Source organism: Danio rerio, chromosome 14 (assembly GCF_049306965.1).
Source record: "Danio rerio strain Tuebingen ecotype United States chromosome 14, GRCz12tu, whole genome shotgun sequence".
NCBI lineage: Eukaryota > Metazoa > Chordata > Actinopteri > Cypriniformes > Danionidae > Danio > Danio rerio.
In genome coordinates, this window is record NC_133189.1 from 12,225,043 (window position 1) to 12,282,528 (window position 57,486).

General features: G+C 41.3%; 1 protein-coding gene across 1 annotated transcript; it reads left to right on the forward strand.

Moving 5' to 3' along the window:
• The first annotated feature begins 17,988 nt into the window (after positions 1 to 17,988).
• LOC141377695 (uncharacterized) lies at positions 17,989 to 27,600 on the forward strand. The gene is made up of 5 exons (XM_073922553.1): positions 17,989 to 18,177; positions 18,733 to 19,275; positions 19,396 to 19,818; positions 20,059 to 20,130; positions 27,448 to 27,600. The coding sequence occupies exons 1-5, from the start codon at positions 18,097 to 18,099 to the stop codon at positions 27,565 to 27,567; spliced, it is 1,239 nt and encodes a 412-aa protein (XP_073778654.1). The 5' UTR covers positions 17,989 to 18,096; the 3' UTR covers positions 27,568 to 27,600.
• The last annotated feature ends 29,886 nt before the right edge of the window (positions 27,601 to 57,486 follow it).

Sequence of the window (57,486 nt, forward strand, 5' to 3'; positions counted from 1 at the left end):
TAAAGTAACCCTTGGGGAACGGAAATGCTATAAGTGGATTTAAACCACGTATGGGGATTTGGTTTTAGAAAGCCAATCGTCTGAAGGAGTATATAACGGGCCAAAGAAATGCCAAATGGGTTGGCAGCGTACGCTTGCGCACCTGTGGCTTATTGCAATTAACTCTGCATATAAGCACAGGGAAAGCAAGGCAATGCTATCCGGTTAAGCTGAAGAGACTGACACTTACAGCTAAGGAACAATCATTATGGCGATGCTATATAGCATTTTCGTTCCCCGAGGGTTACTTTAGTAACCAGAGCATTCCCTTTGGATGGGGAACTTCAATGCTATAAGTGGATTTAATCCACGTATGGGGAAATGTCTGGAAAACACCATGATGACTGCACCTTACCTTCGCCTCCGATGAGAGGATATCCAGGCAAGCATGAGCACTCCTGCATCATAGAGAGGCGCGGTCTTCCAACGTGATCCCTGGCCTTTACTTATCGCACTTTAAAGAAGTTTTACGGATTTAGATATATATTTTTCGGGAGTCGCAAGCATCTAGATAATTTCTAGGAATAATACGACAGTACATTGGGAAAGCGTGCAGTCTCGATAGGGAGGACGCTGCGGAGGCGACCTGCTATCCAATAGGGAGATATGATGCATATAATAGGATGGTTAGCAGTGAGGGAAGACACAGGTCCGCCAATGAAGGGGGATTGCCACATGGGTGAATAAGCATATGGGATCGCCTAGTGGGGATCACGCATAGCAGGCACCTATACCCAAAACACGGGCTGACCAGCGGGCAGACCAATAACGTAATGGGCCAGCAAGTGACTTCTCCGCTAAGTCAGTGCTGGGGGCCTCGAAAGAATCTAAGCCGGCCCATTCTTAATCGATATCAACGCGACCAGCAAAGCTGTCTTCCAGGACAGAAATTTTAAAGATATTGAGTCGAGGTTCGAAGGGATCTGACGCAGGCCTGTGAGAACGAGGGCGAGATCCCAAGAGGGCATGAGAGGGGTGGGGTGGATTAATTCGCCTGGCACCTCTGAGGAACCGGATGATGAGGTTATGCCTTCCCACGGTGCTGCCAGCCACCGCGTCATGAGAGCGGAGATGAGGGCGACAGCCTGCTCTCCAGCTTCTCTCGGGGTAAAGAAAGCACAACGCTGATCTGGCAATTTTCGGGGGTCTTCTCTGCGAGAGACGCACTATTCAGTGAATAGACTCCACTTCAGGACATAGGCGCGCTCGAGGAGGGGGCTCTAGTCTGACTGACGGTATTAACCACTGCATTCGGTAGGTTACCTAAGTCTTTCTCGCATCTAAGGACCACACGTGGAGGTTCCAAAGATTGGGGCGAGGCTGCCAGATTGTGCCCTGTCCCTGAGAGAGTGGGTCCTCTCTCAAAGAGAGAGATCCTCTGCACCGGGGCAAGTTTGCTCTTTTCTTGGTTGACCTGAAGCCCCAACAGGTGGAGGTGCCGGAGCACCTTGTGTCTGTGCATAATCAATTGCTCCTAAGAGTGGGCTAATATCAGCCAGTCGTCGAGATAATTGAGTATCCAGATGCCTGCGAGCCAAAGGGGCACTAAGGCACCAATCCTGAGGAGGAACGCACCGGAGGATGCGCTTCTGCGTGAGCATTCTGAACGGCAGCTTGTGCAAACAGCGGTTCAAAACGCACAGATCTAGGATTGGCAGTGACCCACTGCTCTTTTTGAGCACGATGAAGTACGGGCTGTAAAACTCGCTCTCCATCTCGGCTGTAGGGACCGGCTCGATTGCATCCTTCGCCAGGAGGGGGCTGACCCTGGTAAAATTCACACCCATGAACTTGAGGGGGAGGCGTTTCGCAAACTGAGTCGCATAGCCGAGTCTGATTGTGCGTATGAGCTCTCGCTAATAGACTCATCGCTACAATTGCTGACGTACCAGCAGTGGGGCAGCGCGAAATGGATGTGCTGATTCGGGAAGCGCGAGGGTCCCGCGGAAGAGCAGTAGGCGAAAGATTTGCTCTCACTCCGCACACAAACTCCGGAGGGGAGGCTTGAGGCGTGGGAGAAAGGAGACCGTCCTCCCAGCCACTGCCGAAATGCACCGAACCTGCAAGTTAGAAGGCATAGCGTCCCAGACTGACAGATTTCGGGCTGTCACATCCGAGGAAGTGGAAAAGTGCTCTTTCATTGATGTTTTCATGGCTGTGAAAAGTGCCGTTGGAAATGGGGCCCGCCCCTCCAGCGGGGAAAGAGCAAATTATGTCTTCTCCGGACCACCTGTCTCAGGTACGCTTCGCGGTCCATTACTGGACTAAAAGCCGCACTGGGCAGGGGGTGCTGACTGCTTTCGAGGTGCTCGACACACCCACTTCGCCAAAGGCGCATGCAGGGGCGGGGCAACTCTCATAGTCAGGTGCTTTCGTCGCGGAGCAGAAGATATGGATGGCTCGGTGGGCGGAGCAGGCTTACGGTCCCGCAGATAGATGATATTACCGATCGCATCAGAGTGCCCTCTCACTGCCTTGAATTGCTGGGTGAATTCACTGACAGTGTCACCGAACAGGCCAGCCTGGGATGTGGGGGAGTCAAGAAAGCGGACTTTGTCGACTTTGCGCACATCAGCCTGGTTTAGCCTGAGGTGGCGCTCCTGGACCACTAATGTGGACATTGTCCTCCCCAACGCACACACAGCAGACTTAGTGGTCCGAAGAGCATAGTCGTTTGCGGAGCTCGGGAAGCAAGCTTGGGTTGGACCCATCCTTGTGCAGCTAGGTAGCACTGGTAGGGGGCCATAGCGTGCAAGGCGGTAGCAGCCTGGCCCGCAGCCTTGTAAGCTCTGGCTCCGAGGGAGGCAGATAACTTACAGGCTTTCGCTTCCTCCGCTCGAAGCTTGGATGGAGCTTGCCTGGACCCAAAGAATGCCAGGCAAGGGAGAAACCCAGCTCGACCATCTGCAGCTGTGTGTACACACTCTGGACCGGGAGAATGCTCTCGTTCGCTCAAAATCCCTGGATATCAGCAGGAGGAACCCTCATCGACTCTCTCAGAAGGCTGTAACAGTCTCTGAAGCAAAAAGGATAGCGTTGCCTTGCTTTCCCTGTGCTTATATGCGGAGTTGATTGCAACAAGCCACAAGTGCGCAAGCTTACACTGCCAACTCATTTGGCATTTCATTGGCCCGTTATATACTCCTTCAGACGATTGGCTTTCTGAAACGAAATCCCCATACGTGGATTAAATCCACTTATAGCATTGATTATCCCCATCCGAAGGGGAACTGTAACTACAGTCTTTGTGTTAATTAGCTATTTTACTGGGCATAAATGTTTGTTTTTTTTCAAACAGTCTGGAAATTGTTTGGTTCAATATGTTATTTTAAGTAATAAGTAGACTCAGTTTATCTTAACATGGATGGCATGTTGAAGTTATAGTTTCAGAGTAAAATAAATGTAAAAGAGAACTATTGAATACAATGGCATACTGATTCTTCTTGTTCACAGGAGGTACTTGATTTAGTTTTCCTCAAGTGATACATCAGTTTAAGGCTAATGCTTGAACTTGAATTTTAAAGGGATAGTTCACCTAAAAATGAAAATAATGGCATCTTTGGCATCCTCCACTTGTTTTAAAATAGTTAGATTTTTTTCTTTCATTGAACACAAACCCAGATATTTTTGGAAGAAATTTGATTACCTGGAAAAGTTTACTTCCATAGTATTTGATTTTCCTACTATGGATGTCAATAGTTAGAGGTTTCTAACATTCTTCAAAATATCTGCTTTAGTGTTCAACAGAAATGCAAACTGGTTTGAAAAAGTAGAGGATAAGTAAATGGTGGCAGACACTATTTTCCAGTGTACAGATTATGGAGGGATCAACGTTTGTGCTAGGTATAGATGTGTTCGAAAAAATAATGATATTTTAACAATTTGAACGAAAATAACTCGATAGAAGATTTATTTGCTCACTGACATGCCATCACTGCTGTATATTGAAATACAGTAAAACGAATTGACCGCAAAATATTAACACAAACATTTCATGAAATAGGCTAGACTACTAAAGCTATCCAGAGTCAGACACTTTTTATTAAAGTTTAGATGAGACTTTATTTTTTACACACCTGTGTAGACACTTGACTAGCGATCTTCCAGAACAATGCCCGCTGATCTCTTCCCCATTAACCTTAATGTAATTGTGAATTGACGACAAACTGTATTTTGCCAGCAAAAACAATAAAAAACTGTATATATATATGTATATATATATATATATATATATATATATATATATATATATATATATATATATATATATATGTATGTATATATACATATATATATATATATATATATATATATATATATATATATATATATATACAGGGCCGGAGCAAGCTGAACTGCCGCTCTAGGCAGAGGACGATCATGCCGCCCTCAACCCCAATGAAAAAACGAAAGTCACCGGTTATGAAAATGAAGTGAGGTGTCGCGGACCTCTATTCCAGAGCACTATGTGCGGATATAACTGAGGACGCGCGGGTGCTGAGGGAGGGAGGGGGGTGTCGCGGACACTGCGCTCTTTATTCTGCCGCCCTATGCGCGGGTATAACTGAGGATGTGCGGGTGTCGCGGACCTCAATTCTGCCGCCCTATGCGCGGATATAACTGAGGACACGCGGGTGCTGATGGAGGTGTCGCTGACGCCGCCCTCTCTATTCTGTCGACACGAGTGGTAAGGGAGGTGTCGCGGATGCCGCCTAGGTATATATATATATATATATATATATATATATATATATATATATATATATATATATATATATATATATATGTAAACAGCAGGGCTTTTTTGTTTCTGAATGAACAAAATAGTTTAAGGGATATATAGTTTTTACTCCAGTGATTGATTTTGCTTGTTTTTTGCTGGATCATCAGAAGTGCTGCTGCCCTCTTTCACTTTCCCTTTTCCACAACATAATTTGGCCTTCATCATTTCCTGTCTTGTAGCAGTATTTTCATCTGCTTTTAAAATTGTAATATTTTGATGCATTAATTGCTGACTGGTTTTATATATTGTTCATTAATGTTCTGTTGCTCTATTATATTGAATTATTGCTACTGTTTGGCATTGTTTACACAATAAACTTTTATTTTGAAGTTAAAGTTTCAGTTTCTTTATTTTCTTGTATTTCTTGAACAGTTAAAATAACACTTGTACAATTTTTTTAATCATTTTTACTCATTATAAAGTAGCACTATTAAATAAAATAAAATTACATTTAATAACTGTAAAATAATATACAGTAATAATGAAAGTAACGTTAAAATACTGAAGTTCTGAATGGTAAAAATGTAGTTTAGCAGTATGTGTATCACTACTGTAATTAGTATTACAGTAAAAAAACAACAACAGTAAAATGATGTCTTACATTGTACAGTAAATGTAATACTATTGCAATTAGTATACAGTAATTTTACTGTTTTTACAAAATACAGCAGCTACTGCATAATTGTTTCCAGTAACTTACTGTTAATTTAAGTTTTACATTGTGCTTTAACAACGTTAGGCTTTTTGGATTTTTACACTGGACACATTGACTCAGAGAAGATTAAATGAGTCTATATACAGAAAGAATGACACATTAGTTTGGTTTAAAGTTGGTCTTGTTACAATTTTGAAATGATGTAATTGATTTGAACATGGTGGAATAAATATTGTTTTAATGCCCATTTTGATGTTTTTCATCATTGTATTATTATGAGGATGTAAACCTGATGAAAAATCTATGTTAGATTTAATGTCACTGAAGTGTCAACAGTGTCAAAATTTGGGAAAAACACCATTTGTCACCTGCCTGTCACAGCTCAAAGTAAGTCTGGGGGGGGGGGGGGGGGGTTGCATGATAGTCTTCAGGGCGCTCAATTTGTCTTCATTATGTCTAATCAACAATGGAGATGTCAAAGCGGGAGTGGGTTGTTTCTTCTAAATGCAGTTCTCAGGCAGATTAGCAACCACCCACAACACCCTAAAAATATAGTACAACAACAGGTCATGTTGGGTTGCAATTGTGTTCCATAGGTTCATCCTCACCAGGGTAAATGGGGACTTATGCACTTTCAACATTTTAATTACAAGTACAAAGAAGTTGTGCAAGAACAGTTTTATGGCAGAGAACACAACTCCAATAACATTACAGCATCTAATAGAGAGAAACAAATTACTTTGTTACTTCAAATCGAGAATGCAAAATTAACATTCTTCCAAGGTGCGGGAAAGGGACATTTCAGTGCAGTCATCTCCAACTGTCTGCAAGCCAGTGTGCAACGTACAGAAATAAGCATTTAAACTGGATATAAAAGAAGGTATAAAGGTGAATAATAATGCACTCCTTTGAGCTTGAGCTGCCGTTTGCAGCAAAAGAGTCATGGACCATCCTGCTGTGTAAATGCTTCCATGGTTATCAATTAGAAAATGGGTGCCTGCTGTGTTTTTGTCAAGTCATCTATCACACAGCTTGCAAGACATGGATGACACAGCAGACCCCATTTGGCATTTATCAGAGATGTTTGCCTCTAGCTGTGTGCCCTCTTGTGCCTAAATCAGATGCTAATATGTTTACCCTGAGATGTGATTAAACTATAAATCTCACACTTCAAACACTATTTATGTGATGGAGTTTAAAGTTCAGTATGTATGTATTTGATGCCACTTCAATGCACTGTCCAACATCACATACACTGCAAAAATGTCGTTCTTATTTGTTTTTTTTTTTGTCTGTTTTTTTCTAGGTCCAAATATTTAAAAATTCTTAAATCAAGAAGCAGTTTCTAGACAAACAAAAATTATTGTCTTGTTTTTAGGAATATGGCAAAAATGCATGATTTTTTTCCACCTTAAAAAAGTTAAATAATCTGACAAAGGTTTAAGTAAAGTAATCTTTTTTTTTTTTTGGGGGGGGGGGGGGGGTGCAACATTATTTTGCTTACCCAATAGGCAGATACAATTATTTATTTATTCTTATTCTATAATTGTTTAAATTTGTTATTAATTCATTAAATTCAAATAACCAAAGGTTGGCCTTTACTTTATGTGGTTGATTAAATTGGTGGTCAGTGCATCAAGACAAATTCAAGTGCAGACAGCGGCTCAAAACTTCCAACTGCTGCACAAAAAAATAGTTCTACATTTCTTAGTTGCATAAAGTAAACCATCATGCAAATGTAAAAGTAAAGATGACTAAATTGATAAATAAAAAAACAACTCACACATGCCTATAATGCACAATTCCCTGTCAAAGTTGCACATTAGCCAGACGACGGTTGTTGAATTACAAATTATGCATGCTCTCTGTGTCTTTTTGTATAAACACTTCATTATATTTACAGAGTCGTCCAAATCAATGTCCGGTGAGAGTTTTATAATGGATGCTCACTCATACTGGATGATTTTATGAGGCTCAGTGGTGTTTATGGACTTCAGATCTACAACATTTCACTACAACAGATCTTTCAACAGATTTACAATGTATTTACTGATTTTTATTATTTATTCGTTCATTTTCCTAAGGCTTAGGCTTTATTTCAGAGGTTGCCACAGCTATTCCAGAATATGTTTTACACAACGGATATTCTTAGAGCTGCAACCCAATACTGAGAAACACCCATGCTCATTCACTCAAATGCTCGTACACTACAGAAAATTTAGTTTTTTCAGTTCATCTGTACTGCATGTCTTTGGACTGTGGTGAGAAACCAGAGCACCTTTATAAAGATGGGCAGAACATGCAAACTCCACACAGAAATGCCAAGTGGTCCAGTCAGGACTCAAACCATTAAGCTTCTGGATGTGAGGCAAAAGAGCGAACCACTGTGCAACCATACCTCCCTGTTTGTTGAATAGAAACTGATAGTATTTAAAGTAATTAGTCAGTCCAATTCAAAGGATCAACATTTTCCTGTTGTCCTGTTTGGTAATTATGTAGTGTAATTCAACCAGGGTTTAGGGAAAAAAAAACAGAGCAACAGAGTCCAGTATATTCATTAATTTTTTCCTAATGTTGGAGTCATTTTATAAAAGGTCACCAAATAATGTTAAGGGTTTTTCTGCAGTTAAAATGGTACCTAGGTCATTAAAAACTGTACATGAAACGGAGGGTTAAATGAATCAATGAGATGAAGAAAGTCTTCATGCTGACTTTTAGATTTACAAGTATATTAAAATCAACATTTATTCATTTTCTTTTCAGCTTGATCCCTTTATTAATCCGGAGTCACCACAGCGGAATAAACCACCAGCTTATTAAGCACATGTTTTACACAGTGGATGCCCTTCCAGCTGCAACCCATCTTTGGGAAACATCCATACACACTCATTCACTACAGACAAGCCAATTCATGCATGTGTTTGGACTGTGGGGGAAACCGGAACACCTAGAAGAAACCCAAGCAAACGCAGCGAGAACATGCAAACTCCACCCAGAAACCCCAACTTACCCAGCCAAGGCTCGAACCAATGACCTTCTTGCTGTGAGGCAACCTACTACCTACTGCGCCACTGCATCACCAAAAAATCACCAGCAATAAAAACATTACATTTTAATGCAATTTCTGACACAAAGTCTGCAAAAACCTGCATAAAATCCAGGCTATTTATTGCACATAACACAGTCACTAAGAAATTTACCTCAAAAAAAGCTGCAGATCAAAACTGTTGCACTGAGTGCACCAAAATCTCTCTACAGTAAAAAAATGTGAGTTTCCTTGGTCCGAGGAGAGATAGCGGTGTCACAGCAGAGAGGACAAGTTAGAGGAACGAGACAACTTACCAGCATGAAGCCAGGTTTAAGCCAAAAACATAAAACAATTATGAATGTTTCCTAACCTATCTAGCTATGTTTATTCATGTTAAATAAATAAATAACGGATTGTTTTTAGAAAGCGTTTTTTTCATCATTACATTCAATGATTTGGGTCACAGGATTTATTTTTTGCACTCTTAAACTTCTGTTAAGGGTGCATAGTGCATATCGATGTGCGTTGATTTTAACCATACATTGTGAGACTTTTTAGGGCATGACATTAGAGTGCACTGGAAAAAATTTTGTGAATAAGACATTCCTTAAAATAGCTGACGCCCTTGTCAGTGCACAAGGCTGCTGATTGGGATGTATCCTCTCTCTGCATTTAATGGGTATTCAATACACACAGCATTGTATGAGTGTTTGAGAACTTCAAGGACAACACAAACACTTAATACTTAAATACACATCATTAAATATCAATTATATACATAGACATTGCCATTTCGGAAGGACACAATAAAATGTATTACTGCAGGTTAACTATATTTATGTTATGTCTAGGGGCGTCACGGTGGTGCAGTGGGTAGCATGATCGCCTCACAGCAAAAAGGTCGCTGGTCCGAGCCTCTGTTGGGTCTATTGGCATTTCTGTGTGGAGTTTGCATGTTCTCCCCGTGGTCGTGTGGGTTTCCTCCAGGTCCAAAGACATGCATGGTGAATTGGAATAGCTAAATTTGCAGTAATGTGAATGAGTGTATATGTGGCATTCGCTGCGTAAAACATATGCTGGATAAGTTGGCTGTTGTGGCGACCCCAGATTAATAAAGGGACTAAGCTAAAAAGAAAGAATGTTTATTTTGTCTAACCTACACACAACACCTTCACTTTTCTAATTGTGACTGTAATGTAGTAATAATCTGCACCTTTTTGGAAAGCTGCTTTGGAATATTAATTATGGCTATAATAATTATAATGCTATACAAATAAACTTAAATTGACTTCATGATCAAAACTATTGGACCATTGTTGAAAAATAAATCAAGTTTGCAGATTTGAAGATTGCACGACTACGCCACCCTGGAAATTAGTGGCCAGGGACCCACATTACTCTCAGCTATGCAACAGTTTTTGGACACAAACTCGTTGTGGCTCAGTCAAACAGCAATTTAAATAAATTTAACCCACATTTATTACAAATTTGATTTTAAAACAGTACAAACAACTTGAATAGATTTAAAACAAGTTCCACTCAGCATATCCTTCTCAGAACTGGGGGCACTGGGTTTTAGTGTTGGAGACACACACTCCCCACACCACCAGTTGTGAACACAGCAGACGAAGGCTACACCACCACCACACCATAGCAAGTCTTCCACACCAGCACACCCCAATTTTGAAGGAAAAGGAAACAGAAGATAAAACCAGTACAAAATACACACTAACAAACACACACAGAATACTCTTAAAACAAGGACTCACAGCAGTGTATGACCAGTTCAACAAAACATAGCAACTCACAAAGAATCACAGCCCCAAAAATCACAAAACGTCATGGGAATCACAACATAAAACAAAGCATTTTCTGAGGAATTAGGCGAAAGATAGCAAACAAATCACTCCAAAAAACAACTTTAAATTAATAAATCAATTAAGACAGAGAAAAACAAAAATAATAACAGTGGTGACAGGTCAAAATGGTCATGATTAAACCCTTTGATTCATACTACAGGAGTACCTCATTTGAACAGTGTTTTTGAAAACCAACGTCACAACCGGTCACAGTTTGCCCTGGTTAGAAATGAGTGTCACAATAATTAAAAAAAAAAAAAAAAAAATCGCTTAATTCATACTCATTTCAAATCTCTTGTATGGCCTCATGGCCACCGGAAGGAACGAGACTGCCAAACACCCTGAACATTTAGTCCCAAGTTAGTGGCGCTGTAATGCTCAAAAAGTACGAGGCTGACGCCCTGGAGATGACGTCACTCCCCAAAGACACACAGACACACATATTTCGGTGTCAAACCAGTATTTTATACAACCAGAATCCCCAATTAGAGGATCCACCCACAATATGCTTATTGCTGGTCGCATCACTACATAAACAACACACCACAGCCAAATTTAATAGAAGCTAATCAAACAACTCTCATTCGGAACGATTAAATGTTTTCATAAAAGTGTAGTGGTAACTAAATGTTAATGTTGCAATCATTTAGGAAAATGATTTTGTTTGCTCAGTTCCTTTGTCTCTACACAAGTGTACATTCAAAAGAATGTTAAGACACGTAGCACATGATGAGCACATGACCCAGGAGTCATGAAAAAGAGTCTTGTGAGGCAATTAGTTAGGTTTCCTGTTGAAAAGCTTGTAAAAGCACCATTGTTGGTTGATCACATTGTGCCCAAATTTCATAAAGGGACTCCGGAACATATGCTGAAGAAGTATTAGCAAAAACAGTCAAATCAATTGGCTCTCCGATATCAGTGATGGGTTCTCCTCTGTTATAACTCCTCAAGACAGTGCTTAATGACTAAGACTATACAATGTGGTGCCTGACCAATATTTTACTGATATTGGACTGGTTTTGATTCTGAGATATGCCAGTGAGTCCCAACAACTCCCATGAGCTTGAACGACTGCTTCCATACATCTCTGCAATGACTCAACTAACTTATTAATAATAAGTCATCTGGAATGGCAAAAAAAGCATTCTTACAGGACTCCCAGAGTAAATCAAGATTTTTTGGATTCATCTTCAATGCCTCCCCCTTCATCTTACCCAAGACATGTTCAATAATGTTTATGTCTGGTGACTGGGCTGGTCAATCCTGGGACACCTTGACCTTCTTTGCATTCAGGAACTTTGATTTGGATGTTGAAGAATGAGAAGAATTTGCATTCTGCTGAAGAATTTGCCCTCTCCTGTGATTTGTAATGTATTGAGCAGCAAAAATGTCTTGATACCTCAGACTGATGATGTTGCCATCCACTCTGGAGATCTCTCATATGCCCATACCTGCCAACAGTTGGATCATAAAATCCAGGAGATTTCATCCAGGGGTGCGCATGAAGTGAAAAGCGGGGGAGTGGCTTGGGGGGGGTTTGGTGTAATTTCGTAAGTTTTACGGGAGACGGATAATATGGGAGATGGGCGGGAGATGGGTCTAAAATACGGGAGACTCCTGGGAAAAACGGGAGTGTTGGCAGGTATGCATACGCCCCTATAATAAATTTAATCCCAAACCATGATTTTTTCTTCACCAAACTTTTCCTTGAGAATCTTGGGTCCATGCTGGTTCCAATAGGTATTTTGCAGTATGTGTGATGATTGGGATGCAGTTCAACAGATGATTCATGAGAAAATTCTTCCTACTGCCACTTTTCCAAATGATCAACAAGAAATCAAGTTAATATGTGTTGCTTTGACAAGTGTTACAACAACTAGAATTTTGTTTTTTCCAGGTACACTGTTAAAAATTGTCCCGTTAAAAAACAGTAAAATACTGGCAGCTGCAGTTGCCAGCAATGTACTGTTATTTTACAGTATGTTGCTGTAAAAATACATGGACTACATTGATTTACACAATACTCAAGTGAACTCATTTTGCTCACTGAAAGCAACTGCCTCAACTTGGTCAACTGCTGAATGAGTTTATGAAGTAATGTGCTATATATGCTTAGAAGCATACTTATAATGATAACTTATTTTAGTTAATTAGAAAAGTTCGGTTTAACTCTAAGGTCTTATTTTTCACAACAGCACACATACATCAGCAACTAAACAGCCGCTATCTTTAAATAGAGAAACATGCAGAATACCATCAGCAGTTCATTGTTCATCTTTAACTCATACACTGGCTCTTCTCTCCTCCACAACGGTGACAGACAGAAGAAATTTGCCTCAGGTTTAACAGTAAAATACTGTTTTTTCCTTGATTTACCAGTAATCTACTGGCAGCTGTGGTTGCCAGCAATCTACTGTTTTTTTACAGTCTATTTCCGTAGTGTAAATTAACAGTATATTACTGTTAAAATACATTTTTACACTGTGTTTTTACCTCTCACACCTTTAACCCTTTAAACCCCAGAGCATATATTTCAGTTTTTATTGAAGTGTCCACACTACTGAGTGTTCAAGAAACATGTAGCAAAGCTGAAGTAAATTCATTAATTAACTGACTAATTAAATGATAATTGAGGATTAACAATGAACAAATGAAGAAATACTGAAGGGAAAAAACAAGAACAGAACATACAAAACTTTAGTCACAGCTTTATAATGAAATAACCTGAAGAACAACAAATGATTAAATCATTTAAATGATCAGCGGATGATTAAACAACTCTACAAACATCATCACCAGCTACACTTATTACTTAATACATGTATTTTTGTATACCATCTACTAAAGTTCTTCTTGAGAAAAAGTTAAAGTTTTACGTCACCATCATGGAGAACAGAGTTTACTTTAGTTGGGCTCTTAGCCTTGTCATTTTTGACATTTATATATCTTGGCTGCTGCAATTGTTAAGAACTTTGTTTAAAAAGCTCCTTTGTTGAGGCAAGCCAGCCAAAAACTTAAATAAGATCTGGTGATGTTCATGTTGCTATTAAATGGCAGAGTCTGTTCTCATTTAGTATAACAAAATTTACTGCTCCTATTCAATGTTAAATCTATTGTTTTACATTATATGTCTATATATGGCAATGATTTCTGGAAGTTTTTAAAAATATCTTGGACAATAACACTGCTCTATGGTGTAAATCGCACTCAAAGAGACATCTATAATCAGCATATGAACCTCAATAATGGTGACAACTAACAAAATTAACAGTTTAACTCACAAAAAGGCAACTGAAAGTCTAAACATAAACAACAGCAGAATCAAACACAAATAAAGAAAACTGTTAGACCATTATACAACATTTATTTATACCGCAATGCATGCATTGCAGCATGAAACATTTGAGATGTTACCATTGTTGAGATACAAGGTCAGATTCATGAGGTCTGAGTGTGTATTTGTCATAACTGAACTGTTTTTGTATGTTATTTCTTAACTGTTAAGTAATTACGGAGGTATCTTTTCTGTTTCCACTTCTCATTAATTAAATTAATACCTGCAACTAAGCATAAAATCTATTGCATGAGGCCCTTCTTCCAGATAACAAACATTTATCAGAACTAATTTCAGACAAATAGATTTCTCTATTTATTGACTTCCCTACTTTATTGGTATAGTTCAAATGTTTTGTAAATTCTGTATTACAGCAGTTGGAAAGTCTTATTAAATGAGTTCAAGGGTGAAGAGCCCAACTAAATCAGCCCCTCATTCCATTACGGTGACACAAAAAACACCTTAATTTCTGTTGGATCTCAATGAGAATAGTATGGAAGTCAAATCAGTCAGTAATAAGTGTGTGTCTGCTGTTGTTTGTGGAGTTGTTTAATGATCCTCTGCTGAGACTGAAGCTGTTTTATTTTATTTTATTTTATTTAATGTTGTAACTCAAGTCACTGTTTGTGTTTCTTGTTTCTCTTTCCTTCAGTAATTGTGATTATTAACAGCAGGTGTTCATCAGTGTCTGAATTCACTCATTAGTGTTCATTAACTCTGTCAGGTGAACTATATTGGTGAACTAGTTGATGGAATAGTGAACAAGGGAACAAAGTGTGATTTTAAACACAGACTTCAAAACATCGAATCTGAACTCTGTTAGCTCACAGTGTTTGCAGTTGGTTACTTTCTCGAAAACAAAAATGTTACCCACACTGTAAAAAATTGCTGTTAAAAAACGGTCAGATTCTACGATAAAATAATGTTTTTTCACTAAAACAGTAATATTCTGTTAAAAACAGTGCTTTCTGGGTATCATTTTTGTTTTCGAGAAAGTAACCAACTGCAGAAAACTGTGAGCTAACAGAGTTCAGATTCGATGTTTTGAAGTCTGTGTTTGAAATCACGCTTTGTGTCCTTGTTCACTATTTCATACACTAGTTAACTAATATAGTTCACCTGACAGTTTTAATGAACACTAATGAGTGAATTCAGACACTGATGAACACCTGCTGTTAATAATTACAATTACTGAAGAAAATAAACAAGAAACACAAACAGTGACTTGAGTTACAACATTAAATAAAATAAAATAAAATAAAATAAAATAAAATAAAATAAAACACCTTCAGTCTCAGCAGAGGATCATTAAACAACTCCACAAACAACAGCAGACACACTTATTACTGACTGATTTGACGTCCATACAATTTTCATTGAGATCCAACAGAAATTAAGGTGTTTTTTGTGTCACCGTAATGGAGTGAGGGGCTGATTTAGTTGGGTTCTTCACCCTTGAACTCATTTAAGAAGACTTTCCAACTGCTGTAATACAGAGTTTACAAAACGTTTGTACTATAGCAATAAAGTTGGGAAGTCAATAAATGAAGAAATCTATTTATCTGAAATTAGTTCTGATAAATGTTTTGGTATAAATCTGGATGAAGGGCCTCATGCAATAGATTTTATGCTTAGTTGCAGGTATTAATTTAATTAATGAGAAGTGGAAACAGAAAAGATACCTCTGAAATTACTTAACAGTTAAGTTATGACAAATACACACCCAGACCTCATGAATCTGACCTTGTATCTCAACAATGGTAACATCTCAAATGTTTCATGCTGCAATGCATGCTGGGAGTGGCACTGTACAAATATCCCAGCATGCATTGCGGTATAAATAAATGTTGTATAATGGTCTAACGGTTTTCTTTATTTGTGTTTGATTCTGCTGTTGTTTATGTTTAGACTTTCAGTTGCCTGTTTGTGAGTTAAACTGTTAATTTTGTTAAATTTGTTGTCACCATTATTGAGGTTCATATTCTGATTATTGATGTCTCTTTGAGTGCGATTTACACCATAGAGCAGTGTTATTGTCCAAGATATTCTTAAAAACTTCCAGAAATCATTGCAATATATATACATATAATGTAAAACAATAGATTTAACATTGAATAGGAGCAGTACATTTTATAATACTAAATGAGAACAGACTCTGCCATTTAATAGCAATATGAACATCACCAGATCTTATTTAGGTTTTTGGCTGGCTTGCCTCAACAAAGGAGCTTTTTAAACAAAGTTCTTAACAATTGCAGCAGCCAAGATAAATAAATGTTAAAAATGACAGGGCTGAGAGCCCAACTAAAGCAAACTCTGTTCTCCATGATGGTGACGTAAAACTTTAACTTTTTCTCAAGAAGAACTTTAGTAGATGTTATACAAAAATACATGTATTAAGTAATAAGCGTAGCTGGTGATGATGTTTGTAGAGTTGTTTAATCATCTGCTGATCATTTAAATGATTTAATCATTTGTTGTTCTTCAGGTTATTTCAATATAAAGCTGTGACTAAAGTTTTGTATGTTCTGTTCTTGTTATTTCCCTTCAGTATTTCTTCATTTGTTCATTGTTAATCCTCAATTATCATTTAATTAGTCAGTTAATTAATGAATTTACTTCAGCTTTGCTCCATGTTTCTTGAACACTCAGTAGTGTGGACACTTCAATTAAAACTGAAGTATAGGCTCTGGGGTTTAAAGGGTTAAAGGTGTGAGAGGTAAAAACGCAGTGTAAAAATGTATTTTAACAGTAATATACTGTTAATTTACACAACGGAAGTAGACTGTAAAAAAACAGTATATTGCTGGCAACCACAGCTGCCAGTAGATTACTGTTAAATCAAGGAAAAACAGTATTTTACTATAAAACCTGAAGCTAATTTCTTCTGTGTGTCACCGTTGTGGAGGACAGTAGAGCTAGTGTATGAGTTAAAGATGAACAATGAACTGCTGATGTTATTCTGCATGTTTCTCTATTTAAAGATAGCGGCTGTTTAGTGGCTGATGCAGTCAGAATCTCTCTGGTGATTCCAGATTTACATGTATGTGTGCTGTTGTGAAAAATAAGACATTAGAGTTAAACCGAACTTTTCTAATTAACTAAAATAAGTTATCATTATAAGTATGCTTCTAAGCATATATAGCACATTAGTTCATAAACTCATTCAGCAGTTGACCAAGTTGAGGCAGTTGCTTTCAGTGAGCAAAATGAGTTCACTTGAGTATTGTGTAAATCAATGTAGTCCATGTATTTTTACAGCAACATACTGTAAAATAACAGTACATTGCTGGCAACTGCAGCTGCCAGTATTTTACTGTTTTTTAACGGGACAATTTTTAACAGTGCAGAAAGCACTGTTTTTAACAGAATATTACTGTTTCAGTGAAAAAACATTATTTTATCGTAGAATCTGACCGTTTTTTAACAGCAATTTTTTACAATGCAGTCTTTTTATTTATCTGCGGTTACCACAGCAGAATGAACTGCCAACTTATCCAACACATGTCTTATGCAGCGGATGCCCTTCGATGAAACATAAACTGGATCTTTAACTGTGCAGTCTTGTAAAGTAGAGACGGATACCTCAGACAATAGCCACATTTCCACTATCGGGCCAGTGTGAGCCAGAGCTTTTATCGGGCCAGGCCGGGCCAAATGCCTAGGAGGTTGAGCAGTGAGAACGAAATCATGTCGCGTTTCCACTGTCGGGGTAGAAGCTCGCAACGCGTCACGCAAACCCCGCCCCTAAAACATCCCCCGAATCGAACGTCACTCAATCCGCCCACTTTAGCGGGAATCAGGCAGATAAAGCACACTGCATCATCACGAAACTATTAAAATTAGGACAACCAAAATAAACAAATGACACGTTACTGTACAGCAGTACAATGTATGTCTATACGCACATACCTACAGAACCCCGAAAGGGACGTAGTGGGGGAGAAAAAAAATGGGTGGATGAAAAAAAAAATGGGTGAAAGAAAAAAAATGAGTGAAAGAAAAAAAATGGGTGGGAGGAAAATATATATTTCTAAGTTTTTTGCGTTCTCTTGCAAAGTTTTGCGTTCCCTCGCAAAGATGTTTTGCGTTATCTCGCAAATATGTTTTAAATTCGCCCGCGAGACATGTATTCTCATGAGACACTTGTTCGCGGTTGTTTGCATTTGGTGTTTGCACTTGCACAGCGTCAACATCACTTCACTTGAATGATCTTGAATGTTAACACTCCGCAGTTGGATCGGAGAAAGGTCATACTTTTGCGGTGAGTTATTATATTAAACTCTTTTTGATTAGATTGCGTGGAAGATCCTTTGAGTAAGTTAAACTAACTTAAACTTTTATGTGATTGATTGTCATCTCATCACAGACGCAGCTAACGCTAATTGTTGTAGCTCTATGATGGAGGATGATCTACAACAGTTTTTGAGGTCAAGAGACGTCCCAGAACAGGACATCATTCTCATAAAAAGGGACAAGGTTAGTAATGTTTCATTAAAAGCAAGTTTTAGCAATTACGTTAACAACATACACAACCCTGTAACGTGTATCCCTGTATATGTAAACATTTAATACTATCCTTAAATATGGCCACATTTATTACACAGATATTAATAAAGGTGTCATTTAGGTTCTATGTCTGTGTAAATTTGCACACAATTAAAATGATTATTTATATTACCTTGTTTTATTTAGAACTGTCCTTTTGAAACTTTACATAACCGAGCATACATTTATTCCACAATAACATAAATACAACCGTGGCTGTTCAAAAATATGCTAACAGATTCACTTAACAGGAACTGCAAGTAGGTATTGTCTATATAGATTAACTGTACCCTCAATATTAATAAGTAACTTCATTCTAGAACCATGTCTTGTGAAGTAATTTTAAAAAATTTTGTAAATGATTAAAATAATAAACATTGCAATATACACAGTTTTTATATTTATAAAGTTTTAGTGCATAAATTCATGTTCTTTCAAAAGCCATCCATATATATTCAATTAAATCTTCAATCACCGCTTTTTCAGATTGACAAGTCTGTGCTGTCTGTCATGACTGATGAGCAAATGGCAAAGTATGTTAGTTCATATGGTGACCGACTAGCTATCGTCTCCTTCTGTCAACAAACAGCAGCCTCCTCTGATAAAGAATCCCTTTTAAAGAACCTGAGAGACAAAATTGAAGCAAGGAAACTTGGTTCATCTAAAACTTTCCGAGAAAAAAAGTGTGTTATCCCTAAGGAAAGGAATGCCATGGCAAGAAACAAAAATGCATCTGCAGAAAGAACCACCAGGAGAATTGAAATTGGATGGCTTCACTATGGTCGTAATGGATACCAGCAAGTGAGGACCAATAATGGTGGTGGGACAAGACATTTGACAGTTCAAAAAAAGACAACTGTTGAACAAATAATGGAAATGGGAAAGAATCTTTTTTTTCCAAATGGGGAGTCTCCAAAAGGTCCAGAAGCAGACTTCACATTTCATGTTTGTGATTTCAAAAGAAACCAAATTGTTTTGGACAGTACTGTTGGAAATGATAGACTTTCATCTAATAAGAAAAACAAGAAGGTATTTTGCACTTAAAAATAGATTAAGAACAGAGCTGTTCAAGATTTGATTTAGAATAAATGTTAGTAATTTAGTGTAATGTTAATGTTTAGTAATGTTAGTAAATTTTTTGTTTCTCAGAGACGAGTGACAACAGAAACCCAGAGACCAGGGGAATTGGAGGATGTTGCACAAAGTGGCTTTACCGCAGATGGACCAAGCACTTCATACTGCTTTCATTCACTCTTGAATGATATCAAAAAAGCACATGTCGTCCAAAGAGTCGCAAGCAGCTCAAGTGATGAGGAGACTGGTAAATTGTTCAATTGCAGTTTACAGCAATCAAAGAGTCCACAGGATTTACATGAGCACTGTGATTTTCAAAGAGACTGTGAATTGATTGACTTGACAAATCAGATCCCTCCATTACAAAACAACAGAGTTGAAACTCTTGGATTTGATATGGAAGAGACAGTTGAGTGGAGGGAAGGGGATGAACTTGGAAACAGAATTGAAGATGAAGAAATTGTAGTAACATGGGATCTGAGAGAGGAAATCATTGAGGTAACGTAATCCTGATTAGCAAAGTATGTCTGTTTAAAAGGTTATATTTAAATTTAAAGCCTTAAAACTATACTAGATTCAGTTTTTATAAACTTAAGGGGCATTATTATAGGTACAATACATCAGATATACTATGCTTTGTGCTTATTAAGTTACATTAGAATTGACAACATTGAACTGTATTGACAGACTTTTTTCTGACAATTTCATACTTTCTTTTTTGGTATATAATTCATCCAGAATGCTGAGCTGACTGACGCTGAAAATGAGGAGCCATCACTACCCTTAAGTAACAGCCATCATGTATTGCAGGTATGACTTACAAAATATGTTTTTAAAGTTTTCCTTTCTTGTAAGCCCTTTAGAACATAGATAATCAGGCTCTATACACCAACACAATGGATTTGAAATGAAATGAACAAGATGTGCTTCACTTGAAATCAAAAGTTTACATACACTTTTTACTTTTTAGAATCTTGAAACATGCTATTTATTGTACAACTCTTAGAGAGCTCATATAAACTGCATTTTTAGATTAAGTACTGACCTGAGTAAGATAATCAAAATTATGTATACACAAAAATCACACAAAAGCAGTTAATATACAGTTTAGATACATTAAAGTCCATGAGAGAAAGTAGTACGTAAATGAATACATTATATTTAAGTGAAGTTTCATAAACTAATTTCGAGAGGAGCATGTGATATGATTGTGCACCGCTAGCCACTCATCCGTTATCAGTAATAGTCCAATCAGAATGATCCTTTCCATGACATGACATGGAGACTGAGTGGTCCATGCTCTCCGACTCCATTGTTAACGCGGCCATGAGGAGCTGTGGGCGTAAGGTCTGTGGTCCCTGTCGGGGTGGCAATCCACCAACCCGGTGGTGGACATCGGAAGTAAGGGATGCCGTCAAGCTGAAGAAGGAGTACTACAGGGCTTGGTTGGCTTGCAGGACTCCTGAGCCAGCTAATGGGTATCAACAGGCCAAGCGTGCTGCAGCCCGGGTGGTTGTGGAAGCAAAAACTCAGGCCTGGGAAGAGAGATTCACCCTGTTTAGCTTAGGTCTCTGGATGTTGTGGGGCAGTCGTGGCTGACACGTCTCAGCCTCCCGGGGAAAGTCTATGCCAGGGTACTGGAGAGGAGCATCCGGCCAATGGTTGAACCTAGGATCCAGGAGGAACAATGCGGTTTTCGTCCGGGCCGTGGTATACTGGACCAACTCTATACCCTCACCAGGGTCCTCGAGGGTTCATGGGAGTATGCTCAACCAGTCCACATGTGTTTTGTGGACTTGGAGAAGGCATTCGATCATGTCCCTCGCGGCATTCTGTGGAGGGTGCTCGGGGAGTATGGGGTCAGAGGCGATCTGTTGAGAGCTGTCTCGTCCCTGTATGAACAGAGTAGGAGTCTGGTTCCCATTGCCGGCAATGAGTCAGATTTGTTTCCAGTGCATGTTGGACTCCGGCATATATCCGTATCCGTATCATATATGTATCCGTCTCTACTTTACATAGGACTGCAAGGGCCCTTGTCACCAATTCTATTCATAATTTTTATGAACAGAATTTCAAGGTGCAGCCTTGGGCTGGAGGGGGTCCGGTTTGGGGAATACAGGATTTCATCTCTGTTATTCGCAGATGATGTTGTTCTGTTGGCTTCATCAGACATGGACCTTCAGCATGCACTGGGGCGGTTTGCTGCCGAGTTTGACGCGGCTGGGATGAGAATCAGCACCTCCAAGTCCGAGGCTATGGTGCTCCACCGGAAAAAGGTGGTTTGCCATCTCCAGGTTGGAGGAAAGTCCTTACCCCAGGTGGAGGAGTTTAAGTATCTCTGGGTTTTATTCACAAGTGAGAGAAGGATGGAATGTGAGATTGACAGGCGGATTGGTGCAGCAGCAGCAGTAATGCGGTCGATGTACCGGTCCGTTGTGGTGAAGAAGGAGCTGAGCCGAAAGGCAAAGCTCTCAATTTACTGGTCAATCTACGTTCCTACTCTCACCTATGGTCATGAGCTTTGGATCATGACCGAAAGGACAAGATCTCGGATACAAGTGGCCTAAATGAGTTTCCTTCGAAGGGTGGCAGGGCGCACTCTTATGGATAGGGTGAGGAGCTCTGACACCCGGGAGAAGCTCGGAGTAGAGTCACTGCTCCTCCACATAAAGAGAAGTCAGCTGAGGTGGCTCGGGCATCTGTTTCGGATGGCTCCTGGACGCCTACCTAGGGAGGTGATCCTGGCATGTCCCACCGGGAGGCGGCCTCTGGGAAGACCCAGGACACGCTGGAAGGACTATGTCTCTCGGCTGGCCTGTGAACGCCTTGGGATCCCCCCGGAGGAGCTGGAGGAAGTCTCCGGGGATAGGGAAGTCTGGGGTTCTCTCCTAAGACTGCCGCCCCCGCAACCCGGCCCTGGAAAAGCGGCAGAAGATGAATTAATGATATTTGTAATTCTTTAAATTATTTCAATATAGCTTAGGCTATTTTATCTAGATATGACACTATTGTTTTAAACCTACAAAAGTGGACATGAAATTTGTAAAGTTTAATATCTTTCTGTTGTATTCCTATTGTGCAAAAAAGCCGCTCGCGGCATCAACAAAGCTATAAACGGGGCGCTCTATTCCTCTGTCTCTCACACACATACAGGCATTTAAACGAGCACAAACACACCTTTTAAACTTGACAAAAACTCTCGAAAACCTTTACTGTCTGCTGTGTCTTTAATATGGTATATAGATTATTATGCGTCATTGAAACATCAAGGAGGATGCAGCAAAGAAATGTCAATTATAAATTAAAACTACTTTATTATTTTATGCAACAACCTTACATTTAAAAGAGAAACATAAGGGCGATCCAACGCAAAAAGAGCCCAGCCTATAATTTGTTCCAGATGTTTTCTTTCCCTTATTTATTTATTTGTCATGTGTTTCGCGTATGTACTCATGTGCGATCGGAAAACTGTGCCCGCCTCTCCTTTCACTCCGCCCCGGCTGGCCCTCAATGGCCCAAGGTATTCGGCGGGCCGAAAAAGGCCGGCCGCTGGCCCCAAGAAAGCCCCGATTTGGCCCCGGAAGTGACATTGGAAACGCGACTGGCCGTGGCTCGCTCACTTTAGGTGGGATAGTGGAAACGCGGCTAATGAACAAGATGATGACCAGAAGAAGAACCAGGAGACACCACAATGGGAGAAACAGGAATGACACTGGAGATCACAGGAGACAAGTGTGGTAAGTAAACTGTATTTATGTATCAACACTGACCGTGTACTGGGAGTTCAGTCCTCTCTACTAACAACGAGGGCAGACACTGAGGGAATGTGAGTGGAGTTTTCATAGAGCTGTGATGATGATGAGTTGTGTGTCAAATTAGAATTTAGGTATGGGTGCTTGAGTGGGTAGAGAACCTGGTCAAGTTAAGTCAAGTCAAGTTGAGCTTTTTTGTCATTCCATAACGAGTGGATATACAAAGGAACAACAAATGTCTTCATAAATAATCATAAATACAAACAAAACACTGGACAGCTATTTTGAAAAACCTTTGCACAACTAACATATGCTATAAAATACTTAACTATACACATAGGGCAGGCTATGTAAGTACTTTTACATGAGACTAAACTATGTTGTGCAGGATATTGGGTAAGAGAGGTATTAAAGGTTGAAAACAAGACAATCCATTCATTCATTCATTTTCTTGTCTTGTCCCTTTCAAGAGTTCACACTTAGCTGATGATTTATAAAAGCTTGTTTGGCATGCTGTCCCGGGAGAGAGCCCCGAGCTCAAAGACTCCTTGAGTCCGGGGCTTCCCAACGTTTGGCAGAGCGAGAGGGGAGCCTAAGCTCGGTGGATGTCAGAACTCCCCCGCTGCGGTAGCTAAGGGAACACGAGGGTTAGATAAATGCTTGGTTTTTATGTATGTTGAATGTCATTGGATGATGGGAGGAAACCGGAGAACCCGGGGAAAACCCACGCGGACACGGGGAGAACATACAAACTCCTCACAGAAACACCCACCGGTCCTGAGGGACCAGGGCCGGCGGTGTTCTTGCTGTGGGGCTCGCAGTGCTAACCATTGGGCCGCCGTGTCGCCCAGTCAGAGGTAAAGGAGGAGAAAAAGGGGAGGAGGGGGGTTTCTTCCAAACGAAGATAACAGTGAACTGAAAACTGTGGTTATTTATAGTAGCTTAGGGCTCGAATGATTGGAATATACTGATTAGCAAATTCGAGACCGGCCGTGATAAATCATAAGCACGTGATCCTCTTGAAATTAGTTTATAAATAAACTTCACTTATTAATCCGGGGTTGCCACAGCGGAATGAACCGCCAACTTATCCAGCAAGTTTTTATGCAGCGGATGCCTTTCCAGCCACAACCCATCTCTGGGAAACATCCACACACACATTCACACACTCATACACTACGGACGTTTTAGCCTACCCAATGCACCTGGAACGCATGTCTGTGACTGTGGGGGAAACCGGAGCACCCGGAGGAAACGCACGCGAATGCAGGGAGAACATGCAAACTCCACACAGAAATGCCAACTGAGCCGAGGCTCGAACCAGCGACCTTCTTAATTTGAGGCGACAGCACTATCTACTGCACCACTGCTTCACCTAAAACTGGACAATATATTATAATATAATATTGAGATTAAATAAAGTGTCAGGTGCATAAAGAGAGAAGAGTGTTTCTACAGGTGGTTTGTCAAGCCCACTGACCTGTGTGAAGCACAATTTGAAAAACATGTTTCCAAGAGACATGGAGTGATTAAGAAAGTGTCTATAATGTAAATGTGCAACCTGGTGCAAGATTCAGAGAGATGATAGGGTGTCTTTTATACTGATAGCTTGTCAACTCCACTCACCTGTATGGCGCAGAAATGCCCTGGGCCTTTACCTTCTTGGAGAGTGACATGGTGTTGGTAGTTCAGGTAAGATCCTCTGTGAGGTGTTTAAGCCCTGCAGGTTGAGTTTATTAATGAGCTGTTGTGGGATTATTGTGTTGAATGAGATTGAAGAAAAGACAGTCAGACATTTATAGCTCATCCAGAACGCTGTGGTTAGGATTCTGACCAAAACCAGGAAATCAGAGCACATCACACCTGTCCTCAGGTCTTTACACTGGCTCCCAGTTACATTCAGAATAGAGTTTAAAGTATTATTACTTGTCTATAAATCACTAAATGGACTAGGAGCTCAATACATTACAGATATGCTGGCTGAATACAAACCTAACAGATCACTCAGATCTTTAGGATCATATAAACTTGAAGTTCCAAGAGTTCAGTCAAAGCAGGGTAAATCAGCCTTCAGCAACTACGCACCTCACTGCTGGAATCAGCTTCCAGAAATGGTCAGATGTGCTCCAACATTAGACACATTCAAATCAAGACTGAAAACACATCTGTTTAGCTGTGCCTTTACTGAATAAACACTGTGCTGCGTCCGACAGATTGCACTTTTTTATGTTTTTCTTTTCTTTTTCATTATCTCATAAACTATTTTAACACATTTTTATCTGTTTTTTATTTTTATAATTCTTATTATTTGTTTTTATTTTCTTACACTTGTCTCTTTTATTCCTGTTTATGTAAAGCACTTTGAATTTCCACTGTGTATGGAATGTGCCATATAAATAAACTTGCCTTGCCTTGAATGCTGAGCTGAATTCAATGAACAGCATTCTAAGATAAGAATCCTTATTTTATAGGTGAGTAAGAGCCAGGTGAAGGAAATTGTGGAGCAGTTTGGACTTTATGCAAACTGGAGTGGTCGAGTGTATTTGAGAGGCTGGTCTTGATATTGTGCATGACTTACCTCTCAAAACATTTCATCATGATTGGAGTCAGTTCTATGGGACTGCAGTCATTTGAACAGGACACAGATGATTTCTTTGGCACTGGTAAGATTGTAGTGAAGTGGGGAAGACTGCCTGTCTTAGCGAGGTGTTGAATATGTCTGTTAAGACATCTGTCAGCTGTGCAGCACAGTCCTTCAGAATACGGCCAGGTATGTTGTCAGGATCCACAACCTTGCGTGGGTTGATCCTAGATAGGCTCTTACCTGTGTGCAAAAAGTAAGTAAAATTGTCTGTAGTTTGGACAAAAACTAATTTCATATGGCTTGCACCCCTTTACCTCTCTGAGCTTCTCTGTCTCTACACACCTTATCGTTCCCTCAGGTCAGCTGACCAGCTTCTCCTGGGTGTACCCAGAACCAGTTGAAAGCTCAGAGGGGATCGGGCTTTTGCTGTGGCTGCACCAAAATTGTGGAATAAGCCTCTTCCATTACTGTTTTTAAACCTCTTCTTAAAACCCACCTTTTCAATTTGGCTTTTAGCACAGCTTGAGATGTTGACATTTATATTTATTTACACTTTGGTCAACTGTGTTGTTTTAAAGTGCTTTATAAATAAATTGAATTGTTGATCAAAACTGATGAGTCAGTTGTCAATTAAACTATCAAACTCTTCACAACTTGTCAATCACTTTTTGTGTAAGTCATAACAATCAAAACAATGTATTTAAATATAAAACATTTGCATATGCATGTTTACACCATAAATATCTGATATTGACATTGTTTGTAAAGCTGCTTAATTTGTAATTGTAATACAATTTGCATAATATATTTATCAATCAAGATTTGTAGTATCTTATCTTATAGTATCATATATATATATATATATATATATAAGACATTACAAATCTTTATTGATAAATATATTATGCAAATTGTATTACAATTACCAATTTAGCAGCATAACAAACAATGTCAATATCCGATATTTATATGGCCACAGCCATATCACCCTGCAGCCCAAGACCGGTTACTCACTGAAGCTAACCAGGGCTGAGCCTGGTCAGTACCTGGATGGGAGACCACTAGGGAACACTAGGTTGCTGTTGGAAGTGGTGTTAGTGAGGCCAGAGGGGGGGCGCTCAACCTGTGGTCTGTGTGAGTCCTAATGCCCCAGTAAAAGTGAAGGGGACACTACACTGTCAGTGGGCGCCGTCTTTCGGATGAGACGTTAAACCGAGGTCCTGACTCTCCTTGGTCGTTAAAAATCCCATGGCACTTCTCGTGAAAGAGCAGGGGTGTAACCCCGGTGTCCTGGCCAAAGTCCCTCTATCGGCCCTTACGATCATGGCCTCCCAAACATCCCCATCCACCGAATTGGCTCTATCACTGTCTCTCCACTCCACCAATAGCTGGTGTGTGGTGAGCGCACTGGCGCTGTTGTCCTGTGGCTGCCATCGCATCATCCAAGTGGATGCTGCACACTGGTGGTGGTGTGGAGAGTCTCCCTCATGATTGTGAAGCGCTTTGGGTGAATGGCCATACACAATAAATGCGCTATATAAATACACATTACATTAAATTTTACACATTACATATATATATATATATATATATATTGTAGCGAGTCTGCTGATGCCACGTCGCCCTGGTCACAAATTCACCCCAGCTGGAAACTCATCAGCACCGGATCGCTCACAGCTGGACCTCATCAGCCAGGGAGAGATAAAAGCCAGCCCCACACAGGAGGAAACTGAGCTTCATTTCCACATGACTCCCTGCGCTAACGCTTGTCTCTCTCTGTCTCTCCCACAGCCGAATCCAGCTCGTGACCGATCCAACACCAGAACTCTCACCAGCCTTCACCATCTCCCCGGAGCACTTGAGCACGCACCCCTAAGAAGAGCACTCATTCACCCACTATATCACTTGTAAATAAAGCACCCTCCGGGGCATTGTTTGTAACTTTACCCAACTGTGTTTGTGTTTTCCCTCGCTACAACTGGTGGAGAATGCGGGCATTGCAGAGGGAAAAATTCAGAAGAAACACTTACCAGTAAGAAGAAATAACCGCTGAATTTTTCTTTGTGTGTGTTACAGACAGGCATCCGCTCTCTCTCTCTCCCACGCTTCCTCTTACTCGGCTGTCAACATCCCGTCGCCATGTCTCTGGAAGAGGTACAGCTCCACCTAGCGGAGATCTCCAGTAAACAAAATTCCATCTCTGAGCAACTTACAGCCAGACAGGATTGACTGGAACAACAGCTCCGCCAGGCGGCCAGACACCATCCGACTCCCGAAGTGAGTGCGCATCATCATCTCACTAAACTCAGCGACCTGGATGATATTGACGCTTACTTACACACTTATGAAGTCATTGCCGAGAGAGAAGGCTGGCCGAAGGAAAACTGGGCGAGAATGTTGGCTCCTTTTCTCACAGGAGAAGCACAACGGGCATATTTTTCACTAGAGACACCCAAAAATGAAGATTACAAAGCGTTAAAAAAGGAGATATTAGCCAGAATGGGGCTCTCCACAATCAGCGCAGCACAACAGTTTTCCCTGTGGTCTTATGACGAGAAACAGCCAGTGCGGACTCAAGCAGCTCAACTTTCTCGCCTGGGAAGTCTATGGTTATTGGGAGGAGATCCTTCGGCAGTCCAGGTCGCTGAGAAGGTGATCATTGAGAAGATGATGCGAGCGTTACCCCGACGTTTGCGAACACTCACCAGCATGCGAAATCCTGAGTCACTGGCCACCCTGGTGGAGGCGATCGAGCTGGCTGAAGCTCATATCGCCAGAGACAATGGGGAGAGAGCGGCTTTGCCACCCCGGAGGGTAAGTGCACCATGGCGACTGGTGGAGGGTACAGCACGACCAGGCGGCAGACCAGCGGTCCCCAGCCCGATGGACGAGCCGATGCCCACAGAGCCGACGACGCACTCGACCCCGGCCTGGACAGCAGGGTGCGCGGTACACTGCAACATCCCTCCCGAAGCTCCCACCCATAAAGTCCATCTAGAGGGAAAAACACAAACGGCCACATTAGACACAGAAACGCCATCACTCCGGGTCACCCGAAGACTTTAAAATATCACCATGAAAGTAAAGGGCGAATTCCAATCACGTGTGTGATACCCGCCACGTACCCGCCCGAAGAGTGACCATCGCGGCTAAACCAGGCAGCTGGCGCATCAAAGTCGGGGTCGTTCCGGATCTTCCTGTGCCCCTCCTACTGGGCAGAGACTGGTCGGGGTTCGACGAACTCCTGACTCACCACCACGCTACATCGGCTCGTTCAAACAAGAAGAACAAGTCACGGGCTCATTGGGACCGCAAACCAGCGCTGATGACCACCGAGAGCGACAGAGGGGGTGAGTCATCCATATCCGCTAACTTGTACTTTGATCTGTTTCAACAGATAACAGCTGGAGGCGATTTTTGACAGAGCACAAAGGGAAGATCAGACGCTTAAACACTGCTGGCCGCAAGTAAGAGTTGTTGACGGTAATGAGCGACTTCCCAGCCCTCACCCCCTCCCACATTTTATTGTGGAAAATGGTCTGCTGTACTGTGTCGCAGAGAGGCGGGTGGAACAGAAGACACTACTGGTCGTTCCAAGGACCAAGAGGGAGACGGTCTTAGAATTGGCACATACCCAACCGATGGCTGGACATCTGGGAGCGGCCAACACGGTTAAAAGGATCCGCGATCGTTTCCACTGGCCGGGACTAGACGGAGAAGTTAAAAGGTATTGCCAGGCATGTGACATCTGCCAGAGAACGTCTCCCCAACGACCACCCCCCCAGCCCTCTAATACCATTACCCATCATTGATGTGCCCTTCACCCTCATCGGTATGGACTTGATATGGCCTTTGCCGAAGTCGGCCCGGGGACATGAACACATCCTTGTTATCCTCGATTATGCCACCAGATACCCTGAAGCGATTCCCCTGAGGAAGGCCACGTCATCAGCCATCGCGAAGGAGCTGTTTCTCCTATGCAGTCGAGTGGGAATTTCAGCAGAGATACTGACCGACCAGGGCACCCCCTTCATGTCCCGGTTGATGGCAGACCTCTGTCACCTCCTCAAGGTAAAACAAATAAAAACCTCAGTGTACCATCCACAGACTGACGGCCTTGTAGAGAGGTTTAACAAGACTCTGAAGCAGATGCTCCAACGGGTGGTGGCAGAGGACGGGCGCGACTGGGACCTCATGATCCCGTACGTGTTATTTGGAATCAGGGAAGTTCCCCAGGCCTCCACAGGCTTTACCCCCTTCAATCTGCTGTTTGGCCGCCAACCCTGAGGGCTATTGGATGTGGCTTGTCAAGCCTGGGAACAGGAGCCAGCCCAACCCAGAGAGTTCCACCCAGGGGATAAGGTAATGATCCTCATACCCACCACAACCTCGAAGTTCCTCGCATCCTGGAAGGGACCATACACGGTGGTAGAAAGGGTAGGGCCGGTAAATTATCGAGTCCGTCAGCCAGGACGAAGACGGGAAGAACAGCTATACCACATCAATCTTATGAAGAAGTGGGTTGCAGCTCCAGGTCATCTCGTTGCCTTCACTGAAGAAAGTCTTCCCGTTGTCCACATAGGTGAGCAACTCTCACCAAACCAGAAGGCGGAGCTGCAAGCCTTGGTTGGTCAGTTCAAGGATGTGTTCTCGGAGAAACCGGGCCGAACAACCATCATCCAGCATAACATCATCACTCCACCTGGCACCATCGTCCGGCAAAGGCCTTATAGAGTACCAGAGGCTCGCCGGTTGGCTATCAACGAGGAGATCCAGAAGATCAGGAGGTTAGGAATCATCAAACCATCCCGTAGCCCATGGTCCAGCCCAATAGTGATGGTCCCCAAACCCGATGACACCCTCCGTTTCTGCAACGACTTCAGCAAACTCAACGAGATCTCCAAGTTTGACGGATACCCCATGCCTCGGGTGAACGAGCTGCTGGATAGGCTGGGTGGAGCCCGATTTATCTCCACCATCGACCTCACCAAAGGCTACTGGCAATTACCACTAAGTGAAGACGCCAAGGAGAAAACCGCCTTCTCCACACCCGGTGGGCACTGGCAATACCGGGTTCTTCCCTTCGGGCTCCACGGGGCCCCAGCCACATTCCAAAGAATGATGGACATCCTGCTGAGGCCCCACCAGCCATATGCAGCAGCATACCTGGACGACCTCATCGTCCATTCCGAGTAATGGGAGGAACACCTATCCCGGTTACGGAGGGTGCTCTTAGATCTTCGTCGGGCTGGGCTCACAGCTAATCCCAAGAAATGCCACCTGGGGCTAACCGAAGCCAGATACCTCGGGTTCCACATTGGAAGAGGTCTCATACAGCCACAACAAAACAAGGTCAAAGCACTACAAGAAACTCCACAACCCACCACAAAGACCCAGGTACGTGCATTTCTGGGGTTAGCGGGCTACTATAGATGTTTTATACCTAACTTCTCATCCATAGCCAGCCCACTGACAGACCTGACCAGAAAGGGGCAGCCGGAGAGGATAAGATGGAGCAAGGAAGCAGATGACGCGTTCCGAGCCCTGAAGACGGCCCTCACATCCTCACCGGTACTGCACGCACCTGACTTCAGCTGCCCCTTCATTCTTCAAATGGATGCTTCCGACTCGGGCCTGGGCGCGGTCCTCTCCCAGGTCCACGGCGATGAAGAACATCCCATCATGTACGTGAGTCGGAAGCTTACCCCCGCAGAGACCCGCTACGCAACGGTGGAGAAGGAGGCCCTGGCGATCAAGTGGGCAATCCTGGAGCTCAGGTACTATCTCCTTGGCAGGAAATTCACTCTGGTGACCGACCACGCCCCGCTACAATGGATGGCCACAGCGAAGAACAACAATGCTCGGGTCACCAGATGGTTCCTGTTGCTCCAGGATTTCAACTTCGAAGTTCAACATCGAGCCGGGGCCTCCCACGGAAACGCAGACGGACTCTCACGGCTCTGGTCAGGATGGGCAGGTCTGTCAAAACATTCTACCCCCTCTCTCAATACACTGCTCTTTCTTCGCAGAAGACCCAGGACCAGGACGACGCTAAGGGGGGGGAATGTAGCGAGTCTGCTGATGCTGCTCACAAATTCACCCCAGCTGGAAACTCATCAGCAACGGATCGCTCACAGCTGGACCTCATCAGCCAGGGAGAGATAAAAGCCAGCCCCACACAGGAGGAAACTGAGCTTCATTTCCACATGACTCCCTGCGCTAACGCTTGTCTCTCTCTGTCTCTCCCACAACCGAATCCAGCTCGTGACCGATCCAACATCAGAAGTCTCACCAGCCTTCACCATCTCCCCGGAGCACTTGAGCACGCACCCCTAAGAAGAGCACTCATTCACCCACTATATCACTTGTAAATAAAGCACCCTCCTTGTTTGTAACTTTACCCAACTGTGTTTGTGTTTTCCCTCTGCCTCGCTACAATATATATATATATATATATATATATATATATATATATATATATATATATATATATATATATATACACATAAATATATACATATATATATATATATATATATATATATATATATATATATATATATATATATATATATATATATATATAGGGCTGACATTAACTTTTTCACTAGCCACAATTTCTTGTTGGGAAAATATATTTTGCTTAAATTTGACTTTGACATGTTAAATTACTTAATTTAGATGTCTTGTTCCAATAGGTGGATTTAGAAGGTTTTGCATAAAAAGCAGATGGGATTTAGCTGGTTTACGCAAAAGAAAATTTTTCAGTTTTTATTTCAGGACTTTTCAGGGCTCAAAATTAAGGATTCACCAAATTTATCTCTGACCACAAAAAAAAAAACAAGTATTTCTTAGCCACAATTTTTTATGTGTGAAAACAAGGAAAATATAGCTTTGCATGTGCTTTTTTTAATTCAACAAAACTTTTCTTTGAACAAACTACATTTAAAAATAATTATTGTCATGGATCTAAAATATACACCAGGCCCGTGCAGAGACTTTTCAAGGGGCATGTTCAGGATGAGACATTTGAAGAAAGGGGGGGATTGGGGCATTGTCGCGAACTTAAAAGTAGGAGTGGGGGTTGTTGCGAACTGTAGAGTGGGGATTTGTTGCAAACTCGAGCGGGGGATGGGGGGAGGGCGGGGTTGTCGCGAACTGAAGAGCGAGAGGTGGGAGCGGTGAGGATGCGGGGGCACTTCAGATCATTTTGGAAGGGCACTTTCTATCCAAGACTAAAAAGGGCATGTGCACTGCACAGGTTGAGCCCTATGATATGCACAGTAATCTGTCTTGGCTAACATTCCCAGATCACCAGTTAACTACACAAAAACAGGGAGTTAATCTCCCATTACAGCAATGCTATTGTAAAACTGCTATTGTAAAACTAAAATGATAATTAAACCATAATAACAAAAATAACTGTGAGCAAATAAGAGCAGATAAAACATATCATGCACACAGTCAATGTTAGGCTTGTTAATGATCTCTTCTAAGAATATTTAAAATAAAAGCAGTGACCGCTGCTGCTTACAAAAGAATATGTATTTTTTTAAATTTTGAGCTCTTGAAAGTAGCAGGACTGTGGGTGTAAGATCATCGCTCTTTGTCCAGTCTATTTCTTTTTTTTGAAACTTTTTATTTAAGATTTTTTATATATTTATTTTACAGAACAACCCCTTCCCCAAAAATTTTTTACCCCTTACACACGAGGGGGTACCTAAAAAAATAAAAAATAAAAATAAATAATGAAATTATAATAATAATAAAAAACAAAGAAGAAAATAAAAAAAAATTAAAATAAAAGGTGTTGCCATCATAATTACTTTCCAGGGGATACATCTGTACATCAAGTTACATTGTATTGCATAGTTACATCAAATAACCGTCATGTTAAGGTGAGGTTAAGCAATCTCTAAATATACATATCCAAATATGTCGTAATACTTTTCCACCTCCTTAGAAAAATATCAGTTTTCATCTGTAGACATGCAGTCATTTTTTCCATTATATAGACCTGTTTAAGTCTCTGAATCCACTGAGACACTTTTGGAGAACTTTCTTCCATCCAATGTACTGTTATCATTTTTTTTGCAACCAGTAATAATATCCTTAGGACAAATCTTGCTTCCTTATCAAACATCCCTTTGGGCAGTGCTCCCAGTAAACACACAACTGGATCGAGGGGTATCTCCCTATCTAATATATTATCTATTTCTTTTTTAACATTTTTCCAAAACTCTTGAATCGTAGGACAGTCCCAAAAAATGTGGGTATGGTCTCCAATTTTACCACATTTTCTCCAACACAAAGCTACCGATGGTCCTTTTACGTATGTAGAAATTACAAAAGGAGTATTAAAGTACCTCATATTTACTTTCCAATCAAATTCTTTCCACAATTGACTATTAATTCCTTTATGACATCCTTCACATAACTCAGTCCAGACCTCATCCTCGATTATGGTATTTAGTTCTAGTTCCCATTTTCCTTTAACGTGATCGGTATTTTGTACAGTATTATTTAGTAATCTTTTGTATAAATGGGAGACGTGATTTTTAGCTGGAGTGTTTTTTTCTGTAATATTTATGAAGTATTCCTCTATTTTGTTTGGTTCTTGCATGATTAGAGCTTTTTCTTTATGGTTTGTAATGTAATGTCTTATTTGGAAGAACCTATACATATCTTTTGGTGAAATATTAAATTGTTCTTGGAGTTGTGAGAATGATTTAATTTCTTTTCCAACGAATAACTGATTTATTGTTATAAGACCTTTATCTGCCCATATTCGAAATCCACCATCCCACACAGATGGGAGAAACTCAATGTTTCCTACTATAGGCATGGCCCTGGATATAGATTCCGGACCCCCAAACATTTTTTTTATTTTATTCCAAATTTTTAGAGTATGTTTTATCCATTGGTTATCTATTTTAATTTTTGGAGCCTGTTTTACATTTATAAAAGGTAGAACGGACAGTGATGTCTCTTTTATTGTGCTTTGTTCAATTTCGACCCATGTTGATTCTTTATTATTTTTAATCCAAGCTACTATTGCGGTTAATTGAGCTGCCCAGTAGTAATATTTTAGATTTGGTAAGCCTAAACCTCCTTTATCTTTTGATAAAAGCAATGTTTTATATTTTATCCTAGCTTTCTTTTTCTGCCATATGAATTTTCCAAATATTTTATCTAACGAATTAAATTCTGAGACAGGCACATTTACTGGGAGAGACTGGAACAAAAAAAGAAATCTGGGTAGTATGTTCATTCTTATTACCTCAATTCTACCCAGTAATGAGAGAGGAAGAAGCTCCCATCTTTTTAAATCATTTTTAACTTGTTTTATTAGATTTGAATAATTTGCTTCGAAAAGCTGGCTAGGTTTGGGGGTAAGAATGATACCCAGGTACCTAAATCCTTTCTTTGACCAATGAAACGAAACCTGCTCATTAAGCTGAGGAGGCCAAACCCCAGAAACCATCATGGCTTCAGATTTATTTTCATTGATTTTATACCCTGAGACTAGTCCATATTCATGCAAACACTGCATAAGTGGGGGAATGGAGTGGGATGGGTTTTCTATGTAGAACAATACATCGTCTGCAAACAATGCTATTTTATGAACCGATCTCCCTTCATCTTCTATTCCTAGAATGGCTGTATTCTGACGTATGGCTTCTGCTAATGGTTCGATACTTAAAGCAAATAAAGCAGGAGACAAAGAGTCCCCTTGTCTAACTCCTCTTTCTACCCCAAAGAATTTGGAACACTGACCGTTCACCCTTATTCTTGATTTTGATTCTTTATATAATATGTTGAACCATTCCACAAATTTTTCTCCAAAACCCATTTCTATCAGTGTTTGCTCTAAAAATAGCCAATCAACTCTATCGAAAGCTTTCTCAGCATCAAGACTGAGAAGCATTGCATTCTTTTTACTTTTTACCGCTATGGATTGTAAATTTAATGTCTTTCTTACATTATTGGTTCCATGTCGGTTTTGAATAAATCCAGTTTGATCTGGTTTTATTACATTTTTTATACAATTTTGAATTCGTTTCGCCAATATAGATGTTAATATTTTGTAATCTACACACAAAAGACTGATAGGACGATAACTATTGCATTGCGTAGGATCTTTACCTTCCTTATACAATACTGAAATTATAGCATCTGACCATGATTTTGGTGGATCGTGTGATTTTAGCGCGTAGTTGTATACTTTGCATAATATTGGGGTAAGATCATTTACAAAAACCTTATAATACTCTGCAGAAAACCCATCCACTCCTGGGGATTTATTGTTTTTTAATTTAATGATTGTTTCTTTAATTTCATCTTCTGTTATGGGGTCTGTTAATCTATTTGCTTTTTCACTTGATAATTTTGTCAGATTAAGTGGTTTCAAAAATGTCAAAATTTTTTCTTTTTTTAATTCTTGGTCTTGGCATTTATATAACTGTTGATAATATTCTGCAAAAATGTCAGCTATTGCTTTAGGTTGTGTCTCAATTTGTTTTGTCACCGGGTGTCTAATCTTTGGGACAATACGGCTAGCTTGGTCCTTCCTGAGTTGAAAAGCCAATAATCTACTAGCTTTATTTCCCATTTCATAGTAATTTCTTTTTATGTATCTAAGAGCTCCTTCTGCTTTGTGCGTTAGTATTTCATCTAATTTTTGCTTAACTTCTTTTAACTCTTTAAGTGTTTCTTCTTTTTTATTTATTTTGTGTTCTCTCTCTAACCTTTTTACTTCGTTTTCATATTCTTGTTGTTTTAAGTTTCTTTGTTTTTTTAATTGAGACCCTATAGATATAATCCTACCCCTTATTGTGGCTTTTCCTGCAACCCATAATATTGAAGGGGAGACATTACCATCATCATTAATTAAAAAGTATTCTTTTAATGCTTCTTGTATTTCTTTTTTTGTTTGAGTGTTTGTTAACAATGAGACATTCAATCTCCAATATCTAAACTGCGTGTCTAGTCCCAGGTTAATTTTCATAATAACTGGATTGTGATCTGAAATGGTGGCTGGTTCAATTCTACACTCTTTTACTTTATATATATCTGCTTTTGGTATACAAAAATAGTCTATTCTTGAGTAGCTTCCGTGCACATGTGAAAAGAATGTAAAGTCTCTTTCCTTAGGGTGCAAAAATCGCCAAACATCCACTAATCCCATTTCATTCATCAAGTTTGTAATTTCTTTGGAAGTTTTAGAGAGAGGTTTTATTAATATTGGTGATCTGTCCAGTTTAGAATTCAGTATAGAATTAAAATCCCCTCCCATAATCAAAATCCCTTCACTTTTATCTGTTACAAGTGCTGCTATTTCTCTAAAGAAAAGCGGACAATCTTCATTTGGGGCATAAATGTTTATAATTGTTATCTTTACACCTCCAATTGATCCAATCACCATAACATAACGCCCATCCTTATCTTTAAATATTTGTTCACTATTATAGCACACCGCTTTACTAAATAGGATCGCTACTCCTCTTTTTTTGTTATTTTCAAATGATGAACTAAACACTTGATCTACCCATTCTCTTTTTAATTTGGAATGTTCTATCTCTGATAAATGTGTTTCCTGTAATAATATTATTGAACACTGCCATTTTTTTAACTGATTAAAGATTTTCTTCCTTTTTATAGGATTATTAATTCCGTTTATATTGTAACTAACCACATTCAATAGTTCCATGTTCATTAATTACGTTAAGATGTGCATTCCTCCTTATGTTTGTATGTCTACACTTGAAATGACAGCAAAGAGCAAAAAAAAGAAAATGAAAAACAATTCCCTCAATAACCATAAACTGAACAGAACTGAACTGAACTTCCATTTGTCCCATTAGACGCAGTTTTCGAACGTGTTCTGCATCTAATCCAGGTTTGTATGGCAGAGAGGCGTGGTCCATCCTCTCCGGGGAAGATATAGCACTCAGTGCTATTGAAACCCCTATTACACTAAAGTACGTGTAAAAGATAAGAGGTCTGATTGAGTGCATTTCACTCATTTCCTATTTAAAATTTAGCGTCCGTCAAAACTTTAACATAACACTTGTATACGTATGGCAACAGAACTTGTAAAGTTATAAAATTTATAGTCATATTTTAAACTCCTAACACAAGCGGGGACGCACCTTCCTGAATTACTTAGAAAGCAAGAAAACTATTGTCCCGTTTTGAAGTACCGAATCTACCCTTCTTGAATCAAAGCCTTTATGTCGCTTGTCGACAATACTGTGTCTCGTTCTCTCCTTTTATTTCCCGGCTTTTCTTTCAACTCCTCTTCCATTCTTTCTCTCTCTCCACAGCGTATTTCAATGTCGAGTTCTTTCAGTTGTGTAGTCGCATCCTTCAGCGTTGAAAATTTTTTCTCGCCGCTGCTAAGTTTCAGTCTTAGTTGTGCCGGGTAAACACATTTTGCCTGTATTCCTTTCTTCTTTAGTTGTTTGACGGCTTCGTAGACTTTCGCTCTTCTCCTTTGAAGGTCAGGGGAGTAATCTTGATCAAAGAAGATTCGCTTTTCCCGAAAATGAATCTGACCTTGGCTCCACGCTTGTCTGATGATCGCGTCTTTCACCGCTGCATCCAGAAATCTGACAATTATAGATCTCGGGGGGGCTGTCGTGTCCGTTGGTTTCTGCATTAGTGAACGATGCGCCCTCTCAATCTTAATGTCAATTTCTGACGGTAAATTAAGTACTTCATCTAGCAACTTCTTCACGAATCCCGCCGTATCTTTTCCTTCACTTCCTTCTGGCACTTGATAAATTCGGATATTGTTGCGCCTCATTCTATTTTCAAGTTCGTCACACTTTGCAGTTAGATCCCATTCGCGGTGAAGCAGGTATTTTATCGCCCTTTGGTGTCGCCGTGATGTATCTTCCACCATGCTTATTCTTTCTTCTGCCCGTTCGATTCTTTCTTCGTGTTCAATAAGTTGGTCCTTTATATCTTTGACTGTTTGTTCCACTCTTTCGAGGCACATCTTTGTCTGACTGTGTCCTTCTTGATTTTCCTTGCGGAGTTTCTTTAATTCTTCAAGCACGTCTGGATCTAGCTTCATTTCGTTGCTAGCGTTAGCCTTTTCGATGCTAACTGGGCTCGGCGTTCTCCGTTTTTCCTCCCTTTCCTTCTTATTGTCGAGTTTATTACTCGTCTTATGTCTTGAAGTCGAGCTCATTTTGTTGATGGTCTTGATTTTACTTCAACCAAAGTGTTAGGAATTAAAGTTACCACTTGACTTTTTTAATTTTGACGGAGCTCAATTTTATGCTGCTTACTTGGTCATAGCGCCACCGGAAGTCTCCTGTCCAGTCTATTTCAATGGGAACCAATCGCTCAGCGCACGCTTTTTAACAGTTGTGCGCATTACATCAGCTGTTAGTGCGAGTGACTGTTCATTCACTATTCTTTTGCTCGTGTGAACACAGTTAATTTTGTCAGTCATTTTGTCATGCTTATTTTTGAACCCTGCTTTTAAGAAAACTACAACTTAAAAATGTTTTCCAACCAGCCAAAGTGGCTGGTGGAATTGTCTGTCTAACCCGCCGGAGCTGAAATCTCTCTATACACAGACAAACAGACAGATGGATTGATTGATTGATTGATTAATTGCCCACATCACAATCAGTACATTCACAATCCTGAACTGTAGCAACATGCTTGTGGAGGAGCAATTGGAAATGTAATCTCTGGCAAGGCCAACACGAGCGACAGGGTGTCCACCAAGAAAATGTTTTTTCATAGATGACATTTTGTAAGGGTTTTTTGTGTATGTATTTGTGTTAACATAAGAAAAATAAAATATACAATACAGTAAGACTCCACTTTGCATTTTCTCTTAAAATATCTATTTTTTTTTTAAACGTAAATGTTCATGGTTGACTGTCTTGCCAAAAAAAAAAAAAACCTAATCATTTTGATAAGTGAAGCTCACACAATGACAAATACACTTTATGTTTTGGTAGCATTGACCAAATTACTGACACTTGATTTTGAAGCATGAATGAAATGTTTTGGGGAAGTAACTACATTTTGTAGACATGCAATGAAGTTTTGAAGAGATTTGCAATCAGTTCAGAGAATGATAAGTTTTTTTTGAAAAAGGTGGCAAAGCAATTGCAAAAAATTAACATCAGCATTTAAACAAGCATTTTCTATCAGGCTCATCTGATTAGGTTCAGAAGTTTCATTTTATAGAAAATGATCCGGTTATTAGCTAGTAATTAAAAACCAGCTAAATCCACTTGTGCTTTTTTTGTAAATCCACCTATTGGGACCAAACATTGCAATTAGTTGAACAAACACTAAAGATTCAATTACAAGTTATTTATTACTATTTATACTAAACATAAAACACATTACACAAACCACTTAAAACTAAAAATGCATGATCTGTCAAGTACAGTAAGTGGTTCATTCTGCTGTGGTAACCTCTGATAAACCAGAAACTAAAGGAAAATGAATTAATAAAATCAATAACATTGAAATTGACATTACTTAAATCTTAACAATCTGTTGTCATTTCTAATTTTTGATCAACTTTTAATGTAAGCAGAGCAGTGTAAACAGTGCAAACGTTGTAATAAGTTTGTTAAATTCGAATAATGTAGTGTAAAAACATCAATATCTGTGCATTGTCCTTTAATATAAAAAGCTTATCAGACATATAGGTAATGAAGTAATATAATTAATGTATAGTTTTATACATTATATTTATCTTTTTAAAAATAGCTTGCATTAGCAAATAGAACACAAGGTAGGCCTACTGGGCATGTCTCAAAAAGGGATGTCTCTCAGACACTTTTAGAAGCTGTCATTCATTCATTCTCAACATAATGACATAATGTCTTGACCTCTTTTTTCGTATCGTTTATCCTCATACCATTCATGTGGCATCTTAACTTGTTTTTGGAAACGAAGTTGTCATTTAATTTATAGTACATCGGACTCATTCAAAGTAGTGTCATAGCGTAAAAAAACTTTATGAACACATGCTGCACTTCCGACTGTACAGTGTGTTTTCTTTTCTTATAATGCACAGAGCTTTTGCATCTGAAGTCTTCATATATATATATATATATATATATATATATATATATATATATATATATATATATATATATAATTTAAGTATATGGAATTGGGTGGAAATTGACTGCATGGAATGAAAGTCTCAGGTTGTCAGCGTCATCTTGTGTTATTTTTATCCATAGTTTGATCAATGAGCAAGTCTGCACTAAATTTAGTAACAGCAATTTAAAGGCAATATTAAGTTCATTTTAATCTAGGTGTAACTGTAGTAAAGCCCTTTCGCTTCTGCAAAATCCCACCTACACTCATTTTAAGCTAATATGGAAATGCTATTTGTAAAGTTGTTCATCAAAACATATTATGACCGGATTAATTAATTTTGCTATTGATTAAGTGATTTGTGTGTCAGAACACTATATAACTAGTTTTAGTTGTTTGATGTAGTTGCTCCCTTTCCTCCTTTACAAAAAAAACAGAGCTCAAATTATAGCCAATCATCTTCAGCTATGTGGTTATAACCTTTCAACACACATATCAGAACAGGTCCTATAGATGAAAAAGCCTATGAAAACAACTTCAGTGTGCTCTGTTACAGCACATTATACAGTATATCAAACATCTAATGCAGCATTTTATTGTCAGTTATAGTATTGGGGAAACAGTAGTTTATTTGTAGTATGTAGTACTAAAAAAGTAACACTGTTAGTAATTTATGTATAATGACCTTATCTTTGGTCACTGATCACTGGTCATATCTAAAATTGAAATGCCTCAGGGATGTTTGCACTAGCAACCGCAGCAGATTTTTAGATGAGCCATATAAAAAATATCACAATAAGACAAAATATCTAAAAAATAAGTGACAATAATATGATTCACATGCTGTTGGTGTGCTGTGTTTTAAGAGTGTTTGTAAGTTTCAGTTTAAGCTCTATATATTAGTACTGTGAAGATCGAATCATTTTACCGACACGGATCTTTGAGTCTCATTCATCGAAATGAACAAATCTTTTTTCGAGTCATTTCGTTCATTTGGTTCAATTTGCCAAAAATATGATTAAAATGTTACAAATTGCTTCCAAACACGTCTACAACTAGCCCAAAAGGTTGACCAAACGACAAATAAGTCATAAATAGAATACTAAGATCAGCTAAGATCGCGGCTAACTTTCGTAAGAGAGCGAGGCACCCTAGTTGCCTCCTGTTCTAAAAAAGCAGCGGGCGCTCGGGCAGATCTGAGGGTTTCAGTGGGAGATAATCCGCCGCCCACGGGCTCGCGGACCTCTCGCTCCTCACAGCGCTCCATCCAAGCTTCGGGCAGTGGGAGTGATCTGTCTAACCAGATGGTAGCTCTCACGCTCGCTGACACCGGAGATCAGATGTCCTCCGCGGCATCGGAGGGTGGGCTTTCACTGTCTAACGAAGATCCGGACCCGCTCGCCCCCTCCGGGCAAGTGAGCGCCGTCAAATTGGATCCTGAAGTGGACATGTTAGCCGTGCTTTCCCGGGCTGCTTTGGCCGTGGGGTTGGAGCTGGTTCATCCCCCAGCTCCGCGGCCAAACCGACTAGATGGGTGCTACGTAGAGGACCGGAAGGCGAAGCCTTCGAAGCCTCTCGTCCCCTTCTTCCCGGAAGTGCACAGTAGGCTCACGCAGTCTTGGAGGCCACCTTTCTCTGCCTGTGCTGTGTGTCCCTCCGCCCTCACCGCCCTTGACGGCGGAGCTGCCAGGGGGTATGAGGCGATCCCGTCAGTGGAGCGCGCTATCGCGGTCAATCTTTGTCCGCGTGGCGCCTCTACGTGGCGGGGCTTGCCCCGCCTCCCGTCCAAAGCCTGTAGGTTGTCTGCCTCCCTCGGAGCCAGAGCTTATAAGGCTGCGGGCCAGGCTGCTTCTGCTTTGCACGTGTTGGCCACCTACCAGCGCTACCAAGCGCAGGCGCTGGCCGAGCTGCTCGGGTCTAACCCAGGCTTACTACATGAGCTGCGCACCGCGACCGACTATGCTCATCGCACTACTAAGTCAGCTGCGTGTGCGCTGGGGAGGACGATGTTCACACTTGTGGTTCAGGAACGCCACCTCTGGCTAAACCTGGCCGATATGCGCGATGCAATTCAGTTCGCGAAACTGCGCCCCAAGTTCACGGGCGTGTATTTCTCCAGGGTCCACCCCCTGTCAGCCCCTGTCTTGCGAGAGGAGATTGCTGCCCTCCTAGCAAAGGGTGCAATCGAGCCAGTTCCTCCAGCCGAGATGGAGAGTGGGTTTTACAGCCCATACTTCATCGTACCCAAAAAGAGCGGTGGGTCACGACCAATCCTAGATCTGCGCATTTTGAACCGCTGTCTGCACAAGCTGCCGTTCAGAATGCTCACGCAGAGGCGCATTCTCCAATGCGTTCGTCCTCGGGATTGGTTTGCAGCCATAGACCTGAAGGACGCGTATTTCCATGTCTCCATTCTTCCACGCCACCGCCAATTTCTGCGGTTTGCGTTCGAGGGTCGAGCGTGACAGTACAAGTTCCTCCCTTTCGGGTTCTCTCTGTCTCCGCGGGTCTTCACCAAACTCGCGGAGGGTGCCTTAGCGCCCCTTCGGCTCGCGGGCATCTGCATACTCAATTATCTCGATGACTGGCTGATTTTAGCCCACTCGCGGGAGCAATTGATTATGCACAGGGACAAGGTGCTTCGGCATCTCCGCCTACTGGGGCTTCAGGTCAACTGAGAAAAGAGCAAACTCGCCCCCGTGCAGAGGATCTCTTTTCTCGGGATGGAGCTGGACTCGATCACCATGGTAGCGCACCTCTCCGAGGAACGCGCTCACCTGTTGCTGAACTGTCTGAGTGAGCTAGACAGCAAACTAGTGGTCCCACTGAAGTTCTTTCAGAGGCTCCTGGGGCATATGGCATCCGCAGCCGCCGTCACGCCACTCGAATTGCTCCATATGAGACCACTGCAGCACTGGCTTCACGATCGGGTCCTGAGACGCGCATGGCACGCGGGCACACACCGGGTCTCTGTTACTACGCTGTGTCGCCGCACCCTCAGCCCTTGGAACGACCCCTCGTTCCTACAGGCCGGTGTGCCTCTAGGACAGGCGTCCAGCCATGTTGTTGTTTCAACGGATGACTCCAACACGGGTTGGGGGGCCGTGTGTCGCAGGCACATGTAGGCACATGGGTAATACCATCACTCAGGCTAGAGCCCCCTCCACGAGGCACGCCTTCATCCTGAAGTGGAGTCTATTCACTGAATGGTGGGTCTCTCGCAGAGAAGACCCCCGAAACTGCCAGATTAGTGTTGTGCTCTCTTTCCTTCAAGAGAGGTTGGACAGCAGGCTGTCGCCCTCCACTCTCAAGGTTTACTTGGCCGCCATCTCTGCTTATCATAACGCGGTAGCTGGCGGCACCGTGGGATAGTATAACCTCATCATCCGGTTCCTTAGGGGTGCTAGGCAAATTAATCCATCTCGCCCCCCTCTCATGCCCTCTTGGGATCTCGCCCTCGTTCTCACGAGTTTGCGAACAGATCCCTTTGAGCCACTCGAATCAGTATCTCTAAGATTTCTGTCCCTGAAGACAGCTCTGCTGGTCGCGTTGGCCTCCATCAAGGACCTGGAGGCATTTTCGGTCAGTGACTCGTGCCTGGAATTCGGGCCGGATTACTCTCAAGTCATCCTGAGACCCCGCCCGGGTTATGTGCCCAAAGTTCCTACCACCCCCTTTAGAGATCAGGTAGTGAACCTCCTAGCGCTGCCCCCGGAGGAGGCAGACCCAGCCCTTTCTTTACTTTGTCCAGTTCGCGCTCTGCGCATTTATGTGGACCATACTCAGAATTTAATATCATCTGAGCAGCTCTTTGTCTGTTATGGCGGTCGGCAGCAGAGAAGTGCCGTATCGAAACAAAGATTATCCCACTGCATTGTGGATGCCATTTCACTCGCTTATTCGAGTCGAGGTCAGCCGTGTCCCCCGGGAGTGCGTGCACACTCCACTCGGAGCGTTGCATCCTATTGGGCGCGTGCACGCGGCGCCTCTCTAACAGACATCTGTAGAGCTGCGTGCTGGGCGACACCCAACACATTTGCAAGGTTTAACAATCTGCGAGTGGAGTCGGTTTCCTCAAGGGTATTAGGTAACCCTTTGGTGATTGAGGAAACAACTCGGTAGGGTGTTGAGACACGCTTGCTGTGCCATTTTCCCTAACAAGGAGATATGTGCGCCTTTTTATCTGTCACTAAAGTTCCCCGTCAGGTGAGCCCTGCAGATTTCTCCGTGCCCCCCAGCACTGACTCAGCGGAGGAGTCACTTGCTGGCCCACTACGTTGTAGGTCTGCCCGCTGGTCAGCCCGCGTTTTGGGTATAGGTGCCTGCTATGCGTGATCCCCAATAGGCGATCCCATATGCTTATTTTGCCCCTGGGCGGACCCGTGTCTTCCCTCTCAGCTAACCACTCTTTTTCTATGCGTACTCCCCCTTTTTAGGGCTAGTCCATATGTAAATTCTGCCATCTATCCCCCTTTGGTTAACAGATGGCCTCCGCAGCGTCCTCCCTATCTGGATTGCACGCTTCCCAACGTACTGTCGTATTTTCCTAGAATTATCTAGATGCTCACAACTTCCCAAAAAATATATCTAAATCCGTAAGACTTCTGTTAAATTAGGGCCAGGGACACGTTGGAGGACCGCGCCTCCCATGATGTGGGTCCCCTCATCGGGGGTGTTGGTAAGGTGCAGTCATTATGGCGCTTTCCATAGTACACATATGAAGAATGGTTAGCGGGGAAAGAAGACATGGGCCAGCCAAAGAGGGGGTGACTATACCGTGGCTGAGTGAAACAAATGTAATCGCCAGTGTGGATTGCGCATAGCAGAAACCTATACCCAAAACGTGGGCTGACCAAGTAGGCATGCCTATAACATAATGGGCCAGGCACCTGACTCCTTCGCTGAGAGATGCAGGGGGCCTCTGAGGACTTTTGTATGGTTTGCCATATGTGGAACATAACTTATCAGCGTAAAAGGCGCACATATCTATGTATTAGAGAGAAAGACGCAGCAAGCGTGTCACAACACCAAACCGAGTTTCCTCATTTATGGAAATTCACTAGCACATGTGAGGAAATGGGCTCCCCTTGAAGATGATAAAATCTGGCAAATGAGATAGGTGCCGCAAGCTAACACCCAGGAAGAAGCGATGCTCCTAGTGGAGTACGCTCTCACTCCCAGAGGACACAGCTCACCCTGGCACTGATAAGAAAGGGAGGTGGCTCTCACTATCGAGTGGGCCAACCTCTGCCGTAATAAACAAAGAGCTGCTCAGAGGATCTAAAGCTCTGAGTGTGATCCACATAAATAGGCAGAGCCCAAACAGGACATAGCATTGAAAGGGCTGGGTCTGCCTCCTATGAAGGCAGCTCTTGCAGGCACACTACGTGGACTTTAAATGGTGTGGCAGGAACCTTGGGCACATATCCAGACTGGGGTCTCAGAATCATGTGAGAGAAAGCCGGTCCAAATTACAGGCATGATTCACTGAATCACCGAAAATGCCTCCAGGTCCCCTGGAGATCAATGCCAATGCAACCAGCAGAGCTGTCTTCAGAGAGAGAAATCTTAATCCTCGTCCTCCCTGACCTTGCACAGTAACTGTGCGAGTTGACTCACTAGGGGCTTCCCTGAAGTGTGCCCCTATAAGCTGAACAGACGAGGGGTGGAGCCTTCATTCTCCCGGATATAGAAACTGCTATGGCAGTGCATCGGCTGCACAGTTGAGCTTGCATTTGAGATGTCAATGGCATGCAGCAATTTCTGCCACGTATCACTCCAGAAGAGCAGACGGCGAGCGAGCTGAGACATGTGGTGGGAGCGGATAACACCCATATGGTATATAAAGGCCACCGTCGCTGTGCTGTCTGTTCTGACCAGCACGTGCTTCCCCTGTAGCACTGGTAAAAAATGGTGCAGAGTGAGATACACTGACAACAGCTCCAGGCAATTGATATGCCATTGCAAAAAGGTTCCATTCCTTAAACCTGCAGCTGCATGCCAGCAACACATAGCCCCTCAGCCCGTGCTGGAAACATCCATCGAGACGACTTGCTTGGACACTAGTTCTAGAGGCACTCCGGCCTGTAGAAACACACGGTCCGTCCAGGGGCTGAGGGCGCGGTGACACAGCGGAGTGACAGTTACCCGGTGTGTACCTGCGTGGCCTGCATGTCTGGGGACCCGATCATGAAGCCAGTGCTGAAGTGGTCTCATGTGGAGCAATCTGAGTGGTGTGACAGTAGCTGCAGTTGCCATATGCCACAGGAGCCTCTGAAATTATTTCAGAGACCACCGTTGTCCTGTCGAACTCCTTCAGGTCAGCATCAGCTCGGTGCTCTCTCAGGAGATGCATGTCATCATGGTGATCGAGTCCAGTTCCGACCCGAGAAAAGAGATGATCTGCATGGGGCGAGCTTGCTTTTTTCTCGGTTGACCTGAAACCCTATCAGGTTGATGTGCTAGAGCACCCTGTCTCTGTGCATAATCAATTGATCCCGTGAGTGAGCTAAAATCAGCCAGTTGTCGAGATAATTGAGTATGCAGATGCCTGCGAGCTGAAGAGGCACTAGGGCACCCTCTGCAACCTTGTTGAAAACCCAGGGAGATGGTGAGAGCCCGAAAGTGGATGACTTTGTATTGCAAAGCTCGACCTTCGTATGCAAAACACAGAAACTGGTGGTGACGTGAAAGAAAGGAGACATGAAAGTACGCGTCCTTCAGGTCTATGGCTGCAGACCAATCCTGAAGATGAACGCACTGGAGGATGCTCCTTTGAGTGATCATTCTGAATGGCACTTGCGGGGAGCTCAGCGCTACTGTTCACCTGGAGGAGCGAGCGGATACTGCGGTGCAGATTTTGAAGCCGCAGGTGGGTGCCCTCGGCAAGGAGCAGCCGGGGTGGATAGTTCAGCAGGAAGAGCGATCTTATGGCCCCTCCGATTGATGACCTTGACTGTTCCTTCACCGCTGTGAATTCCTTGGGTGTCACCAAACAAGCCAGCCTGGGATATGAGTGCTTTAAGAAAGCAAAATTTGTCAATGTCACGGTTATTAGGCAGGTTTCGCAAGAGGTTGCATTATTGGACCACTAGTGTGGCCATCGTCCTTCCCAGAGCACGTGCAGCTGACTTGGTGGTACACAGAGCATAATTGGTTGTGGTGCGAAACTCATCAATTAGACCTAGGCCGTAACCACCATTGTGCAGCTGGGTCAATGCCTGCGCTTAGTAGCACTGGTACCTGCCCACAGCAGAAGCAGTCTTGCTCACGGCTGTATAGGCTCTGGCCCCAAAGGACGCAGATAGCCTGCAACACTTGGATGGGAGAAGAGATTGACCACGCCAGGAAGAGGCACCATGTGGGCATAAATTGACTGCAATGGCATGCTCAACCAGGGGAATTGCCTTGTACCCCTGGGTGCTCCATCGTCAAAGGTGGTGAGAGTAGAAGCGCACACAGATTGGGGGGCCATCATATATCTGCTTTTAGATCCGAAGCCTCGCTCACCACCTTAGAAGGAAAAAGCTGGTTCAGATCCTTGTGAGACATTGACAGTCAACCCTCCAATGCAGCGATGGACATCTGGTCCTCTGTGTCATCGAGTGAGAGGGCGACCATCAGACAAGAGCGAGTGACGATCTTAGCTGAGCATAAGATATGCTATCACAGTGACGACATGCTGGACCCCCAAACGTGTAACGCAGTGCTTTTGCCCATCACCCCGCCACTGCATGACACACATCCTAGAACCGGGAGAAACATCTTGTTCAAACACTGGCAGCTTTCTCGTTCTCTCTCTCTTCTCGAAGAAAGTTTGGAGGAACCCGAAGACTCTCAGTAGCATAAAGGCTCTAAAAGCGAAAAGTTGTCTTTGTGATGCATGGCGGGCATCTTTATACAACAGATGAATGTATTTGCTGCCAGTTGTGCATGCTGATGCCGCCAACTAATTGGCATTTCATTGGCCCATTTTATTACTCTTTCAGATGATCTGAAAAACCCCCATAGTGGACGAACTGTGAATATTAGTTAATTTCAAGTCAGAAGGGGCATTCGGTTTGTTAAAAAGTAATTAAGTACTCACTGAAGATGTTAACTGTTCCACGACAACTTTGTTCAATTTAATGAACTGGTTTGACCTGTTCACTTACTGTAGAAGATTCTGTTAAAACAAATGATTAATTTGTGAATTGCCAGTCATTACTGCAGACAGTCAGAAACAAAAACAATGGCAGGCCGGATGAATTCTTCAAAATCGTAATTTTCAGAGGAATTGATGCCAGATATCAAAAGTAAAAACTGAATTTGCTTTACATTACTAATATAATAACACTAATACTGAAATAGTTCAGGCATTTTAAAATGACCAAAACAACATTTCAGATGTTTTACAATGTGGTCAGCCAGCTGGTTTATCCATTCACACACATTTTTATCGTCATATAATCTTAAAACAAAATCACATGACTTTAATAATGTGCATCCTGGAATTTGTTCAGTAAAACTGCTTCCATCTTAGTTTATGTGCAGTTTTTCTTATCGAATAAGAAGTTAAGCCTGCTCACTTATGCGCATACATTATTGAGTTAAATTAACCATTTTTTATGTGCTTATCCAAAATGCGCATAAAAATAGGTGGATGGAAACAAAGTTACTGTCCACTGTAGAAGTGACTAGTTTTTTTCTCTTTTGGGAAACGATTTACTCATTTGTTAAGGGCACATGAAGCAATTTATTCACTGTACAAAGCTCAAAGATTTATTTTGATTTGGGATGTTTTTTATTGCATTACAGTTTGTTATATTATTAAACATTTTTAAATTTTAAATTCAGTTTTACAGTAATAATAATTATTTCATGTTAGTACTCTTGGGCTTTATTGCAATCTTTATCTCAATGGACAGTGAATTTACTTAACTAATAAAGGGACTAAGCCTAAAAGAAAATGAATGAACTGATGGGAGACCACATGCGAAAACTAGGTTGCTGTTGAAACTGATGTAAGTGAGGCCAGGAGCGGGTGTTCAACCTGCTGTCTGTGTGAGCCCTCATTCCCCAGTATAGTGACGGGGACACTTTACTGTCAGTAAGCGCCATCTTTCAGATGAGATGTTAAACCGAGGTGGTCATTAAAAATACCACACCCCTTCTCCTAAAGAGTAGGGGTCTAACCCTGGTGTCCTGGCCAAATTCTCTCCATTGGCCCTTACCGATTATGGCTTCCCAATCATCCCCATTCACCGAGTTGGCTTTCTCACTGGCTGTTTCTCAATTCCAAGAACGCAGAGAACAGACTTGCGTTCTTGTGGAGACCGGTCTTGCCAGGTGTCCTTGGAAGAACGAACTCAGGAGACCGCGAGGGCAGAGAACTCGTCCTGTGAGAAATGGGATGCTGCGTTCTTCCTGATGGTCACATGACCTTCACGCGTTTTGAATGGAAATGATTTAAACATTACAACACTCGTACAACGATTTATTGTTTCCCCCGTCTTCAAAATATATATTTTGCATAAAAACATTATATATATACTCTGCACAATATAAATAAAACAAATTTTAATACGAATTTCAGCAAACAAACAACCTTTAATGTGTTTATTCCTTTATTAAGATATTCATGTTAATGTTTACTTTCACCGTTTCATTTAGGGAAACTCCTGAGGTAAATAAGTGATATCTCTGAACTTTAATAATAAATCTAAATAAAATGCTGCGCTTCCCACCTCCTGTCGCAATGACTTCTGGGACTTCCAGAGCGAGTTCGGTGCTGAAGTCTGCATCAGTGCGTCCTCGATTTCAAGATCACATCCTGGAAGTTTCACGCGTCCTCCGTACTTGCGGTCTTGAGTATTGGAACTGAACTTTGAACAGCCACTGTCTCTCCACTTCACCAATAGCTGGTATGTGATGAGCTCACTGATGCCATTGTACTGTGGCTGACGTCGCATCATCCAAGTGGATGCTGCCCACTGGTGGTGGTGTGAAGAGACCAGTTGACAAGGTAACACAGGGGCATTTAGATTGTAAAACAAATAGCTCATGGTAAGAGAGAGTGGAAAAATACCAAAGTGATAGATCTGCTTGTTTTGGGGGGTGTTTATTATTATTTTTTTCCTGTCTTGGTCAACTTTTGTAAATAAATGCATGTTGCTAATGCTGCTGTTTCTTTATACGTTCCTTTTAAATAGATTGACGAATGCGTGAGTCACTGTAAAAAGTCAAGGTGAGAAGAAAGTGCAACATACTTTACAAAGGCAGAGTAGGAGTTTTTAATGATGGTGTATGGGAAAAAAAATCAATGCTGTTGTATTAGCGACAAAAATAGAAAAATAAGAAAAGAAAAAGGATTAGAAAAGAAAAAGAATAAGTGAGTTATTAAATGACATGCTACCCCTCACCCCTTTTATTGTTATGTAGTTTTAAACATAATTTAACATCCTTTTGAATATGTTGTATAACTAAAGCATTTCTTAAGATCACAGTAATAATGTAAATTGATTAGTTTATGTGGCTTCTTGTTTAATAGAGTGTATTTCTTGAGCTAGAAAAAATCTGTCCAAAGTCAAAATGAAACAAAGAAACATTCTCCAAAAAGGTTACTGGAGCCATTACTGGAGCTATGTATTAAGCATTTTAGAATATTCTTTCTGTCATGTGTAATAAAATGAAAGCTGGGGCCCATATGACTAGTAAGGAGCTGGATCTAACCCTTAATAAAGGGTAATCAGTGGTTGAATTGGACCCTTCAGAAACCACACAGTCTGTCACAGTTGTGACTGTTCTTAAGTACCTTTAGTTGCTTCTTACATTTTGATTTGCATGCAGATGAAAGTCATTATACTTAAAACCCATAAGTTTAGTTCTGTCAAGACAATTCTCTGAGATATTTGGTATAGAAATAAATATGTTTATAGAAATGTTTTTCGCTGCACTGCTGCTGCATTGATTATTACGGCAGATCAACTACTGAGGCTTTGAACTGCCAGTTTATTCACAGACATGCCATCTGAGAAAATATGTTTGCTGCTACTGCAAACATAATATATATGTATTGTATATAGTACTGGTTTGAGCCCCGGCTGGGTCAGTCGGCATCTTTGTGAGTTTAGTGTTTTAGTTTTCCAGATAAAATATAAGACACACCCAGTCGCTTGCATCATGAACAAACTTTGAAATATGCAAAACATGAATGAAAGAGTGTGTTACTGGTCACTGACCAGTGTTCAGCTAGAATCAACACATTAGCAGCAAGGCATCTTCGCTCTTGCAATGGCTGAACGAGTCAAAGTCATTCATCTATGTACAGAGGTGTGAAAAGTTGTTTGACTCTTACTGATTTGTTTTTTATTTGCCATGTTTGTTACATTTTTGTTTTAGATCATCCAACAAATGTATATATACGTCAAAGATAACACAAGCACACAAATCATGCAGTTTTGAAATAAATGTTTTATTATTGAGGGAAAACAAAATACTAAACTATTTAGCATTGGATTCAAGTCAGGACTTTGACTAAGCCACTTCAACATCTTCATTTTATTTTTGCCTAGCCATTTACAAGTGGACTTGCTATTGTGCTGGTGTGCTGCAGTGTCACTTCAGCTTGAGGTCACTAACAGATGGCTGGACAGTCTCATTCAGCATATTTTGATACACAGCATAATTCATGGTTCCATTTATGGGGTTCCATTTGTGCCTTTATTTCCATGCCTGCTTTCTGCTTTGTACTTCCATTTTGTCTTTGTCTATTCTCATTGCCTGCATGTTCAGAAAAATGTTGTTGTTTTTTTCTGATTTATACTTTCATATTTTATGGGGTATTCTGTCATCTGATCTGTTTTCCTTTTGTTGTATATTCATCTTTACTGTCATCCTTACCATTATATATGCTGCCGTTAATACTGTTATCCTTACTGTCATTTATACTATCATCCTTACTGTCGTCTATGCTGTTGTTTATACTGTCTTCCTTACTGTCGTCTATGCTGTTGTTTATACTGTCTTCCTTACTGTCGTCTATGCTGTAGTTATGTTGTCATCCTTACTGTCGTCTATGCTGTCGTTTATACTGTTATCCTTACTGTCGTTTATACTGTCGTCTATGCTGTCGTTTATACTGTCATCCTTACTGTCGTCTATGCTGTCGTTTAAACTGTCATCCTTATTGTCGTCTATGCTGTCATTTATACTGTCATCCTTACTGTTGTGTATGTTGTCGTTTCCTTACTGTCGTCTTTGCTGTGGTTATGTTGTCATCCTTACTGTCGTCTATGCTGTCGTTTATACTGTTATCCTTACTGTCGTTTATACTATCATCCTTACTGTCGTCTATGCTGTCGTTTAAACTGTCATCCTTATTGTCGTCTATGCTGTCATTTATACTGTCATCCTTACTGTCGTCTATGTTGTCGTTTTCTTACTGTAGTCAATGCTGTCATTTATACTGTCATCCTTACTGTGTGTATGCTGTCATTTATACTGTCATCCTTACTGTCGTCTATGTTGTCGTTTCCTTACTGTCGTCTATGCTGTCGTTTATACTGTCTTCTTTTCTGTCATCTTTGCTGTCATCCTTACTGTCGTCTATGCTGTCGTTTATACTGTCATCCTTACTGTTGCCTATGCTCTCGTCTTTATTGACATCTAATCCAATAATCCTTTTGTTGACTTGTTCACTTATCTGAAGAAGTTATGATCCATTATCTCACTGCACGATTGCTATCGTTATGTAAATTGTCAAATGTGAACAATATACATTAATAAAGACTTTTTTTAAGTACATTTGTAAACTGTCCCTGGATTAATATACGTATATATAATTTTTATAAGCAGCCTATGTATGTAAAGTTGAAGTCCATATCACTCCTAGGAAATTGTAATTGAAAAAAAAAAATTTCCCAACACGTTTAATACCAATACTAATATTATTGATTATATACTGATTTCATTAGTCATACCAAAAAAAAAAAGGCAGTCATCAAAATAAAAAACTTTTTATTGTAAATGCAGGAAAATTGTCCTTCAACCAGGTCATGTCAAAATGGTCTCTCTACTTAAAAAGCTCCCTTGAAACCCGTAATGCCTCTAAAAAAAAACATCAACGGCAGTAAAGATGATAGTATAAATGACCGTATGGATGACAGAATAAACTGTAGCATGGATGACAGCATAGACGACAGTAAGGAGGAAAGTATAAATGACAGCATAGACGACAGCATAGACGACAGTAAGGATGACAGTATAAACGACAGCATAGACGACAGAACAGACGATCATAAGGACGACAGCAAATACAATGGTAAGGATGACAGTAAAGATAAATAGACAACACTAAGGGCAACAGATCAGATGACAGAATACCCCATGGAATATGACAGTACAAAACAGAGAAAAACCGACAGGACGACAGATTAATGCGACATCAACAGACAACATTAACGTCAACAATGCTGACTATCAATTTAATACATGGCACTGCCTTCAGGGTACAATGTTTGAACCATTGGGTGCACATGTTTCTCCAGAATGGTTCCATAAGTCCTTGGCAGTGACTTGTACATCTACCACAAGTATTGGATCTGAAAATCGGCATGATATGCTTCACTTTGTGCGTGCAACAGTCTAGGTGGTATGCTTCTTTGGGGCTTCTCTACACCGTAACTCTCCTGGATGTGGGAAAAACAGTGGACTCAGAGAACAATACCAGGTTTACATTGTCCACAATACATGATTTTCGCTGCTAGCACTATTAAAACTGACTTTTGACATTGGCAGGAGTGACCAAAAGTTTGGCTACAACAGCTCAGCCATGTATACTGACCAAGTGTGCCGCAAGCCTGCGTTTGAATGAAGGTCTCGGGCGTTAGATCGCCTCCTGGGGGCTGGCTGCAGTACAAGTCATAAAGCCCGCCTCCTCCGTGTTAATGAAGAAGACTTGAGCCCAAATAAAAAAAATTATTACACTTGCAGTAAAATGTCCCAAAAGATGGTTCTGGTCGATTAAGGCACTGGTTATTGTGCTGAAATAGGTGCAGATCTTCATTTTTGTAAACAGTTTGTATTTAGCAGTAATTTAATGCTGGGCGTGTCATCGTGATTGACAGTTGTGATTGACAGTTTCTCAAAGCAGCGCGTCTGAGCTTCGGCAGAAGACTGAAGTGTTATTCGATTTCTATGTTATTTTACCATGACAAAATGAGTTCAGCAGTAAACTACAGTTTCTGACATACATGATCCTGGTGGAACACTGTTTATTCGCTAAGGTCAGGGCTTTTTTCGGGCTTTATTAGTTTGCTGATACACGCCTAACCACCCAGATAGCAAAATACACTCGGGCCAGTTCCAGCTAGGTTCTCGCCTGCCGGAGACTTACCCCTCAGAGCTCAGACTGACTACCTCTGCTGGACCTACTCCGGATGCCTGGACTCACTGCCCGATTCCAGCCCGAGTCAATCGAGCCAGATGCGGCGGCCGAGCGAGCCAGCGCTGCCGCATGCGAGCCGGAATCAGCCCACGACGCCGCGAGTAGGTTATGTGCTGCGGCCCGGAGCTGGCGCGATTGAATATATAAAACCCTCATATTTGTTAACGTTATTACATCCATTTGTGTTGATATGACAGCAAACGCATGCTGAGAAGTTCGGGGGGTGTGGTTGATTTTACATAAAGCGTTTGGTTGGAAGCTCGACTCCGCTCATTTTCGTGGCTCCTCCTGTGGCTCCATCAGACAGTCCTTCTGCGCATGTCAAGGCTCCAATTTCAGCAGTCTTTTATGACAGTTTGTGCCCGTCTAGCTGGCGTTTCGCCCTCAAGGCGTTCAATGGGAAAAGGGGCTGTTGCGTCGTCCATATTTTTTACAGTCATTGATACTGACCCTTTGAGCTCCCCACAAACAGTTTTCATGGGAAAAGAAGAGCTGAGATGCACATTTAATTTTGCAGTAAGTTGTGCAGCTGGTGTTTTATGTTTTTTTTTGGATGCAATCTGGGTAAGTACCCCATGCATCCTTTTCAGACAGCTTAAATTTAATTTGTCCTCTTTTGAACTCTTTTGGTATGTTATCAATAATGTTGTGTTCAGTGCAATACTCTTCTAATTAAAACTTTAATACTGTGCTCTAACTGGTGGAATGTGCAATTAATAAAGATTGGGCACCAGGCCTGTCAAATTTAGCCATAAAACCACCAACACTATGTTGGCCAGTGCTGGTTTCATTGAGCAACCCGGAGGAGAGCTGTTCATGAAGCTGCCGCTGACCGCCTATATATAGAGTCAAAATTTTTTAAGTTGTGCTGTCCTCATACATAAACTGCCAATTTGACTTTAAAGGGCACCTAGGTTACCCCTTTTTTCAGTCTTTTGTTTCTTTTCAGTCTTTTACAAGATTCTATTTTATAAATTTTTGCACCAGGTGGCAGTTTTGTTGTACTGCACCTTTAAGGCTAGTCCTCCCCGCCCACCATTTCTACGTGCCTTTCTGTGTGCCTTAATCTCCTCCCTCGGCTGCATCAGACAACAGGCAGATTTAAAGGAAGCAGATCTCACGTAGCATTTGTGAGAAATACTACAATAAGACTGTCAGCTGACGCACTCCATAGTGATAAATAGTTTCCTAAATGGATTCTGTACTTGTGATTTGAAGCAGAGTGAAAGTCTGGGTATTGGGTGCGGGTTTGAACAGACATATACACATAACTAATAATAATAACATCTACAGATGTGGATCTTGGTGTTTTGTTTTCAAACACAAGTTATTTCATCCTAAGGGAGCATAAAAAGTTAGAAAAGAAACGAAATGCTTTCATTTTAAAGTTAGATGTGTACATTTTTAAAGTGACACCTGTTATTTCATGCAATCAAATGAAAAAAAAAATCTAAGTTTTTAACTAAAAAGTTAAGTTTATGCCCTTTGCCACTTCAAACCTAAAACTACCGACTCCACCCCACTTCAAACCTCGCGAGGAGCAAGGACACCCAACCAGCCATGTGCCCAACAACGGGAGCTTCTTCACATCACGGACATACACAAGTACCCACTTTCTGCCTACATCTGAACTGGTGTAAACTAAATTCAACCCTAAAGAGACAATAGAAGGGTTAAATTGATTATGTGTGGTTCGCTTGGTTTGCTCTTACAAAATCCGAGGTTTTCCCATCATTACATTCTCTCAACCTCTTACTTTACTTTCTTTACCCTTCTCTACACTTGAATGTGTGTTTGTGTTATGTGTTAGTTTCTGTTAGATTAGGCAATAAAGTTTAATTTTGTATAAAGAAAGGTGCTTTTGTATATTTATGAATCTAATGTCTTAAACTTCGATCTTGTTACCCTGCTCAAACTTAATTGTTTTTTATTTTAATCTTTATTTTATTTAGCAATAGCAATAATACACTCGACTGTCCACTCGAACGATCACTGGACAATTCATTTGAAGCCCCGTTCAAATGAATCTTTCTCCCGTTAAGCTCATCTGCTATATATATATGTATATATATATATATATATATATATATATATATATATATATATATATATATATATATATATATATATATATATATATATATATAATGGTGCAGTAATCTAGGTCATCTAGTAATCTATGTCATAACTTGCTACATTATAAGCGTGGAAAAGGCACGGGAAGAACATCGGGAAGAATTGAGCTAATTTATTACAGTAATAATGGTGTAGATATGCGAGCACTTTAATCTACATTACAATTTGTTACAAATTAT

What these genes read in the sequence shown, in the direction of transcription:
- LOC141377695 (XM_073922553.1), top strand. Translation starts at nt 18,097, where the DNA reads ATGATGGAGGATGATCTACAACAGTTTTTGAGGTCAAGAGACGTCCCA. An exon ending in TTCTCATAAAAAGGGACAAG is followed by an intron (nt 18,178 to 18,732) that starts GTTAGTAATGTT and finishes CCGCTTTTTCAG; the next exon opens with ATTGACAAGTCTGTGCTGTC. An exon ending in ACAGCCATCATGTATTGCAG is followed by an intron (nt 20,131 to 27,447) that starts GTATGACTTACA and finishes TCTCTCCCACAG; the next exon opens with CCGAATCCAGCTCGTGACCG.